At 39.8% G+C, this 72,089-nt stretch overlaps 1 protein-coding gene across 1 annotated transcript; it reads left to right on the top strand.

Moving 5' to 3' along the window:
• The first annotated feature begins 37,507 nt into the window (after positions 1 to 37,507).
• Positions 37,508 to 50,712, top strand: LOC138753113 (oxygen-regulated protein 1). Its single transcript, XM_069915696.1, has 3 exons — positions 37,508 to 38,152; positions 43,174 to 43,342; positions 44,978 to 50,712. Exons 1-3 carry the CDS (start codon positions 37,508 to 37,510, stop codon positions 50,710 to 50,712), a joined length of 6,549 nt encoding a protein of 2,182 aa, XP_069771797.1.
• Positions 50,713 to 72,089: the final 21,377 nt, after the last annotated feature.

The following is a 72,089-nucleotide window of genomic DNA, read 5'->3' as shown; positions in this document are numbered from 1 at the left end:
CCCGCGGGCCAAATTTGGCCCGTGATATAATTATATTTGGCCCGCAAGATCATATCAAATATGTATTAGATCTGGCCCGCTGGCCGCCGCGCCAGTATAGCACATGCACAGCTAATACTACAAATCCCAGAATGCTTTGCAAATGCATTGGCGCCGGCCCGTCCGCCCGCTAATCGCCCCCACCTCCTCTCTTTACTTTCATTAGCATCTGCGACCTGTCGCCCAACTCACATGTAATAAACCCCTTACAAAAAATGGCCAAACGAAAGACAGAAAACAGGACCTTTCAAGACAGGTGGGAGGCAGACTATATGTTCATCATTTTAAAAGACAAACCTGTTTGTCATTGAAGCAAGTTGATATTTTTTTGACTTGTTGGTTTGTGAAAAAAAAAATTTAAAAGGAGCTTAAAGGCTATAGAGAAATATTATTTATTGAATATTTTATTTCTCATTTGTTAATGCTTCTTCTGGAAAGAGTTTAACCAAAACTATTATTAAACATTTATTTTAATAAGAAAAAGTTTAACATTACATATGTTGAAAGAAGAGAAAACATGTAGATGTTGTTGAAAATTTTCAATAAATATTTAGTTTGGCCCACGACTTAGTCCAAGTTTTTAATTTTGGCCCTCTGTGAATTTGAGTTTGACACCCCTGATTTAGAGCATAGCATATGGTAATCTACAACACAGGATAAGCCCTTCAGCCCACAGTGTTGTACTGACTTAATTATCAACTCCAACAACACCTAGAATTTCTCCACTGAATAACTCTTCAATTTTCTCTGTTCCATGTACCTATCTAATAAATAATCTTATTGTCACTGCCTCCACTACCCTTTCTGGCAGCACATTCCATACATCCATCACTCATAGATTCCCCATCTGCTTGCCCTTAAGCACCTTAAAACTATATTCTTTGGTGTTAGCCATTTCTGATGAGAAAAAAAAACCTCTGGCCATCCACATGATTATTACCTCTCATCATCTGATACACCTTATCAGGTCATCCTTCATCCTCCATCACTCCAAGGAGAAAAGACAAAGTCATTCGACCTGTCCTCATAAGGCTGCTCACCATTCCAGAGAACATCTTGAAAACCTCCTCTGCATTCTCTCTATAGCATCCACATCCTTCCTATCATGAAGTGACTAGAACTGAATTCAATATTCCAAGTGGAGTCTAACTAAGGTCTTATATAGCTGCAATATTACTTCATGGCTCTTGAACTCAGTCCTATGGTTAATCAAGGCCAACATGCCATATGCCTTCTTAACAACACTATTAACTTATGTAGCAGCTTTGAGTGTCCTATGGATACAGACCCAAGATCTCTCTCACTTCTTCCACATTACTCAGAGTCCTTCCATTAACATTGCATTCAATTTTCAAATTTGACCAACATGAATGAACCATTTTACACTTTTCTGGGTTAAACTCCATTGCCACTTCTCAGCCCAGCTCTGCATCCTCTCAATGTCTCTCTGTAACATATGGGAAGTGTCCAGACTACCCACAACACCACCAACCTTCATGTCCTGGTGTTAATGTTTTTTCTTTTGTTGATGGTGAGGAATGGAGTCTTGGACAACATGATGATATTGATCAGTTGGGGAGATTGGAAATATTAGATGGAAGTTAATCTCCTTAAGTACAAGGTGATGCATATTTTTAGGTATAATAAGATTAGGATACTTACAATTAATGATATGGCCTTAGGGAATATTGAGAAAAAGGAAGAACTTGGTGTAAAAGTCCCAGGATCCTCAAAGGTGCAGCCTCGATAGATAAGATGGGGCAGAAGGCATATGGAATATTCACCTTTATTAGCAAGCACACAAAATGCAAAAGCAAAGGAATAATGCTATATCATTTAAAAAAAACTTTGGTTCCGCCACAAGTGGAATACTATGCACAATTCTGGTCACCAAAATGTTAGATTATTACACTGGAGAGGGTGCAGAAGAGATTCAGCAGGACATTGCTTGGGTCAGAATGTTTGGGTTATGAGAACAGGACTAAATTCTATTGTGATCCTGTACTTTTGCACCCCTCCGTTATCTGAGTTCCCTGTTACTAGGGCAAGCATGAAGTTTTTTTTAGACTGGGAAGAAAGTACAAAGAATGACAACAAATTGTCAAAGATAGAGGTAGACAATAATGAACTCCCTTACAAGTATCCAAGTGCCCATCTGATGCAACAACATTTTGGAGTATAATTTTCCTTCTCCATTTGTGACTTTTAAAAACTCTCACTATGACCTTAATAAATTTAAAAACACTGCCTCACCTTGCTTTTCCCCTATAGTGCTTAACAGCTCCTTATTGAATTCTGTGGTCAAGCATCGCACTGGATAGGTACTGGATTGCAGTTTACCGAGCTGCAAGCTCTATATAATTGGCTCCTTTCCAAACTTGGGAATTCAATAAGTTGCAAATGCTGAAAATCTGAAGAAGTTACTGAAAATGCTGGAATTACTCAACAGTATTTCCAGCAATGTCGGTTTGTATTCATTTCCAAATGCACCATATTGCAGGATCATTTCCAGTTAAATGAATTTCAAATCAATACATTATGGGCATTTATGCTACTTTTTAAAAGATATATAACGTATAGCACCTTGGAAATTCATCTGCACACAATGTAAAACAAGTGAGATTTCCTTATTTCCTAACATGCTTTCTCTAGTCTCCAGCTCACCCAAATGAGATCAAAAATGTTGAAAATTTTCTCTAGTGAGAATTTCAACTGCACTGTTTCATATTGGCCTTGTATGAAGGTTATATCTCCCCAAAATGGTGCATGTAAACTTTGAAGCCATTACACTGCTCTTTATTTATAGTGTATCTATGTATTGACACAGCTTGAACTTCAGTCATTGGATGATAATTTGCTAATTTTCTTTTCCTCTGATTGACCTTGACATGTTCTTCCTTTGTCTCTTTTTCCTGAAGACATGTCTAAATGGTGTATTGCCATATATCCCAAAACTTGGCTTATGAATGTTTAAAAATGGACCTGTAACAACACACCCAATTCCATTCTCAGATGGTATCTATCAACACAGGCTCTCTGCAACAGTGCTTATTGGATGTCAATTAAAAAAAAACTTTTCAACTTTTTCTCCACTCAATAGAATATAGAAATGTACTGCTCAGTAACGAGCTCTTCAACCCATGATATGCTGACCTATATATACCTATTCCACCTTAATCCTAACCCTTCCCAACTTTTCAGCTCATGTCCCTGTGCCCATCTCAGAGACTTTTAAATGCTCCATTTTCACCCCCTCCACCACTACACCCATCAATGCATCCCAGGCACCCACCACTCTCTGTATCAAAAGCTTACCTCTGACATCTCCCCTAATCTTTCTTCCACTCACTTTAAACAGATGTCCTCTGGTATTTGCTGGTTTGCCCCAAAGGTGTCGGCTGCCCATGATATCTATGCCCCTCAATCTTAAATATCTCTACTGTTACCTTCCATACTCTGTCGCTCTAAAGCTTGGTCAGTCTTTCTTCATAAAGACATGTTCTCCAATTCCTGCAACATCCTGGTAAATTACCTCTTCACTTTCTCTCTAAAACTTCCATGATTTTCCTGTAATGAGATGACCAGAACTGAACACAATACTCTTAGCGTGCTCTAACCAGAGCTTTAGAGAGCTTCAACATTATCTTATGGCTCTTGCACTCAATTCCCCAACTAATGAAAGCCAGCATACCATTTGCCTTCTTGACAACCCTATCAGCTTGTGCAACAACCTTACCAGATCTACAGACTTGGATTCCAACCAAGATTCCTTTGTTCCTAAGAATCCTGCCATTAACCATGTAATCTGCTTTCAAGTTTGACCTTCCAAAGTGCACTTCTTCATATTTTTCCAGACTGAATTCTATAACCTGAGACTATAATCTGACAAAAACTGTCAGTTTTCTTCTGGTTGGTGTGACACATATATCATTCACAGTTATGCTTCACTAAGATGGTTTCCCTAGTGCCTACCAGGCAATACCAAAGAAAGAGTTGAGAAAACATTCTTTCTCATCCTATTTGTGTGCACAAAAGATATTTTTAAATTATTTCTAGAGGAAATAAACCTCATCTTAATATAATTAATCTCATATTAATCTTCTGGATTCTGTATCCATGATTGGTATTTCTAGATTAAATAAACAGGATTAAGTAAATGCTAATAATGACCTCAAACATAGGAAGAAAATCAAAATCACAGCATAGTTAATTATGAAAGCACTGTGAACATTATATTCAACCAGAAACAGGAATTAATCAGATGAACTCACAAACTATAATATTATTTCAGTTTAAAGGAGTCAGCAGTATTCTACTACCACTTTCTGTTCATGTGTTAATGAGCAAATTTGTGTATTCCTGCCAATTGCTGCCGTCTTCATAGTTGTCAGACAGACGCGCAAATGAATTACTTGTCACCATCAGAGCTGGGATAATTACACTGTTTTGCTGTTTAGAAACTTGTCATTTTCTGCAGATCCAATTTAATTAAAATATCCTGCAGAGGATTTGAAAGGAGATTTAGTTTCTCTGCTAGATCAGATGGAAAGTAATAAATTTACTTCTGTTGGAATCTAATCCTACTGGTTTTGCCTTTGGAAACCCTCTCATCAGACTTTCCACACCATCAAGGATTAAACACAGACTCTAAGCATTCACAATGATTGTATGTCAGTCCTAGCTAGATCATGTCATGTGCAAGATTGTCCTGGAATATCGCCCAAGTGCTCCAGGATCTATCTCATCTTGCAATCTCAGGACTCAGGTTATCACTAGGCCTTTTTATGGTTCAATGCCACCTTGGAGGCAGCTCAGTTAAAAAAATAGTTGAATTTATCTGTTTATGGAGAAGACCTATAGGCTGATCCAGCATTGCTTTCTTACTAAGCAGCGCCAGAAGACATAACACCGCCAGACATAGCACCGCCCATTGCCATGATGTCATCCATCCACGCCAAGAAGGGAAAGCGGCCTATATTCGAAATGGCGACCCAAGAGCAGATAAGAGTGCTGGTGGACATCTGTTCAAGCAGTCTTAGGATTCAAGCAGATCTCCTGTGCAATGTAATTAGCTATATTATGCATTGAAACATAGGGGATCTTAAAAATCTGGCTCCTGGTTTGCGGGCTGACGACGTCATTGCGATGTCATCAGCCCACCCCCTTCGCTGCCACTTTCAGTGGCATTGTCTTAATAGAGGAGGTGGAGAAAGTTGCTGCACCTCTGAGTCTACCCCCCTAGGCAGATCGGAGTTTGCCTCCTGAATTTGCCCTCGGAACCTTCGACAAGAAAAGTTAAGCAATGCAATGCTGGAGAATTTTGCCATTACATTCACTTTTTTTACTATTAAAAGGGCTACAGATTATCTCTTGAAACCCCCCCTTACTACCCCAACCATAAATTACTATGGGACCACGAAAGAACTAGCTGCACTATTGCATTATTTTATTTACCAAACTTTTATCTTGCACAAATTGTAACTGTGAATATTTATTATCTATCTTTTGTAATTATTATCTCGTTCCATATTGGGGTAATGCCATGTAATCTATTCCAGTAGTTTTTCCACAAAAAAATACCCATTTGGCTGCAGCAAGTGAGAATTTTGGTGCATATGTGCTCTGTACTTATATGTATGACAATAACTGCATTATCAACTCATCATTAACAACTGACATGTGGAGCAAGCTCCCAGGAATGTTGGCCTATTCTTTCTTTTGTTTCTTTACTGAGTTCTCCACCATCAAAAGTCACCAACAGATCACAAAGAAGAATATCGAGCCTTTTGTCCCTTGTGTCCAATGAACATAAAGCTCTCAGCTACATTAATCCTACACAAATCCCATTTTATTCTCCTTGCATTCCCATCAATCATCAGATCCTATTATTCACCTACACACCAGGTACAACCTACCATGGCCAATTAACCAACCAACTCACATATTTTTGAGATCTGGATGAAAACTGGAACAACTGCAGATAACACGTCACAGGGAGAACATACAAAATCCACATTGTCAGCACCCAAGGTCAGGATTGACCTGGGTAATTGGACTGTGAGGCAGCAACTCTGCTGACAGTCCCCTTCTCCTGCCCACACAGATTTTCTACACAAGCAATACTGATTGAAATAAACTAAATGTCAAAAGTTCTTATTCCTATTAGAATCTCCTGAAAAACTGTAATAGATTATGAAGAAGACAGAAAATAGTATTCATTAAATATGAACTCAAGAAAAATAGTTTGTGCACAAACTTAAAACTGTTGAGTGATAATACGTTAGCACTCTCTTGTTTTACATGCATACCTCCTAAAAGCCAGAAACACTGAATAACCTTAAAGCTTTCGAGAAAAAACACAGGGAAGCAATTTATCTTTAAGTATACTGACTTTCCAGCATGGAAACACTTGTTTTTATTTTATTGATAAAGCTCTGACATTCTTGAACTGAGTTCATCATAGATGGTAGGTGAGCAATTATAGTTTATTTCACCTCATCACTATTAATACCCAGAGTTAACGTGAAATTTCATTTTCTGCTATTAATTCTCTGTTACCATAAAACACAGCTGATCTAATGCCATTTTAACTATTTATATCCTAATATTGCGTAGACACATTTCAAGAAATTAATGGACTAAAAAAAATGTCTACATGATGTTCCAGAAATGTTTCCTAAATTGTATACCTCGTCTTGTAATTATCTATTCAAGTTCTTTGTTTTTCAATACGTACTTTGGGCCTTTCCCATTATGTTCCATTCTCTCACTTCTCAGAATGTTCACCCTGCTTTAAGCAGAGTCCCCAACTTCTTCATGAATCATAGTCGTCACTCAGCTGTCTCTGTGTTATTTCCATTACTCTCCCTGGATGCTTCTTGTAATGCATCACTGAGATAACTAAAGGCCCTTTCAGAGAGGGCAAAAGTCCAAATGTAAAGACAGAGAACCTCTGCCAAAACACATAACCACTTACCTCTCTGAATCTGTGGCGGCTGCCTCTGACCTGCATAATCCAACCGTTCTCGGAGAGGGATCATTGGCGGAGCGCTGCGCTCAGCCACGTTGAGCCATGCTACGAGGCTGTTTAGGGGAGAGCTGATGATGCCGTCAGCCTGTGACCCAATTCCTCACTCACCCCTCTCTCTCCAAGTCAAGGGCGGCAGGGCAGCGGGAACCCTCGGGGCAGCGGGGGGGCTGGCAGGGCAGCAGGGAAAGTTGGAGCAGAGGGGGGCAGCAGGGTCGGTTGGAGCATTTGGTGCAGCGGGAACAAGTGGGAGCTGTCAGCAGGGGCTGGGAGGGCAGTGGGGGCTGGTGGGGCAGCGGGGGCCAGTGGACCAGCAGGGCAGCGGGGGCTGGCGGGCAACAGGAGCCATCAGGGAGTGGCCAGTGCAGGCTGTGACAGCCTCACCAGAATGCTTTGGCCTTCGAGGCTGCTCTCTATGGCTCAAAACGCAGCAGAGCATGGTCATCTTCATTACCCATAATCCCGCATGTAGCTGGAACTGTTCTGGGAGCGGTTCCAGCTGCCTGGGGAATTAAGGGTAAGGAAGATGGCCATTGAACTGCTGCGTTTTTATGATGGGTGGCACTGTGGCACCAGTCGCCCTGCCTCTGTCGGCTCCGGAAGGTACTGCGAGGCACCTCTGGATATGAACGGGACACTGGAGCAGCCTTTTAGGGCTGCTTTCTAAAAGGTAAGTTCTTAGTTTTCCATCCACTCCTGTAGCCGACGTCAAGGTGGAGGCCTGACATGAAATGGCCTTAAACAACCATTTTGCAGTTAAAAAGGCACAGGTGCCTTACTAGTACTGCAGATTGTAGTATACCCACCAACCTGTCAACATTTAGATAGTAACCAATGTATTCCTAATTGTATGTTCAGTGCTTTGGATCAAGTGTTTTAAATGCACTATATAAATAAATTTCAACTAATACTGACCCAAATCATTATGCCTGTCAGAATATCCATATGCCCCGAAGAGTGATCTATAACAAGCATTCACTGGAGGTTTGATATTCATCCGATTTATTTGGATGAGCATTTTATAAAGTGATCAATCAAATAATATTAGTGAGGCTAGAGGTTCACTTTCAGGCCTGGCATGGGTTTGATGCATGCCATTGACTTGAGTAAACCTTTGTGAATTTCCAATCCTATTTCAGCACATACTGCAGAGAAGTCAGAGAATATGCCCGTGAACAGAGTTATTCACAGTTAAAGTAATTTTTTGGGCAAGTGTAATGGAGCACAAGAACAGCCTATCAGACCACCATGTCCACGCCAACAAGCAAGTGCCCATCAGCATTAATGATACATGAATTAACCAGCACCTGGTCCAAAGTCATGAATGCCTTGGCAGTTCCAGTATCCATCCAAATATTTTAAAATGTTGTGGGAGTACCTGGTCATGTTTTCCAGATTCCAATAAACATCTGTGCAAAAAAAAAAATCAGATCGTTTTTAATTCTTTTGCTCCTCATGTTATATCTACAGTATGTCCTTTAATATCCCTCTGCAAAGTAGAGGTCTTTACTATTTATTTTATTCACGTCCCTTGTCATTTTGTCTACCTTTGTCAGCTTCTCTTGTTTCCGCCCCCCCCTCCCCCAAGAAGTGATGGCCCGCTTGTTGTCCATTCAAGTTTATTGTCATCTCTTTGGCTTGGCTTCGCGGACGAAGATTTATGGAGGGGGTAAAAAGTCCACGTCAGCTGCAGGCTCGTTTGTGGCTGACAAGTCCGATGCGGGACAGGCAGACACGATTGCAGCGGTTGCAAGGGAAAATTGGTTGGTTGGGGTTGGGTGTTGGGTTTTTCCTCCTTTGCCTTTTGTCAGTGAGGTGGGCTCTGCGGTCTTCTTCAAAGGAGGTTGCTGCCCGCCAAACTGAGAGGCGCCAAGATGCATGGTTTGAGGCGTTATCAGCCCACTGGCGGTGGTCAATGTGGCAGGCACCAAGAGATTTCTTTAGGCAGTCCTTGTACCTTTTCTTTGGTGCACCTCTGTCACGGTGGCCAGTGGAGAGCTCGCCATATAACACGATCTTGGGAAGGCGATGGTCCTCCATTCTGGAGACGTGACCCATCCAGAGCAGCTGGATCTTCAGCAGCGTGGACTCGATGCTGTCGACCTCTGCCATCTCGAGTACTTCGACGTTAGGGGTGTAAGCGCTCCAATGGATGTTGAGGATGGAGCGGAGACAACGCTGGTGGAAGCGTTCTAGGAGCCGTAGGTGGTGCCGGTAGAGGACCCATGATTCGGAGCCGAACAGGAGTGTGGGTATGACAACGGCTCTGTATACGCTTATCTTTGTGAGGTTTTTCAGTTGGTTGTTTTTCCAGACTCTTTTGTGTAGTCTTCCAAAGGCGCTATTTGCCTTGGCGAGTCTGTTGTCTATCTCATTGTCGATCCTTGCATCTGATGAAATGGTGCAGCCGAGATAGGTAAACTGGTTGACCGTTTTGAGTTTTGTGTGCCCGATGGAGATGTGGGGGGGCTGGTAGTCATGGTGGGGAGCTGGCTGATGGAGGACCTCAGTTTTCTTCAGGCTGACTTCCAGGCCAAACATTTTGGCAGTTTCCGCAAAGCAGGACGTCAAGCGCTGAAGAGCCGAGAATATTCTCCCAGAATCACAGTGCGGCTTTCGCGCAAACAGAGGAACCACTGACATGGTCTTTGCCCTCAGACAGCTCCAAGAAAAGTGCAGAGAACAAAACAAAGGACTCTACATCACCTTTGTTGACCTCACCAAAGCCTTCGACACCGTGAGCAGGAAAGGGCTTTGGCAAATACTAGAGCGCATCGGATGTCCCCCAAAGTTCCTCAACATGATTATCCAACTGCACGAAAACCAACAAGGTCGGGTCAGATACAGCAATGAGCTCTCTGAACCCTTCTCCATTAACAATGGCGTGAAGCAAGGCTGTGTTCTCGCACCAACCCTCTTTTCAATCTTCTTCAGCATGATGCTGAACCAAGCCATGAAAGACCCCAACAATGAAGACGCTGTTTACATCCGGTACCGCACGGATGGCAGTCTCTTCAATCTGAGGCGCCTGCAAGCTCACACCAAGACACAAGAGAAACTTGTCCGTGAACTACTCTTTGCAGATGATGCCGCTTTAGTTGCCCATTCAGATTGTCATCTAATTGCACAGGTACAACCCGATGAAACAGCGTTCTCCAGTCCTTGGAGCAAAACATGCAGACACAAACAAACATAACATGCAGACAATACATATCAGGACAAGTAAATAAATAGATATTGCTTCGTACATATGAGAGATGATTAGTATCAGCTGTTCCTTTGGTCATTCAGCATTCTCTATGATGGGAAGAAGCTGTTCCTCAGCCTGGCAGTCCTGGCTCTGATAGATCTCTTGTATCTCTAGTATTATGGACTACTATTAGAAAAAGCTGTGAAAATTTCCCAAGTCTGCTCACATTGGCATTGGTAAAAAGCTAACTTATGAACCAATATCATCAATATATTCATGTAGAGAATGATCAATAATTAGGATGTGGTTTTGAGCAAGGTGGGCAACCATTAACTGTTGCATTACTTAAAAATAATTTAATGCACCAATTTAAGTTTGAAAATAATCCTGTGTCTATCAGAAAATATAAAATGGGTTTTGCAGTCTGCAGGTGTTTTGGCTGCTCAATATTCAGGTTTCTATTGCTTTAGACATGATGAAAGAGGGAGGAGGACCTTTGCTTGTCAGGGAAAATATCACAGCTGTGGTCAGACAGGACAGACCAGAGGGCTTGTCTACTGAGGCTATATGGGTGGAGCTGAGGAATGGGAAAGTATGGCCACATTCATGGGGTAGTATTATATTCCACCCAATAGTCAGTGAGAATTGGAGGAGCAAATCTGTAGAGAGATACCAGACAACTGCAGGAAACATAAGGTTGTGATAGTAGGGGATTTTAAATTTTCACATATTGACTGGGACTCCCATACTGTAAAAAGGTTGGATGGCTTAGAATTTGACAAATGTGTTGAGAAAATAAATATATAGAGGTAGCAACTAGAGAGAATACAATTCTGGATCTCCTTTCAGGAAATGAGATGGAACCGGTGACAGAAGTATGTGCAGGGGAATATTTTGGGTCCAGTGTTCATGATGCCATTAATTATGGAGAAGGATAGGTCTGGGCCTTAGGTTGAGATTCTAAATTGGAGAAAGGCTAATTTAGAGGAAATGAGAAATGATCTAGAATGTTTTCAGGCAAGGATGTGAGAAGTAAGAGGAGGACCTTCATAGGTGAAATTTTGAGAGTACAGAGTTTGACAATTCCTGATATGATTAAAGGCAAGGTTAGCAGGCATAGGGAACCTTGGTTTTCGAGGGATATTGAGGATCTGGTTTGGAAGAGAGAGGTGTATTACAGGTATTTGTAACATGGAGCAAATGAGGTACTTTAAGAGTATAAAAAATGCAAGAAAACCTCAAGAAAGAAATCAGGAAAGCAAAATAAAAGATATGAGGTTGCTTTTGCAGACAATGTGAAGGAAATTCTTAAGGGTTTCTACAGGCATATTAGATGTTCCAGGCAAAAGGATAGTAAGGGACAAAATTGAAGATCAGAGTGGTTGGCTTTGTATGGAGCCAAAAGAGATGGGGGAGATCTTAAATAATTTTTCATCAGTATTCACTCATGGAATGAGCCCAGAGTTATGAGACGTAAGGAAAACAAGCAGTGAGGTCATGGAACCTATACAGATTAAAGAGGAGGAAGTGCTTGCTGTTTTAAACCAAATAAGGGTGGATAAATCTCCAGAGCCTGACAAGATATTCCCTCGGACCTTGAGGGAGGCTGGTGTAGAAATTGCAGGGGCTCTGGCATAAATATTTAAAATGTCCTTAGCTATGGGTGGGGTGCCGGAGGATTGGAGGATAGCTCACATTTTCCCATGGCTCCTAAAAGACTCCAAAAATAACCATGGAAATTATAGGCCAGTGAGCCTGACATCAGTAGTAGGCAAATTATTGGAAGGTGTTCTAAGAGATCAGATTTACAATTATTTGGATAGCCAGAAACTGATTAGGGATAGTCATCATGGCTTTGTGCGTGGTAGGTCGTGTTTAACCAATCTTATACAGATTTTTGAGGAGGTTACCAGGAAAGTTGACAAATGAAAGACTGTGGATGTTGTCTACAAGGACTTTCATAAGGCCTTTGACAAGGTCCCACATGCGAGGTTAGTCAGGAAGGTTCAGACGCTAGGTATTCATTGTGAAGTAGTGAACTGGATTTGACAATGGCTGGCAGAGAGTAGTGGTTGATGTTTGCTTCTCAAACTGGAGGCCTATAATTAGTGATGTGTTTCAGGGATTGGTACTGGGAACATTGTTTTTTGTCATCTATATCGATGATCTGGATGATAATGTGGTAAGTTGGATCAGCAAGTTTGCAGATTTGAGGCATTGTGGACAGTGAAAACGGTTTTCAAAGCTTGCAGATGGATCTGGACCAGCTGGAAAAATGGCAGATGTGTGAGGTGTTGCATTTTGGAAGGATAAAGCAAGAAAGGATGTAGGGCACTGAGGAGTGTGGTGGAACAGCGAGACCTGGGAATATAGATACATAATTCCCTGAAAGTGGCATCACAAGTGGAAAGTCTTGAAAGAGAGCTTTTGGCATATTGGTCTTCATAAATCAAAGTATTGAATGTAGGAGTTGGGATATTATGGTAAGGTTGTATAAAACATTGGTGAGGTCAAATTTGGAGTACTGTGTGCAGTTTTGGTCACCTAACTCTAGGAAAGATATCAATAAAATAGAAAGAGTGCAGAGAAGATTTACTAGGATGTTGCCTGGACTACAGGAACTGAAGCCCCTTTTCCACTAGCATCCCAGTTAATTGGCCGTGCAGTGTCCCAGGATAGGAAACCCTTTGTGCCATTTCCACTGGGCCAACCTTAACTGCGACACTAATTGCTTTTTCACTGAACACACTCATCCTCGGGGATCGGAGTGTTCTACCTTCAACTGGAAACAGGTGATTTTCTGCTGTCCTTTTTCTACTGGTTTTATCAACATGGTGGCGTTAGCAAATACTGGGGATATGAGTAGGGGTAAAGGCGGTTAATCCCCAAAATGAAATGATGTCATTTGATCCCAGGGTTCAGACAATGTTTCTTTTCCACTGGACCCTGTCCCAGTAAATTCCTAGTTAATTGGCTATAATTACAGGGAAAGGATTAACAGGTTATGACTTTATTCCCTGAATAATGATGGATATTTGATAGAGGTATTTAAAATAATGAGGGGGTAGACAGATTAAATGTAGATTGGCTTTTCTCCACTGAGGGTAGGTGAGATACAAACCAGCAGACATGGGTTAAGGGTTAAAAGGGAAAAGTTGAGGGGAAACTTCTTCACACAGAGAATGGTGGGAGAATGGAAAAAGCTGCCAGCTGAGATGGTGAACATGGGCTCTATTTTAATATTTAAGAAGAATTTAGACAGGTACAGTACAACTTCAGGCCGGGCCCATTTCAGATAAACTTTTTTTCAGAGAACTGGTCATTTTTTTGAAAAACAGCCTAGTAGAAACAGCAAATCACTTGTAACAGTGTTTAAACAACAATAAACAACAAGGTAAGGCTTTTTAATCATTAAAATAATGTTTAATTCAGCATCTAAAAAAAGCTGGCCACCACCGATCACCGACATTATCTCGCTGGGAGCTTGAGGTCCTCTCTGCCACTGGAAGCCCAAGGTCCGCTGCTGCCGGCGCCGGGAGCCTGAGATCTGCTGCTGCCGCCATGTAGCACAAATAAAATTTCTCACAACTGGAGGGAGAACAAATGCTATTATTAGATTACAACTATGGGTAGGATCTCACAGTAGTCTTTGGAAGGGTTTAGGTGGGAAACCAGGGTTATATGTGGGCAGATGGGGGTGGAGCCAGGAGGCGGACCCAGCCATCAACACCACATATTACCAATGAATCGCAGTTCACTGCATTCACCCCTTCCTGTAGAATTTAGAATCTGTGGATGAAGACAGAGAACATGGGCTCAGAAACAAATGTTGAAAAATATAGAGTTATTTACAAATTTACAGATTTAAGTGGTCTGGGAATCCTGGTGGAGCAACTTAGCACAGGAGGGCCTTGGACCCCTTGGGTCTCCTGGTCCCCTTGTGAGAGAGGAGAAGCAGGCTGGGTCTCCGGCTCAACAATGGCGAGAATGAGCTCCATGGCTTGCAGAGCACTTGAGGCAATGGACTCTCTGTTCTAGCATGTACTAGGTCCCTGATGGAGATGGTGTCCTCCCTGCCATCCGGCATATAGGCGTATATGGGATTGGCATGGAGCAGTTTCACCCTTTCCACTAGGGGGTCAGTCTTTCTTCACCTCACATGCTTATTGAGAAGGTCTGGACCAGGAGTGGTGAACCAGTTTGGGAGTGTAGTTCCCAATACCGACCTTCTTTCGAAATTGAGTGGGAGCTCGTGAGGAGTAGCATTGGTCGTGGTACATAGTAGCGACTGGATGGAATGGAGCATCATATATAACCATATAACCATTTATGGAGTGGAAACAGGCCATGTTGGCCTTTCACTGATTTTGTGTGGCCTCTTCAGGCATTGGTTCCGGTAGATCTTCATTCAATAATCATAGGGAGGACTTCCTGCCAACATGAATCTGGAAGGCATTTTGACATCAGGGCCAATTTGACAGCCTTCCAAACTGTGTCATTCTCCTTTTCAACCTGCCCATTCCCTGGGAGATTGTAACTAGTAGGTACTGATGTAGCTCATCATTCATAAAGGATGAGCCCCTGTCGCTATGAATATAGGTGGGATATCTGAATAGGGTGAAAATGGAATCTAGGGCCTTTATTACTGATGAAGTGGATGTGTCTGGACATGAAATGGTGAACAGGAAGTGGGAGTACTCATCGATGATAGAGAGGAAGAAAGTGTTCCTGTTTGTGGAGGGGAGAGGTCCCTTTAAATCAACACTGAGCCATTTGAAAGTCCTGGATGACTTGATCAGGTGCATCTCTACAGGGTGGTAGAAGAGCGGCTTGCATTCTGCACAGTCTTGACAAGACCTGGTCATTTCCCTGACATTTTCCATGGAGTAGGGGTAGATTGCACGCCTTGAGAAAATGAGCCATGTGGGTAACCCCTGGATGGCAGAGCTCATTATACAGAGACCAGAGTTGGCCGGTGTGTGCAGAGGCACAGCTTCCTCCAGATAAGGCATCTGGAGGGTCATTAAGAGCTCCTGGCTGATAGGCAATGTCATAAATGTAGGTGGCGAGCTCGATACTCCACCTAGTAATATTGTCATTTTTGATTTTTCCCCTCTTGACATTATTAAACATGAATGCGACCGAGCATTGGTCAGTGAGGAGCGTAAATTTCCTACCAGCCAGGTAGTGTCTCCAGTGCCTCATGGCTTCTACAAAGGCTTGAGCTTCCTTTTCCACCGAGCTCGTGGCCTTGTAATGTCCATGAAAAAAATGCAACTTGCCTGTTCCCCCTTGGGCTATGTCCGAAGCATCTCTTTCCACTTGGAAAGGTACATTCTCATCCACCGCATGCATAGTGGCTTTCGCAATGTGATTTTGGAGGTAGTTAAAAGCCGTTTGGGCTTCAGCCGAGAGGGGGAAATTAGTGGTTTTTAAGAGAGTGTGAACCTTATCAGTGTATTGAGGAATCCACTGGGCATAATATGAGAAAAGAACCCAGGCATCTCCTCAAAGCCTTTGTGGTCCTAGGAACAGGGAGTTCTAACAGGGGGAGCATCCTATTGGGATCGGGGCCAATGATGTCATTCTCCACCAAGGATAGCCAGCCATTTAATTCTGAACATGCATTTGTCAGAGTTAAAAGTGAGGTTCAGGACTTTTGGCACGTGGAGAAAATTCTGGAGGTTGGCATCATGGTCTTCCAAGGTGTGGCCACAGATGGTGACATTATCGAGGAAGGGGAAGGTAGCCTTCAACCCATACTCGTCCACCATTCTGTCCATCTGCCCCTGGAAGATAGAAACTCCATTAATAATACCGAAGAGGACCCTCCGGAGTTGATAGAGTTGACCGTTAGCCTTAAATGCCATATATGGATGGTCCTCAGAATGGTTTGGCAGCTGGTGATAAGCAGCTTTCAAATCAATGGTCGAATAGACCCAATACTGTGCAATATCATTCACCATGTCCAAAATTCGAGGGACTTGTTTTCCCCTTTTACTTCCACCTCTTGCGCTCTCCATGGGCTGGGGCTAGGTTCAATGATACCTTTGTCGAGCACACGTTGTGTCTCAGACTTTATGAAATCTCTGTCTGCTGTGCCGTACCTCCTGCTCTTTATAGCAATAGGTTTGCAGTCCGAGGACAGATTCGGGAAGAGACGTAGGGGGTCGATGTTCAGTATGGAGAGGCTGCATGCGGTTTCTGATTTTAGGGGCCCTCTGTTCTTAACCATTACAGGGGGGAGGGGACCAGAATACTCCAAGGTTGCGCTTTTAAGGTGACACAGGAAGTCCAGACCCAACAGCACCAGAGCATACAATTCATCAAGTGCATACAGGTGAAATTTACAGAATTCACCCGCCCTCCCCCCCCCCCTTCAAATGACAGATGTACAATGTTGTTGAACATGTGTAACAAATGAAAAGTAGATGCAAGGAATATGTGGTAATTAGAAGGATACATCTTTAGGTTGTATTCTTGTACATTCTGTGAGTCTATGAAGCTTTCAGTAGAGCCTCTGTCGATTAGGCATTTAGTGGAATGTCTGTTTACCTTCACAGTCACTATGGAGTTCCACAACTGGTGAAGTCTGTCCTGATCTAGGACCATCGGGGCTAAGATGCTGGAGACTCTATACTCCTCACTCAAGTGCCCCCCACCATCCAGGATTGCCCTGTGTGAATAAGGTGGCGTCGACCTTGTGTCACGACAAGATGGCCACCGATCTTTTTTGCGATGTTTCTTCACTGCCACTGCCAACAACACGCCCTCCCCACAACCCCGTCGGTGTGTAGCATAGCAAGTCAGTTCGGTTAAATTCGGGGCAGATGACATGGGGTTGGAATCAGATATGGGAGTAGAGCAGGTCGGAGACTTCCCCATGCAAAAAAACCCTCACCAAATTCCCTTTCTTACCACAGCTGGAACACCCTGATTCTTAAGCCAAGCAACGAGATCAGAGAAAAACCCCGCAGAAAAACCCCTCCCTAGCACAGGAAGCGGCAGCTGTTAAGGCTGGGGTAGCGGGAGCAGCCAGTCTTTCGAAGGGGCCATCTAGGTGAGCAAGCTGATTGGCATCGAGATCATCGTGCTTGAGCTTGGCCTGTTCCATCGATTTGGCCAGTTCAACGTGACTAGCCAGGTCCTTCTTTCCTGACTCGAGCAGTCGCTGCCTCATGTACCTCAAGTGGACCCCCGCGACTAGAATGTCCTGGATCTTTTCTTCCTCACGAATGCGGCCCATAGTTGGTTCATACCTGCACTTCTTGGCAAGCGTCCACAGATCCAGCAGGTAGTCATCGATGGCCTCTCCTGGCCGTTTGCGACATACAGCGAGTCGGTGCCTCGCTAGGACCTCGTTTTGTGACTTCCGGAACTGAGCATTCAACACCTCAAGGGCAGCGTCATATGCAGTGCAGTCCCTGATGACTGTGTACCTTTTCGTTCCTACCCTCGAAACAAGTGCAGACCTAAGTTCATCAGAGTGGAAGATGTCTCTGGTTGCCTTCAGGTAAGCTTGGAGCAGTCTAGCTAGTATGTGAACTCCTCAACTGCATTGGGGTACAGAGGGTCCATCAGCATCATACCAGCTTGAGTAGCACTTACATCATTTAGGGAATAAGCTAACAAAATTGTAGGGCGAATAAAACTCTCACGATTGGAGGGAGAACCAGTGCTTTTATTAGCTTATAACTATGTGTAGGGTTTCACAGTAGTCTTCGGAAGGGTTCTGGGTTTAGGGGAAACCAGTTGCATGCATTTTGTTATGTTGCTGTTCACTCATGTCTGGAAATCCAGCTGGCACAATGCCGTTTTTCCATGCAGGGCAATTGAAAATCAATCAACCAGGGTTATATGCAAGCAGATGGGGGTGGAGCCAGGAGGCGGGGCCAGTCATCAGCACAACACCCTACCAGTGAATCCCAATTCACGGCACACTGTCAGGAGTCCAACATCACCAGTCAGTTCAGCTCCGAAAAAATTTCACTAAATGACGATTTTGAACAACCTCGTTTATCCAATTTTTTTTCAGATAACTGAGGATTTTGGATAATCAGAGTTGTGCTGTGCATGGATGGAAGAGGTATGGTGGGCTATGGATTGGGTGCAGGTCAGTGGGACTAGGCAAAATAAATTGGTTCATCACAGACTTGAAGGGCCAAAGGGACCTGTTTCTGTGCTGTACTGTTCTATGATTCTATTGTTCTATGTTCCCTTGCAGTCTTCTTAAGGGAATGTTGGCCAGTAAATTATGTCTTTCATTCAGCCTCAATATAGAAATTGCAACAGGGTTAAAATGGTGATTTACAACAAGAAATTCTTGCTTCATTCTTCTAACTTATTATGCAAACTGGTTAATTTCAGGTTTCAGGCTTGGAAAGATTGATTTTCAATTGCCCTGCATGGAAAAACTGCATTGTGCCAGCTGGATTTCCAGACATGAGTGAACAGCAACATAACAAAATGCATGCACCTGCAGAGGTATTCAGGAAACATGCCAGATAAGTTGACATGGTGCTTCAATGCTTTCTTAGCAGTACAAACTAGTTAAGGGTTGATTAATTACTGGATGCTGCATTCTGCATATCACACATGTTCCAATGGGGAAAGAAGCTAATTACATAAAGAGATTGAGAAATAGAAGTACCACATACAAGATATTAAGCAAATATTTAACCAAATGTAACATTGTTTTCATTCGAGGAATGCTACCTTCCCTTAGAAGTCCAACAATCCTTCTTCATATCTGGTGCAGACAGGATTTTACCTATTTTATCTTACATGTGCAATAAAGCTGATGAATATGCTGTATTTCCTGACAATAACCTTTTTAACTGCTTGCAAGAATTTTTTGCTATATTTAAAATAAACATAATGAGGCAGTTGTCCACTGGTGTTATGACACATTCTTAGAATTAAGTTCTTCATTAGGTTTCCACCTTATAAAAAGGAGGCAATGGACAAATTACTATTGTGTGGAGCCTTTGGTGTCAAAGTGTTGACGACTGCCATCATCTGAACCTTGTTGAGTTGGATCTTTTTATTAAGGGCTAACAATAGGACAACCAATTACTTATTTAAGTGGAAGTGAATGGAAGACTTCTGTGCAAACATGAAACTTCAAAATGTTGAATTTGGGTTACTTGGGTGTGGTAGTCTATCTCATTGGGACTCTCTATTGTTGAGAACAAAGAACTGTCTCCTACACTTGCACCACGTTAGAACTTGTACCAGTTCTTTGATCCCATGGATTTCAATCCTAATGGTAAGAATGTGGCTATGAAGCAAAAGGAAAGTTTGTGTTTTGATTTATTTATGTTTCATATATTTCTGAAAACTGTATTTTTAATAAATTTTGATTCTTTCAATAACTTGCTTCAAATTTGAAATATATTTGAATGTCACAGGTATGTGGGGCTGGGGGGTGAAACTCTTAAAACACCTCAAAATTCTGTAGCTGTGGTCAGGACATTGTCAATTACTGTGGATTTTCAATGGCCGGGTCAGGGAAATCCTCCATGCTTGAGAATTTGCATCTATGCTGAGGTGAATGGTGTATGATCCCATCTCTCGATAGCAGGCCTTCCACAGGAGGTGGGCGCTATTGTGTTAAAACATCAGCAAAATAGTCTTGGTGTCTGGTGGATCATTTGAGAGTCCATGTTGACTTTATGAGCACTGTGCTTCATTCTGTGGGATCTGTCAGCGTCACTTTATCAATGTAATGAGTTATTTGAATGCTCTCTGGGCTCTGGACTTTATCTCATCAGCATTAAATTTATTTAATTGAATTAGATTTGGCAATGGCTATTTTTATTTTGTATAACTTGCTCTACAGCAAATTGTATGAAAATTTAAAGAATTTACTTTTTGTTCAATCAGTGCTATTGAGATTTTCGTGGAAGCATTACAGTTCTTGCAATCATTATAAGCTTTTCATTTCATGCATTTTTATCTCATTATAAAGTTATTATAAAGAATGGCTTGTATATTACTGTATGGTGTCAGGATAAGCCATTTCATTAACAATATCAATAATTGAATGCCTTGGTATCTAATTTCCTATAATCAAATTTTCAGGTGTGTATCAAAACAGAATCAAAATCCGTTTGTAAATTTATTTCAGTTATGCCACAGCATCCAAAGGAACTAAAGGGTGATCAATGTTTCAGGACTTAGGCCAAGCTATGACCAAAAACTGGCTGTCATCTCAATTTAAAAAAAAATGAAGGTGGGGGGGGGGGGGGGGGAGTTGAAGGAGAGGAGAAGGGCAGGTCTCTCATTTTCCTTATCCCTCTATCTTCTTGCCTCCAGCTTCCCACTCCCTTCCCTCTCCATTCAGAAAGCTATCCTGACTTCAGCATTTTTCTCTGGTATCCTCCCATCTAGTCTCTTTCTTACTGATTAACATGCACTCCTGACTCCTCTGCTCCACCTTTTTAACCTGGCACCTGCCTCCTTTTTGCTCACAGTGTGATGAAGGGCTCAAACCCAAAACATTGGTTGCCCTTTACTTACTATGAATGCTGCATGGCCTGCTGTTTCGACAGCACTTTTGTGTATCACACTACAATCACAGCATCTGCAGACTTTCTTCTCTAGCTTGATATATATGCACCCTAATGAATACAGTATAATGCAATTTTATGGCCAGAACTACTTTAAAAAAAAATTGGATGTAGCTCTCTTTACAGCTAACTGATGCAATATTGCACACTCAGTAGATGGTCTGGACCTGAAACGTGGACTGACCGTTTCTACCCATGGGTGCTACCTGCTCTGCTGTTTCTCCAGCAACTCCTTGTTAGTTGAAGATTCCAACATCTGCAGTTTTAGTATTTCTATAATATTACCCTCTAAACTGTTAGTTGCTTTTATTTATTCTGCAGTAACTTCAAGCTTTGTTTGGATCCTTGTATTTTTACTATTATTTGGGCTGTACTTATCGTGCAGTTGCTGTCGAGGGTCTTTTTCAATCTGTGAGTCTACTGAATATTTAGAAAAGGTGCTCTCCCCAAAATTCTGTAGCATTTTCCTTTCATAAGAAGGAGTCTAAACTAATAATGTCAAAGTGATGTGTGACTGTGAATGGATTTTCATGTTACCCCCATTCTATTCAGGACATTTCTGCAGAAAGCCTTGAACTTTTGCACCATTGCAAAAGATGTGGTTTAATTGTTGATACTAAACTCTTTAATCACAGGCTAGTGCATTTCTGTTGTTTTTATTTTTCTCCACCAATAATATTCTTCCTATTAATATTAATGCATGAGCAATAAAATATGCTTAATAGCTCAACATTAGAGTCCAGTAAGTTTCATTTCAGTTCCAATAGGTGCAGATTAAAAATTTGAAATATTCCAAATTAGAGCTTTTGTAGTGATTGTAGTATTGTGATTACAAACAGAATGGATTACAAAGACCTGAGTTTTAACAATCGACATTTCAATATTGTATCTATTTTTTTTAAACATTGTCATCAATACAACAAAATTTTCTAGGCAACACGATTTATTACTGATATTTTAGAATGGCCTCTTTCAAACTTGGCTGATGAGTGTGGATCATTAAGGCTGTGGCCTCAAAATTAATTGCTTCACCACAAAACATTGATTTTGTGCAAATATAGATTCCTATTTATAACAATTTTGTATTTGATACTGTATGCTTTCTGCTGAATGAAAATGTTGCTTTATTAATTTGTTCATTCAAATTTATGAATTTCAATTCAACATGAAAACAATGCGCAGGATACTACTTGTATTTTTTTTCAATGACCTCCAAATTTATTTTTCAGTATTCCCTCTCTCCTCAGTTAACTTTTTCATTTCAGAATAGGGTGAATTTTTTTCTTTTTCTGCTGTTTGTTCCCCATTCTCTCTTAATGCTACTGATTTATTCTGTTTCTCTCCCCAATTTGTTTTGGTCTTTATACTTGGATGATATTTGTTTCCATCCCTCACTTTGTCAGTAGTTTGTTTCCCTCTACCTCATTCTCTTTCTCCATTTAATTCTCACAGGATATGAGGTCATTTCTGCCTTAACCAGAGACCTAACGATCTTTCATATACTCTCTGAATCAAAGGTATGGTGCAATTACCCCCTGACCGCTACAGTCCTTGACCTACCCCTTCCTTTCATTCTCTCCCTCGTTTTTGTTTTTTTTTTCCCAGGGTCAATTCTCCAAGAAGGGGTGAATGTGATAGTACAGATCTATCACCAATGTACATAGTGTATATAGTTACTGTATCTAGACTGTGCTTACAGCGATTGGCTGAGAGCTAAGCCAAAAGCCTTGGTTTGGATCAACAAGTCTTTGGTTCTTTCGACGAGCTCTACACTGCCTTAACCAGAGACCTAACGATCTTTCATATACTCTCTGGATCAAAGGTATGGTGTAATTATCCCATATGTGCATGGATCTATGGGGAGTAATTCAATGAGCCTAGTGTATCCATATCATTCTAATCCTGTAATTGTGAAATCATGGTAATTGCTTGTTTAGCCATTTTACTTCAGTCAATAAAGCTTTTAGTGGCACGGAATAGAATTCTTCTGGATCATTCTACTGTTTAATCCACTGACTTACCCAATACCCATCGTAAGGAGAAAATGTGCTCTTACAGTTTTACAATTATGGAAACCATACTTTCATTAGCCTTTAATTCTGGAGCTCTGTTCGCACCAATTCATTAGCACCATTTTTTTTAATATTAAAAAAAAACGACTGCAGATGGTGGGATCTGGAGCAAAAATCAAACTGGAGGAACTCAATGGGTTGAACAGGATCTATAGGGAGAAAGAAGTTGCCATCGTTTCAGGTTCAGGAGTGAACTTTATCTCTAAATTTGGCAGCAAGAAACAAGTTAGCACAACTAGTTAAGGATATAGAGTGGGGTATACGTCATGAAAAGCAAGTTATGGAGAATGGAAAAATATAAACAGGTTGGTGCCAATTCTCACATGAACCCAAATGGAGGTATTAGGTCAATAGGTATTGTGTTTAGGGCAGAGTTTGGTCTTCCTACTTATTTTTAAAAAATAAAAAATTATCGATCAATTTTCAAAATTTGACAGTTGAGAGAAGCTTGAAACAAAATTCGAGCCAAGAAATTCATCCGTACAACTTCAAAAGAAGCAATACTGTGTAGCACACACTCCTGTATATTTTTAATATCTGCTAGGAAATTTGTTCCCTGGTCTTTAAATTGGATGTTCATTTGACCTTGTGCATTCTTGTTCAAACATAAATAACGTCAACACTAATGCACATCACTGCATAAGTGCTTTTTTTTTCAATCTTAGTTTATAAATTGCAGTCAATAATTCACAGAACAACTGGATTTCCATAAACCAAGCTATTTCAAAGGCTAGCACTTAAATTGCATTCCTTGTCCTTGCTGATATCCTGTGACTTCCTGCTACCTCAAATACAGCATCACATGTGTATGGACTGTGTTGCCCATGAGGGCAGGGTCAGTCACTCCCAACTACATGACCTTGCAGGTTGTTGATGAACAGTTTCTATTTGCTGCACAATGTTACATTAGAAAGATCACCCAAATTCTGTACTCTTCAGGCTACAGGACCACATAAAGAGAACACAAGCATTTGTCTGCCTTTTATAGAATGCACTTGTGTACATCCTTACAGGGATCTTCATGAGACTTTTCTATTACAAGACCCTGTCTGTGGCCCTAAATAAGATCCATGGAATTCCAAATCCATGCCTTCTGCTAGCACTGTTCTTCACCAGTTTGCCCATTTGACCTGCTGGGTACACTCATGGCTCCTTCCCATTGCTGAAGCATCCATTCATTCAGGAACAAGGCATTCCTGAAAATGGAAGAGTATTGACTGCATTGTCATCCCTTTAAAAGTTGATTGCAAAGATGAAATGCATCGGGAATGTATTGCCTCATCCAGAAGTACAATGTGCTGATGCTCTGAGACTCTTGCCTGCTACAACTACACAAGTATGTAAGATGCACCATGTGCAAGTACTAAAGAGATGGTACAGGAGGGAGGGGCTCAGGTTTTTGGATTATTGGGTTCTCTTCCAAGGAAAGTGGGACCTGTTCTGGCGGGAGGGTTTCTACCTGAACTGGAGAGGGACTAACATTAGAAATGGTGGTTTTGCTAGTGCTGGTTTGGGGAGTTTAAACAAGATTTGCAGGAGAGGGGAATCAGAGTGTTAGAGCAGATAGTAAGGTACAGGACGATAAGAGTCCTGCAAGGACTGCATGTAAAGACAGGGTTGTTCAGGAAAGAAATGGTCTCACATGCATCTATTTCAATGTGAGGAATATTGTTAGTATGACGGATGAGCTTGGAGCAAGGATTGTCACGTGGGTTGGTTGAAGGAGGGGCAAGATCGGCAGTTCAATGTTCCAGGCTTCTGTTGTTTCAGTTGTTTCCGATGGGATAGAGGGCAAGGGAGGAAAGGAGGAGGCTGGCATTGCTAGTCGAGGAAAATATCACAGCTGTGCATTAGACAGGACAGTACTGAGGGCTCGTATACAGAGGCTATATGGGTGGAGCTGAGGAATGGGAAAGGCATGCTAATAAGGTCGTATTACAGACTGCCCAATAGTACAAGAGAATTGCAGCAGCAAAATCTGTGGGGGGGGGGGGGGTGGCAGACCAGTGTATATTTAAAAAAAAAAACAAAGTTGTGATAGGAAGAGATTTTAACTTTCCGCACATAGACTGGTAGAAGGATCGGTCTGGTCCTCAAGTTGAGGTTCTGAAATGAAGAAAGGCCAATTTTGAGGAAATGAGGAAGGATTTTGGAAGAGTCCATTGGAATGTTATTCTCTGGCAAGGATGCATCCAGCAGGTGGAAGGAATTAAATTTTAAGAGCGCAGAGATTGCATGTTTCTACCAGGAAAAAGGGCAAAGTTAACAGACATAGGGAACCTTGGTTTTCAAGGTATATTGGACAGTTGGTTAAGAAAAGGAGGGGGGCTATAGACAGCAAGGAGAAAATGAGCTACTTGCAGAGAATAGAAAATGTAAGAGAATGCTTAAGAAGGAAATTAGGAGGCAAAAAAAGACATGAAGGTGCTTTGGCAGATAATGTGAAGGTAAATCCAAAGGGTTTCTACAAGTATATTAAAAGTGAAAGGATAGTAAGGGACAAAATTGGACCTTGCAATGAATAAAGGTAGACAAATCCCCTGGACTGGATACATTTCCCCTGCATCTTGAGGGAGACAAGTACTTAGAATTACAGGCCCCTGGCGGATATATTCAAAATGTCCTTAGACATGGGGGAGGTGCTGGAGGATTGGAGAGTAGGTTACATTGTCCCACTGTTTAAAAAGGGCTCCAAAAGTAAACCAGGCAATTATAGACCAGTAGTATGTAAATTATTTGAAGGATTTCTGAGAGAGGATATATAGATATTTGGACCATCATCAGCTGATTAAGGGTAGTCAGCATGGATTTGTGCATGGTAGTTCGTATTTAACAAATTGTAGGGTTTTTTGAGGAAGTTGCCAAGAAGGTTGATGAGGGAAAAGCCGTGGGTGTTGTTTATATGGACTTTAGAAAGGCCTTTGACAAGGTTCCACATGAGAGGTTGGTTCAGAAGGTTAGGACACTAGGTGTAAATTTAGAGGTTGCAAACTGGATTCAAAATTGACTTGGAAAAAAACAGTGGTGGATGGTTGCTTATCAGACTGGAGGTCTGTGTCCAGTGGTCTGCCTCAGGGGTCTGTGTTGGGATCATTATTGTTTATCTATATAAATGACCTACATGATAACGTGGTGAATTGGATAAGCAAGTTTGCTGATGACACAAAGATAGGTGTCGTGGACTGAGAGGAAAATTTTCAAAGTCTGCAGAGGGATTTGGACCAGCTGGGAAATTGGGCAGTAAATGGCTGATGGAATTTAGTGCAGATAAGTGTGAGGTGTTGCACTTTGGAAGAGTGAATCTGGGTAGGATGTACACAGTAAAAGGTAGGCCATTGAGGAGTGCTGAGGAGCAAAGAGATCTGGGAATGCATATACATTGTTCGCTGAAGGTGGTGTTGCATGTGGACAGGGTTGTAAAAGGTTTTGGCATCTTAGCCTTTCTAAATCAAAATATTGAGTATAGAAGTTTGGATGTTATGATGAAGTTATTCGTCATTGGTGAGAGCACACTACAATATTGTGTGGAGTTCTAGTTGCCCAGCAGCAGGAAAGATATCAATAAGATTAAAAAAGTGTAGAGAAGATTTACTAAGATGTTGCTGGGTCTTCAGGAGTTGAGTTACTGGGAAAAATTAAACCAGTTAGGAGCAGAGAAGAATTAGGAGAGACTTGAAAGAGGTTTATAAGATTGAGGGGTATAGACAGAGTAGATGTGAGTAGGATGTTCCCACTTAAATTGGGGGAGATAAATGCAAGAGGTCTTAGCTTTATGCTGAAAGGGGAGAGGCATAAGGGGAACATTAAGGGAAAGTTTTTGATTCAGATAGTGATGAGCATGTGGAATGAGCTGCCATGTGATGTAGTGAATGCAGATTCGATCTTTAGTTTTCAAAATAAATGTGATAAATACATGGACAGAAATGGTCTGGAGGGTTATGGAATGAGAATAGGTCAGTGGAACTATTTAGTTTTATTGGTTGGCAGAGACCAAAAGGGTCAAATGGCCTATTTTTCTTTGCTGTAACATTCTATGGTTCTAATATGCCAAACAGAAAAAGGTATTAAATGTAAAAGAATAGATGAATAAAAATATAAATTTGCAGTGTGCAAGAAAAATATTGATTTAGTAGTGCAGTCAGATCTTTTGAAGATCAGCGAGCAGTTTATGGTTAGGGTAGCATGGGAAGGTTCAAGAGGCTGATAGCTGTTGGGGGGAAAAAGTTCTTGAATCTAGAGGTGCTGAACTTCAGGCTTTGTATTTTCTGCTTGAAGATAACAGTGAGAAGAGATTGTGACCAGAGTGATGGGGACTGTTTATGATGTTGGCTGCCTTCTTGAGGCACCATCTCACATAAATGTCTTCTATGAATGGGAGGTTGGTACCTGTAATGGACTTGGTTTGTCACTTTCTACAGATGCGACCCTTCAATATACTCTCCACAGTGCATCTTCTGTGTGATATTGTAATAGCTGTGGAATAATGCAATGTCAGTTTCAAGTGTAGCAATAGGCGCGGTAACTCCACCACTCCATTCTGAAATCTCTCAAATGAAATTCTCAGGCTTCATGTGATTTTTCACAATTTCTGAGCTGTGTCTTAAAATTATGAAAATGGTGTTGAACAAGTTTTTGTTCATCATCCCTGTAAATAAATAAAACCTCTTCAGTGTTGGGGCTGGTGATAGGCAGCTTGCGTGACAAGAATTCTTCTATCTCTTCTTTCCAGATCTGTGATTTCTTAGCAAATGACAGGCATTATCCAGCATGTAACAATTTTCTATGGCAATTTGCTAACAACAACATGAGACAGCCTTCTGCTCTGTTTCCGGTGGCTGCTTGCTGTGATTTATTTGAAATCCTGAGAGCAGCTTATCAGCCAAGTTAGGTTAACGCAGACCTAGTGCCTACCTGTTTACTCTATGCACTGGGCCTATTGTTCTGTCATGCACCTTGAATGATTGTGAATGGTTGACCTTGGCTGGTAAACTCTGGTGATTTTATAAGAAGCCTTTAAAATAATAAGTTTCAGTCTGCCTATAATTAATATTTTTAATGTTCTGATAAAAGCTGATTGAATAATTTCTTATTTGGTTAAGGACCTTGGTTAATAAACAGCTGAATTACTGCGAGGTTATCAAGTTTGCTAATGAATGTATCATCCGCATGAGCATATTTTATTTGTTATAGATATATGGTTATCAACATTTATAATCAAATCTCATTAGTTTGAATAAAAAAAATAATGGTATTAAAGTCCAGGAATTGAGTTGGAATGTTTCTGAAGCTGGACACCCAATATTGGGCTTGCTCATGTTTCTAGATTGTTCACTCATGAAATGATTTTAATCTTTAATCAATGTACTTTGTGCTATCAATTGGCTTTTGACTGCAGGGAGATACAGTCACAAGAGAGAAGGCCCATCAGAGGGGGAACATGATGAATACGTGATCATTTTGTACCCATGACGATCTCCTGGTGACATTGGCACTGTGGGCAGAAAATCCATCTGGCTCTGTAAAAATCAGATCCGGGTGAATGCCCAAATGTATTTTGCCCACATCCATAACCTTTTTGAAAACATTAACTGCAGACACTGGAGATCTGAAATAAAAACTGAGAATACCAGAAACACTGGTCAAGTGGAACACATGGAAAAGAGGAAAACCCTTTTGGAACTTGGAAAAAGAGACATTGCAGGGATAGTAGCAGAGGGATGGATAGGTCAAAGGAAATGTCTCTAATTGGCTGATACCAGGGTTGTTACAGACTGAAAGCTTTAGATAAAAAAATTTGTTGAATGTATAATGAGGTCAATTAGAGTGAACGCAATAATGAATACGATAATGAAGTTGATTAGGGAGAGCTAGTTAGGCTGTGCTAGTGGAGAGAGAAATAACTGATCCAATGTCGCAGATTGATGTCCGACAGCACAACCTGTTGGTTTTGAAAGAAGTGGAGAAACCAAGTTACAGAGATACCACATATAACACGGTTTTGAACAGCACAGGTTTTGATATAACGCTGTATATAATTTCAATATAGTAATCATCAAAATTGTTAAATTTTATTAATATTGCATTACCAACAGTAAGGCAATAATTTAATGTGTCAGCAAACAATGTTTGCCTGCATTCATTCAACTTCATTATTGCTTAATTCATTTTAGTATCACTCCAGACTCTGAGCGGGAAGGCCGTGGCTGCTCTGTAATATTTTAATTGTCAAGTCGTGTTTACTTGTCATTCATACCATGACCATTACAATGTACAGTGAAAATGATATTGCGTTTCTCTTGAACATGGAGCTGGTTATCTACATGGCTAAATTACAAAAGAAGCTTTTCTCTCATGAATAACATATCACTTATAAATGTCATATTACATATGCTAACCCTGTGTACCCAGAGTTCAGAAGGCCTCATAGTTTTGGGGCAAAAACTGTTTTGAAATCTGGTCACGAGGGCCCAAATACTTCGGTACCTTTCCCCGGATATCAGGAGGGAGAATAGATTGTGGGAGGTGTGTGTGGAGCCCTTCACAATTTTTATGGCTTGTGTTGTACAAAAATGCACCCTTGCATACAATATGGGGTGGGGGGGGGGTGGAAAGAAGGGAAATGTGATTAAATTGATGCACATAATAAACATAAATACCTAATATTGGAAAAGAAACTGGAAATTATTTAGCAACATCTGCTAAAATAGCACGAGATAAAGGCATAAATGAATCGCCTGTTTGAACTCTAATCAAGAATAAAGATAAAATTAAAGAACGTGAAATGGCAACAGCATCTTGTATGGCTAAAGTGATTGTTAGACATACAAGTTCTGCAATGGAAAATATGGAATGCCTTTTAAGGATCTGGATTGAAGATTGCAACCAGAAAAGAATTCCATTAAGTCAAATGACAATTCTAGCTAAAGCAACAAGCTTCTATTGGACATTAAAAGAAAATGAAGAAAACTGAAATGAAGGGGAAACTTTTAGCAAGTCACAGTTGGTTTTACAATGTCAAAAAATGCATGGAGCTCCATAATGTTTGAATTTCAGTGCTTATAATGATACGGCTACAAGCTTTCCAACTGAACTAAAAGAAGCGAATGGCCACTTTTTATAGTTAAATAATTATAGGATTGGAATGTATTATCTTAAAGTACATTGTAATAATGTTTTGAACAGTGCGGTTGTCCATAAGACTGAACTTTTTTTAGAACGTATTAACTGTGTTATACAGGTTTCATGGTATTTGAAGTTGCAGGATTTGATACACACAGAGAAAATGCTGGATAAACTCACCAGTCTAGCACAGTTAGTGCAGTGGTTCGTACAATGCCATTAACATGGCAATGACCCAAGATCGAATCTGGCACTGTCTGTCAGGAGTATGTATGTTCTCCCCATGTCCATATGGGTTTCCTTTGGGTGTTCTGGTTTCCTCCCATGTTCCAAAGATGTATGCGGTTGGTAGGTTAATTGATCACATTCGTGCATTTGGGTGGCAAGGTTTTGTGGGCTGGAAGGGCCTTGTTATGGTGCTGTACCTCTAAATTAAACGAAACCTTAAGGGTCAGCCAGCATCTGCACAAACAGATGTTTAGAAATCTGAAACCAGAAGTTCACAGAGCTCAGAATGTGATGGTTAAACCGTATCTCTTGATATGTTTTAGATGGAGACCAGTTAGAACAAGTACTTTAGGCATAGTTGTCAGAACTGGTGAGAAACAAAAAATCTAAATGTTTCGTTCCTTCAGCAATATGCGGATCATCTAATTTCTCGATTTTCTTTTTTCTTCTTCTCTCTATCCTATTATTTGTACTGATTTCTTCAACAGGGGAATTGCTGCCTGCATTTTTTTTCCTCTTCTTCGGCTTGGCTTCGTGAATGAAGATTTATGGAGGGGTATGTCCAGGTCTGCTGCAGGCTTGTTGGTGACTTACAAGTCTGATGCGGGACAGGCAGGCATGGTTGCAGCGGTTGCAAGGGAAAATTGGTTGGTTGGGGTTGGGTGTTGGGTTTTCCTCCTTTGTCTTGTGTCAGTGAGGTGGGCTCTGCGGTCTTTTTCAAAGGAGGTTGCTGCCCGCCGAACTGTGAGGCACCAAGATGCACAGTTGGAGGCGATATCAGCCCACTGGCGGTGGTCAATGGGGCAGGCACCAAGAGATTTCTTTAAACAATCCTTGTACCTCATCATTGCACCTCTGTCTCGGTGGCCAGTGGAGAGCTCGCCACATAACACGATCTTGGGAAGGCAATGGTACTCCATTTTGGAGACGTGACCCACCCAGCGCAGTTGGGTCTTCAGCAGCGTGGATTCGATGCTTGCGGACTCTGCCAGCTCGAGTACTTCGATGTTGGTGATGAAGTCACTCCAATGGATGTTGAGGATGGAGCGGAGACAATGCTGATGGAAGCGTTCTAGGAGCCGTAGGTGATGCTGGTAGAGGACCCATGATTCAGAGCCGAACAGGAGCGTGGGTATGACAACGGCTCTGTACACGCTGATCTTTGTGTGTTTCTTCAGGTGGTTGTTTTTCCAGACTCTTTTGTGTAGTCTTCCAAAGGCATGTCTAGAAGCACTATCATTTCTCCCTACTACCAACAATCCATCCATTGCTCATCCTGTTACTTAGAGAAAACAAGTTTGCCTACTCTCCAGGATAGATTGCAAGGTCTTCCACCAGAAACATTCAGCATTTCTTTTCTTTCCACAGTTGCTATCTAACTAGCTCAGTTATTTCAGCATTTCTTTTCTTGAGTCAGATTGCGGTATTTGCATTTTTATTTGTTGATCAGAAGTTTGCAGCCAAATGGAGTATTTTTGAAGTGCAGTAATTGTTGCAAATGCAGGTGCCACTTGTACAGTGCAGCTCCCCTCTCGGCGCCATACAAAAAAGTTGCAAGGTAAGCCTTTGAATTTCTCGAGGAGAAATTACCCCCCCCCCCCCCCACTACTATACAGACTTCACATTGTGAAGTTAGTGGGCGACGGTCTGGAATGACAATGGGGCCGGCAGGGCATGATCACTGCACAATGTGCCTGCACACTGACGAGGCTCCAGCAGCCAAGTCCAGTTCTCTTTTGTGCTAGCCAGGGAGGTCGAGAACAAATATAGTGATCCGCACATGCCAGGTACTCATCAATAAATGACTCCTAATTACTGTGGTGAGTCAACTGAGTGCATGGAACCACTTGGGCGGTAACTGCAGGAAAGCAAGGAAAACATGAACAGCCCATTCCCCCTGCAATGAATGCTTACATGCACAATTTCAATATAAATATAGAATAAATTATAAATTTATCATTAGACACAGAGCACAAATAACATTGTAAGAAGTATTGTTAATAAGGTATTTGCAAACATCAGCAACAACCAGCTTACAATAGATTCATTCAGATCTTGGATATTATGTTGAAAGTTATAGTATTAAATGTAATCGTTACTAAAGATATCAAAGCATCCTTTAAAAGATTATCATAAATGTGTCATAATTCATCCATTACAATAAAAATATTGATATTTTGTACATTTCCTGCAAGGTCAATGTCATCTGTGGGCATTGCCCCTCACCATGAGGTGCTGTGCTTCTCTAGCCCACCCCCCCACCAAATATGGTCGCAGCCATCTTTGGCCATCAGACCTGCCCCACTCCCTCCGCATCAGTAGCGTCTAGGTTAATGCACGTTAGCGACTCTTCACCCATTCCCCATGACCACATCACTAGTGTGTGTCAAGTGTCTAATTACGCTTGGCGTTATTAAAAAAGTGTCCTTATGCCCCACATCGGGAGGGTGGATGGCGTTAACGACAGGGAGGTCCCAGCTAGCACCCAGTTGGCAGTTAGGTCCTGGCTAGCATCCCCTTAGCTGAACGAGCCCCCCTGAAAATCACTAATGTCCCCATCTTACATACGATCTGGCACTGACCCTGATGTTCTGCAAACAAGTGGAGTGCTGATAATGTACAGATCTGCAATAAATACCTGCATCAAAAGTATAGAAACTGGACAGCCATTAACTTTTATTGATGGCCAATTATCTTTTTATAGCAAAATAAGTGAGCCACATGGTATGCCATGCCTTTTATTGGAGCGTTTCCTTAAATAATGCTCATAATCTTGATAAATTTTTAAAAAGTCTTGAAGCAGATTACAATTACAGTATAAAACCAATTCAACATCTGTTCAGACCTTCTGCAGCTCTTTATTTAATGCATTAGAGTTAGACATGATTCAAGCTACAAAATCCTTTGTCATATTATAGCACAGAACAGGTAATATTATCAAAATTTCCTTCTGCCTGCTGTAAGGCAGAGTTGCCATTAAGATGTTTAGAATATTTATGAGCAAATAATTGCTCAGATTTTGTTGAAGGTAGAACAGTTAAAATGGCAGTGCTCTCGGCACTGCTGCCAGTAACAGCAGCATTGCAGCAGGGATGGACCCAGTAGAGTGAAGACACAGCTTGGCTTCAAAGGGTTTAGCCCTTCCCGGTCCTACAGCCGGTGGCTCCATCCAGGTTTTAAACAGCCTGTTGGTGGAATTGGTGATGGATTTCAATTAAAATTTTGAAACCGTGTCCCGTGCCAAGATGACAGTGCTTGTAACAGTGCCACAAGGGGTTGCAGACTCCAAGGGAGCAGCATACTGGCACAAGGCCCCAGAGACGGGGTGAAGCAGTGATGACTCTGTAGGACGGTGACCACGGCAGCAAAGCAGCAAGGAACTCAGAAGCTGAGGGGCGCCCACAGGCTGCGGGGAATGCGTTTGGGGGGACCCGCATAGACTGCGGGACAGTGACTCATAGGAACCAAGTATCAGAGCCAGGATTCAAGAGGATGATGAAGGCAAGAGGGCTCTCGAAGGGCTTCTGGTACTGAAGGCTCCCTGATCATGTCAGAGGTTTGAATCTGGAGCTCAGGTTGCTGATGGAACAAAAAGGAGTCTGTGCAGTTGCGGGAGCACTGGAGATGAATCCATGGACACTTAGAAACTCTGCAGGGACTCTCATTTACTTATCTTTCTCTCATACTGCAAGGGGTGCCGAGCGACACTAATGGGAACTCTTTGGCTTGCAGCAGACAGAAGGTAGTTTTGTGTAATATTATAAGTTCTGTACCATTACATGAAAACGATCATGGATTTTTAAAAACAAGTTGACAACATGATAGGCAGACACATCAAAAATTTAATTCGCAATAAAATGAAACCTATTAATTGACATATTTGAAATTCTTCTGTTTACATTGTTTACTTTTTATGAAAACAATAGCTAAAACAAGCTTTGTGATAGGGTAATGGAATGATTGAAACATGTTGCTATAGTCCAATTAAATTAAAATATCACAATTTACTTGAAAATATGTTTAAAAACCCCTCCTAAATAACATGGAAAGTAATTTGCCATGAATGGATTTGCAATTTTACCCTGAGGCATTTTAGATTTTGGAATAGTGCACAAGCTTCAACTGCTGGGATTATTTTGAAAATGGATTAAGCAAATTGATTCTGTTGTTCGTTCGACTGCGAAGCTTGAAATAAATCTCTCCGCAATCATAGAATGACATTAGACCATCAAGTGAAGATCCGAAGATTCAATAGTGAGGTGAAAAAAAATCAATTTTATATGAAATGGTTTCATTGTGCATGATTGTATGTGGCTGCATGTGAAAAGGAAAGATGACTAAAATTAACTTTTGGAACTGCGGATGGATAACAATACAGACGAACTAATCGTTCATATTAAATATATATTTCAAAGTGGAGTGTTAGTTATAGAATCCAATTATAATGTTATGTTACTCAATTATAACTGATAAAGTGCTGAAGTGTAAATCATTCAAAAAGTAATTAGTTTCTATTAATTTCAGCATTGTGTTAATTGAAATTTGATTGAGGTTCTTTCGTATAAGTCACATGAGAAAGTGGAAGCTGCATCAGTGTTTTTTTTATCTGCTAATAATTTTGAATGCAATTCTGTCAACAAAAGCTTCTGTATTTTACTTTCTATATTTTTATTGATCCACATAGCATTTTATCTAATCCATGAGAGATCAAGCATTGAATGTCTCTTCTATAATGTTAGTAACTTGACTGTCAAATTTGATTTAAAAAAAAGTGGAACTTCACTAATCCTTGCTTAATAGATGTGAAATAATATACAACCTATTTTCTGAGATTAAATGGATTATTATTGAATCACTTTATCTTTTATGCAATAATGATGGATTTGTATTGATAACCTAGATTTTTGAAAATAATCTACAATTAATAATTGCTGGTTTTAAAATGTCTGGCTGTTAGGTTGAGATTGGATTCTCTGCTGTAATTTCAGACTTTGTAACGAGTCACCTAATTTACAAAGGCAGATCCGACGCAACTACCAAACCAGAGGTGAAACACAGGATTCTGTTGACACCGTGGTTAAGTGGGGGTAAAACACACAGACACATAAATGCTGGAGAAACACAACAGGTCACACAGTGCCTTTTTGTAGCAAAGGTAAAAAATATATCGCCAACGTTTCGGGCTTGTTTGACCTGCAGAGTTCTTCCAGCATTTGTGTGTTTTTTCAACTACCAAACCACATCGCTAGCTGCTGTGAGGTTGAATATCTAATGTGTCCTCCTTAGGGGGAGGGTGTTTCTGACTTGATCCAAGGGAAATTCTTATCCTTTTGCATTCAGAAGATCAAAACTCCCCCTTTTATTTTGTGAGTGTCCAAATTGAACAGGATTAACTCCTGCTGTTGGGATTTACTGCCACAATTTTATCACCTGTTATACTTACAATGAAAGGGGCAAGTGGAAGAGATTCTAACATTTACAAACAAGTTAAAGCCACCCAGGGCACTTCATGTGTCTTGTAAATGAGCTCTCTTTGTTCTCTGGATGTATGGGCAACTGGGACATGTACTTTAGTCATTTCCTCATTCAAGGAAATGCATTTCATTCCATTTATTGTTTGAAAAAATCTGCTTTCTCTTCTAAGAAGATGTGCAGGAATGCCATGTGAATATACTGTGGCAAATGATAGAGAACAGCATATAACATTATCTATTATATTTTTAAATGTTCAAATACTGTTCCTTTAAGGAAAGGTAAATCTAAATATTTCATTGTATTAGAGCTCAGGATAAATAAAAAGTCATCACAAGATCTTCTGTAGGTATTTGAAATGACTTAAAATAATTTGGTCAGAGATCAGGTATGGAGAGTTTTTGCAGTAATGCAATATTATGAGTTATATAAACCATTTCAAGCTTTGATTCATATCATGCCTTAAACACAAGGAAATATTCCAAGGTGGTTCTTGGATGCAAAATGAGGAAATATTATGAATGTCCAAACACTTATTGCAGATTGAGGGAGAGGCTATAATACTAACTAATTACTTGCCTCAAATAGTCTTGGTGCTGCTCAAATGCTCCTCTGCTGATCTCCTCAGCTTCTCGTGATAATAGGCTGTGTATACTGGAATGAGTAATTTTTAAAAGTTAAAGAAAAAATATTGAAAAGCTGAAATAAACATGGATAATGCCCAGCAGTTAGGCACCATCTGTGCAGTTAATTCTTCAAGTTGATGCCAGTTCAGGACTAGTTCTGATGTAACGTCGTTGACCTGAATCCTTTATCATTGGTCATAGTGATGCGTTTATTGCCCCTAATTCCAGTTTCCCTTAAATTCTGCATTGCTAAAACCGTTTGTAATCATGATATGCTTCTTTCCCACTCAATCTCTCAGTAATTTCTCATCACAAGAAAACACTCTTAACTCCTCCTGACTTTCATGATGAATTCAGTGTTCTTTTCTGGTTACTTTTTTTTAAAATTTTTCACACTATGAACCATACTGTCCAAAATACACACAAACATTTCCCTCTTGAATATACACAGTGTCATTTTCTCCCCTTTTCCCCCCCTCCCTCCCTCAACCCCTCTCCCCACCCACTCAACGTTCAACCTATAAGATTCATTAAACAATGTCATCACACAATGAAAATAAACAAGAAATTTGTGTCTTCTACTTTTACATACTGGGTCAGTTCATTTCATCTTCTTCTCCTTCTGTCACTTTAGGCGGTGGAGATTCATTTTGGCAGGTTCTCCAATGCTGCTTCATCTTTTATATAAGATAAATAGTCATGTTTGAAATGTTTAAATCATAAATTAGATCAGCCATGATCGTATTGAATGGCAGAGCAGGCTCAATGGGCCATTTTTGCCCTACTCCTGTTCCTACTTCCTATGTTCCTATGTTTTTTTTTAGTTCGTACTTCTTCCATTGGATCATTTCTACTTGCACGTCACCTTCTCTGAATTGTTCTGTACTTTGTAAACAATGCTATAATTCATAATTGTGCAGAAGATATTTTTAAACAATTAATTTGGAGATTTTGTTCTTTAGCAAGATTTTTACTTTAAATGTAATTTTATTGTTAATTGCTGTTTTGTGAAATTTTATAATCCATTTTGAATGAAATACAGTTAATAAAAGGATTTGTATTATTTCATGATCAATATGCTTTACTGATGTAGAATATCTTGCATGCTAAATAACTTAACTCATGGAATTTTGTTTCTTTTTACACACACTCATTAATAGAAAATGGCTGATCAACTGCCTTTAAAGCTTTTTCAAGAAAGACCACAGATCTCAAAAAGGGAGAAGTATATCTCTGCGCACCACTTCCAGGTTCCAAATGCTGTTGGATCAAAGAAGATCTATTTTTATAAAAGTGGAGACTCTCAATTTTCTGGGATTAGGATGGCTGTCAACAGTCGTACCTTCAAGACATTTGATTCTTTATTAGATGATTTGTCTAAAAAGATTCCATTGCCATTTGGTGTACGAACAATTACCACACCCAGTGGTAGCAATAGTGTGAAAAGTCTTTCTGATCTTAAAGATGGACAATCTTACATTTGCTCTGACCAAAGAAGAGTGAAGCCCATTAACCTCAAGGTTGCTAATAGGAAACCACATCCCTGGTTTATCAGCAAAGTATTTAATCAAGAGCAGCTTCGAACACAACAAACCAGAATGAAAGTTTCCAGAGTACTTTATGGGGAGTCACGACAATCCGCAGGACTTCCAAAGAAACTTGTTGTATTCAGGAATGGCAATCCTAGCTTCAGGCGTAATCTAGTTCTGAACAAACAAACAGTTCAAAACTTTGAAGAACTTTTAAATTATATTACTGAGCTAATGCATTTTCCTGTGGTAAAGATCTACAGTACAAATGGGAAAATGGTATGTAAGTTTTTCCAACACTGATATGAACATAAATAATCTGTGCTCAAATAACAATACTATTTTGGGTGTTTCAAGAATTTAAGAATGACCTACAGTAACCAATCATAAGAAAAGGAAATAATCCCTTTGGCAATGAATATAGAATGTTTTAAGGGAAAAAAAAATAAACAGAAGACATTGTGTGACATTTCAGTGAAAAATTTAATTGTTAACCCCCCCCCCCCCCCCCACCACAAAGTATTGTGTTCAGTTCTGGTCACCTCATTATAGGAAGGATGTGGAACCTCTTGAAAGGGTGCAGAGGAGATTTACCAGGATGTTTCCTGGATTGGAGAACTTGTCTTTTGAAAAGCTGAGAAAACAAGGAATTGTGGTATCTCTGGATCTAAAATCTATTTTATTTTTTGACTAGGGCAACATAGTGATGTAGTGGTTAGTGCAATACCAGCGAACAGAACTGGGGTTCGAATCCCACGCAGTCTCTAAGGAGTTGGTTGTTCACCCCGTGTCTGCTTGGGTTTTCCCCAGGGATTTCAATTTCCTTCCACTGTTTGAAATGTGCTGGGTTGGGGGGGGGGGGGGGGAGGGTAGGTTAATTGTGTGTAAATTGGGTGGCACAGACACGTGGGCCAAAATGGCCTGTTACCATGCTGTATGTCTGTGTTTAAATTTAAAAAAATAATAGTCCAAAAATGTTTATTATTGTGAAATTGGTCAAAATTATTTGAAGCTGGCAGTATTATTGTGGATCTAATTATCCTAGAGCTATTGAGGCAGATCTTCCAACTTCGTAAGTGTTGGTTTTATTGAATTTTAGCTTTATTAACATAAACACAAATAAAAATACTAATATTTTTCATTTTTTTAAAACATGCTGTGTGCTAGGAATAGGAGGATATTTCAGATGAATGTGCAGCTGAATAAAGGATTCAAGTTTTTGGGCTATTGGATTCTCTTCTAGGCAGGAATAACTTGTATAAGAAAGATGGGTTCGACCTGAACTGGAGGTGAGATTTACAAGAGCTATTTAAATTTGGGATCAAGATATCTAGCCTCGCTTGCAATGGAAGAAGTGACCATTTTCTGCTCTAGTTGCACTCACTAACTCTACTTGTTCTTGCTCATTTATGTCCATTTAATTCCATCTGACAATCCTATTATCGATTCAATTTATTGTCATAGTAATAAAACTATAATATTATATGAAATTTCATTTTGCCTGTTGAAAGATGGACAGATTTGCCGCTGGCAGGAATTGCCTAAGCGCCACTTATAGTGAGACTTAGTCAGACTTGCAGTTAAGCAAAAGATTCAGATTCAGCGAGTGCCCGTAGATTCGCCTCCAGCACTTCTGCAGCCATGACAGCCACAGATTTCAATGGCTATGCTCGGTCTCCAAACAGATTTAGAAGCTGATTGCTTGGAGGCTGAGAATACATTTGATTCTTGCCAAAAAGTGTCATTTTGAAGCAAATGAGTCATGGTTTCTGCCCAAGTATCTTGAATGCTCCAAGAGATACTGTAGATCTTCTTGTAGTTATGATCCAGCTGAAATAAGTGTGATTACATTCAATTAACAAACATTCATGAGTGATTGAAGGTGATTTAATTGCCATATGATGATAATGGACTGTACGCCATTGGAGAGCCACCTGGTCTTAAATCAAGTGCCTACTCATTTTGACTGCCTTTAACAATGATAATGTCAATGTAATTGATAGCCTTGCATATAAGAGATCCATAAGAATTAGAAACAGGACTAGGCCACTTGGCATTCCTAATTTTTTGTTGTTCTTTCTTTCAGGGTGATTTTCTATCTCACTATAATTTTCCTGCATTATTTCTTATCTCTTGATTCCCTTAATATCCAGAAATCTATCAAACATTGAACTGAATGATAGAGCCTCCAGAACCCTCATGGTGGAGAAATACAAACATTTACCACCACATTCTAAGAGAAGAAAATTTGTATCACCTTGATCCTTTCTGGCTTGCACCTTATTTTGTTAATATAACCCCAGATTTGAGTATCCTCAGGCAGGGTATCCCTATGTCCGACCTATTGACCATGTTAATAACTTGTTCAATTTCAGCAAATTTACTTTCATGTTTCTAAACCTTCAAGAATACAAGTCTCGTCTACTTCATCGCTCCTTAGATGGCAAACCTGACAATACAAGAAATGGCCAATTGAATCTTTGCATTCCCTCTCAGTCAAGAATATCCCTTTTTATGCAAAAATACCAGAAGTGAACATAATTGCAAAATAAAGCTTTGCTCCTGTACTCAAATCCCCTCGTAATAAAAGGCAACAGATATAAAGCAGCAGTAGATGTTGGGGATTTGATTGTCATCTGGTCTTTCCAACTTCAGTCATCCTGTGTTCTCTATATAATCTCACTGATCAGTTTCAGGAAGCAGTTTGTTTACATTTTCTTGAAGCAGTTTGTTTACATTTTCTTGTTTTCTTTATATTTCTGTTCCTTTGAGAGCAGTTTACAGTAATTACACATTCGGCCAGGCCCACAGGAAAAAGAATGTTAGGGTTGGATGTGATGTCATGCATGTATTCGAGCAATAACTTTGAAATATTTGCCACCTTTTCAGTTGGTGTGAAGTTTCAAAGTGACACAAAATGCTCTAATTTGAGATTGCATACACGTTCTGTATAAAGGATCTTGATGGTGAACAAAGTATTCCAAATTGCACCAAAACCAGGAAATGCACTCGTATTGTTTATCACAGAATGGGCATGGGTTTTAAAGACACTGCCTCCAAATAAGAACTTAAAAACTATGTTGAGTGTGCTCCACAATTTTGTAAGATCGTGGCTGATCTGCCTGTGAACACATCTCCACCTACCTGCCTTTCCCCTCAATCCTTGGTTCCCCTCATATGAAAACATCTCTCTCTGTAACTTGAATATATTTAATTAAGCAGCTTTTACTGGTTCCTTGGGCTGAAACTTCAACATTCATTAATCCCTGGGGAAAAACTGCTCTTACTCCTCCATGTTGTCTGCTCCGTCGCATCTTGCAGCTATATTCCCTGATTCTAGTCTCACCTACCAATGGAAACGACTTCTGTCTCTCTTATTCATCCCTTTCATAATTTTATATTTTTGTAAGATCTCCTTTCATTCTTCTAAATTCCAGTGAATATAATCCCAGGCAACTTGATCTCACTTCAATGACTAAATCCTCTCACCTCTGGAATCAACCTGAAGAACCTCCTCTGTACTGCCTCCAAAGCCAGTATATCCTTTCCCCACTAAGGAGGTTAGAACTGTATATACTATTCCAGGTGAAAAAAATTCTGTAGATACTGTGGTTGAAGTTAAAAAACACAAAATGCCAACAGTGTCCTTTACGTAGTAGATGTGAAGATACATAACTGATGTTTCAGGCTTGAGATTTTCATCAAAGTATGAGAAAATGCCAGAAAGTACCCAAACAAAAGAGTTTGCGGAGGTGGGGGAGGGGGAGAAGAAAAGGGGTGGCAAAGGCAGGAAATGAAAGGAGGGAAGGGACAGCAGCAATGAGAGGAAGGAGTGATGACTGGGTGGGTAGGAGAAATGGAAAGACAGGAAAAGGAGGAGGGGAAAGAAAAGGTGAGTAGGTTTAATGGAAAACAGTAAAGTCAATGTTAGTGCCATCTGGCTGGAGAGTGCCCAGACAGAAAACAAGGAGCTGTTCCTCCAATCTGCAGATGGTTAGGGTGGGATAGTACACAAAGCCATGGACAGACATATGAGCGTGGGATTGTGATTCAGAATTGAATTGGTTGGCAACTAGGAAATCTCTGTAGTTATGAATGGAGCAAAGGTGCTGAGTGAAGCAATTTCCCAGTCTGCAGATGGTCTCTCTGATGTATGGAATGCCACAAAAGATACACCAGATGCAGTAAATAAGTCCTCTGGATGTACAAGTGTTGTGTCACTTGAAAGGCCTTTTTGGGGACCCAGACTGTGGTGAGGGAAGAGGTATGAGTGCAAGGTGAAGGTGCTGGGGAGGGATGAGTGCACAAGGGAGTAACTGAGGGAGCGGTCCCTCCAGGAAGCCAAGAAGGAAAAATGTGTCTGGTGGTGGGACAATTGTCATTAAACCTCCTTGTTCTTAAATTTATTTTGGCTTTTTTCCCCCTGGCAATCAATACATTAAATGTTTAGCCGCTGTGCGCTTTCCTGCTCTGTGAGATAAGCTGGCTACCATGATGGTGAGAGTACCATAAGTTCCAAGGACTGAGAAAGATGCCATTCAATGGTGAAAGAAACAGTGTTTCATTGAATTTAGATGGTTCTTGCATTCACCTTCTAATGTTGGCTCAGCTTCCCAGATTTGGATTTTTCTGATTTCATGACCTGTTCTAAAGATTAGTCAGAACTTTGGACCTCCCTAGTAACAATGTTCATCAGATGGAAACGTGCTTTATCCTCTGATAATGCATACACATTCTGATTCTTACTCGTTTAGCTCTGATATTAAGGAGGTGGAATATACTTGGAATAATGCTAGCAGATTTTGGCAGGCTGTAGTAGCCTGGAAGCATTGATGAAGATGCACAAAATGATAGTACTTGAGTGGGACGATACATGAACACTCCTGTAAATAAGCATACAAACTCCTGTCATTGGTAAGCAAGTTGCATACAAAATGGACTTAAACATAGCCGATAGAAGGCTGCATCTCAAATTAGAAGGTCCATCATTCTGGATGAGTTTAGTGAATTTGCACTGGCTGGAAAATGGATTTAGAGAAATTAATTTTTAGGGTGATTAGATTAAGTTTAGACATCAATGGAAAGGATGGATAGACATTACTTATTACTGCTGAGTTATTTCAGAGATGAGAACAAAATGAGTCTGTAACAGTTTGAATTAATAAAAGTTTAAGGTCAAGGTCAAAATTAGATTGAACTTTTACCTTCTCCATAGCCCTGCATGAATTAAGGTAACATTAGCCTTTACCTGACAATTCTTGTGTCTTTATTCTGTATTGTTTCTTTTTTGATTGTTTCAGATCGAAACCCTTTACCCAGTGAAGTATATCCTTGATTCTGTGGTCGCTGCTGGTCACGAGGCTTATAAACCCAGAGAATATGATATTTCAAAATCATTCCTTCGCAGTAAATTACCAGCTACTTCAAAGAGTGTTTGTAATCCAGTCAATGAAGGAGACAACCAAAACTGTAAGTTCATCTCCAATTATTAAGTGTCAGATTGTGTTCAACGTTATTTTTCTGTGTTTTTTTTCTCCCATCTCATTACATTGATCATTTCTAACAACAGAGTAGGATTCCTGACAAATATCAAGGAGAAATAGTGGCAATATCTACTGGTATTGTTCTATAGCTGTTGCTATGAATGCAATTTCATGACTAGAGAGAAACTTGTTTGTGGAATATTACAATTTTCATTTTAGTTTATCAAACCAAATATTAATCAGATTGATATAAAATTCCAAAGGTAATAAACCAAAAAGTAACAACAAAATATTTGATAATTTGAAATGAAGAGAATTGTGGTTTTCTCCAAAATGATTGAAGAGGAGATAATACTTAAAATTGTTCCACAAAATGTGGAAGACTTTGAGTGCCCAACAAATTCAGATGCAATCAAAGAAATCAAGTCTTTGAAGAATAAATCAGATATGGCTCCACCCTGAAGAAATCGATAACAAAATCCCACTGCTTAAGAAACTACCAGGTTGTCTATAATATTTGATGTTTGATATAATATTTCTTACTCTGAACTTTATCTGTCTTTCTCATGTATTCTCATTAACACAACTATTTGTTTCTGTATTACATCTTTCTACTTTCTGACCTGACTCCTGACCTGACCTTTTCCATTTTCTTTTCTAAACTAATGGTCACCCAGGCCTTTTGTCTTTCCCCTTCTCTTATTTTGCTCTGTCATTTATCTCTGTCCACTTTGCTCATCTCTTGCCCTCCAACATCCTATAATCTTTTTTCTATCATTTTGTACTGATATGCATGTCCATTCCCCTCGCATCCTCTTTTTGCTTCTTGCATCTCCTGCAAGTTCCTATCTTCCTCCTGACTTTCCTTCCCTGTCCACCTTCCTTACATTCCAACTCCTCTTTCTTCTCATACCCTCTTCTTCTCCCCATTCTTCCCCTAACTTTGATTTTATTCTCCTCTATTCTATTCACTTCTGGCATTAGCTCCTTGTCTTTGCTGTTTTTGTGGCCTCAAACATTCTTCCTCAGATATCTCCACCTTCCTTCTCATAAAATTGTTGCTATGTATCTCCTTGTCCCACCCCCTTTCCTCTTCACTCTTTTGTTATCTATTCACCTTGTCCATAATATTGCCCTCTCATCCAGCTTGACCAGAATAATGCCTTTACTAGACATCTCCCATTGTCCCCACTAATTGCAATTCTCTGTGAAATCAATTAGTTGTTTGAAAAACATTTTTTTAAAAAAAGAGCTTTTAAATCAACTGCTAACAATTATGGCAGTAGATGTGATGTAAATGATCTTTTTTGTAATTTATTTTGCAATTAATAGTGAAAAATAAGTGTGTTTAAAATACTAGAAGTTTATCTAATGCATTGGAGTTTTAGTAAATATTGAGTCACTACGAGTTTTACGAAAATGACTACTATGATATTCCGTCTATTGATGCGTTTTTCATCTAAACATGGCAGTATTATAAAAAAAAATATTTTAGTAAATTTGATTTGCTGGCATTTCTTATTATTTCTTTTTGTGTTTCTCTTTCCTATTTACCTCCATCTTCCTCTGATGCAATATGGGGAACACCTTTTTCGTCTTTGCCTCATCTTCTTTATCTTAGACAAGGTTAAATCAGGGAGAAGACGATGGAGGATTAACTCAGTATCCCCTTCTAGTTCTAAACCTCATGGTTATACACCATCATCTGATGAATTAAGCATAAATGTCAGTAAAAATCCTTTGGGAAGTAGTTTTACTGTAATCAAAGATGAAACCAGTTCCTACAAGGATTCCATCTATGCAATAGAAGATGATAACCCAGTGATGCCATCTGAAGATGACATTGAGAAGTCTGTTTATGTGAATGAAGATGGCAGTGTGACAGTAGAAATGAAAGTACAGCTTCAGATAAAAGAGGAAGAGATAATTGAGTGGACAACTACAATTAGTGGTACTGGTGTATGTGACAAAAAAAGTAATGCTTACAAGTCAAAACTGGAATCTCGCATTGAAAAACGGGATTTTGTGCAATCCCATCATCAATCCAAAACAATGCAATCCATAGACCTTGGACCTGAGCAACAGTTGGATCTTTGTAAATCATTACACTTCACAATGGATATGGAGATGGACAAAGGAATCTGGCAAAATCATTTTTCTAACACTAATGAAAATCTCCTTGGATCAGCAGTAGAACTGTGCCATTGTAAGCGAGGTCCTCCAAAAAGATCAGTAAAGCAGGGTGAAGTTTCCCAGGAATATATAATTGCAAAGGCAGACACACAAAATAGCAAAAATATAATTCAATATTCAAACCCAGGAGAGGCAGGACTTGGAGAGTTCACAGTGGAGCTTGACAATGAACTTATTTCCATATTTAATGAAAATAATTCTTTTGAAATAAATGGCGATGCATTTTCTGATGGTCTACATCCAAAGAGGGCAATTAATGTAAATACTCAAGGAAAAGAGAAAAAAATCCAAGATAAAGGGTCATCTTTCATTGGAGAAGTCCCCTCTTCAAGAAGTTCACAACAACACCGTGAAGATCAGTTTGATGCAGCAAAATCTATCAACTTGACTGAAGAAAGTACAAGAATGTCAAATGTTTCATCAGCGTATTGGGGCAAAAATAAATGTGTTGATTCAGATATTAATTTTACTAAGATGCACTCAGGACCCTCATCTGAAGGTCCTAGATCTTCTATTTCAAAGCAGAAAGTAAAAGAAAGAAGAAAAAAGAGCACAACCTTCCAATATTCTAGAGCTCCCATGCCAGTTCAATATGAAACAAGTGACTTGTCATCTGGAATTATGTATTCACTTACACGAACAGAAAGGAAACAAATAAAAGATGTAAACACCAGATGTCCATACAGTTCTGGATTCTGTGTGGCCAGAATGCCTATAGTTTTAGCAGATATGAGTAGTGTTTCAAGACGTTCACCAAGTTCTACTGTGAAGTGTCAGAACAGCACTAAAATTAATAATAAGGGTAAAATGCTGATGAATACAGATTTAAGTGATTCATTTACAAATGAAGAAAAAACTGAGGACTTGAGTCTTGTTAACACTGATTTGGGGTTCACTTCAGAAATAAATGAGAAAAACTGCAGAGACAATTCTAGTGGGAGCACAAACTTACACACAGAATATTGCAGTGATTCACAATCCCTTCAATTACTATGTCAACCTGAAAAGAATGAAGTTGTGAGTGATGTTTTTACTGTTCCTAATGCTGATTATGAGGTAGTCAACAGTGGAAAATATGAAAATACTGACTGTAATACTACTAAGGTGTCTGATGAAAGCAAAGAGACATTTTACATTGGAAGTTACGGTGATATTTCATTATCTCTTTGCTTAACTGACTTAGCATCTCCTGAAGAAGAAACAAACTCTAATCAATGTCAAATACCAATAATTTGCCAATCAGATAAAAGGTTTACCACTACAGAGTCATTGGAAAATAGACTCCAAACAATGGAAGATCAACACCTTATTACCATTTGCAAGAGTTTTGTAACATTCTCCATGCCTGAAAATGTATCTGAAGTCTACATTTCCCAAGATATTTTTTCAGAGCATAACAAGACTATAATGACAGCCTGCACAAAGCAATTACATAAAGCAGGTGATCTATGCAGAACAATTACAAATGAGGACAATTCCAATTTATCAGAGAGTTTCACATCAATGATAGATTTTGACTCTGAATGTACTTTTGGAAAAGGAAATAACAGTAGTTACTCAACTGCAAGTGCCATCCAGCTGTGCTCTTCTGAGCCTATTAGAAAAAAATGTAAATGTGTGGGAAAGAAAAACCACAAAATACCTAATATATATGCAGTCGAGAAAGATTTCAAACACAATACTCCAAGAGCAGTGCTTCTTTCATCTTTATTACATCAAAATCAGGAATTATGCAGTGCAGATATTTACAAACGTCAAAACATGGTGCATAATTTGCCAGGAATATCTCTCACTTCACATTTGATGCACCATGACAAAAATCTTGGACCCTACCTCTCCACATCATTTGCAGAAGGGGAAGACAGTGATTTCACATGTTGCAATGAAGCAAATAACATGCCTGATAAAGACTCTGATTCTATGAACCAATCTGAAGGAATTAAAGCTGAAATAAAAGTTTCAACTGAACACAAATTAAAACAAACATCAGACAAAATTGGTTGCATCATGAAAAGGAAGCATGAAGAGTCAGAAGACTGCAGCAATAATTATTTATTGCAATGCCAACTAAATGAGGCTGAGGGAGAAATTAAAGCTGCACCCATCTCAAATGAGATTTTGTGCCAACCAGCTGCAGAAATGACCACAATTGAAAGTAATAAAGAAACTAATGAGATTGCAGTTCAAGTTGACTTTGGAGTAGTTTCTGATACAGCCAATGAGAGAAACTCCATTGAAGAACAGGACCTACGCCAGATATTGTGGAAGCTACAATCAACAGTAGATAGCTTCAAGAATCTATCCCATCACAGACAAAAATCACATCTCAAGGAATCTTATAGGATGCCAGATATGTCAGAGCATCTTGCCGCCACGCTGAGCACCTCTTCAAAGGTCCTGCTTGCCTGGTTAGCAATTATCAACCTGAATGTTTCAACTCCTTCTGCCACTGAGGCTGCACTGGTGAATAAATGTGGCTGCTCTGAGGTATTAACATTCTTGGAATTGATAAGGCATGTTGTGAAGTTTCAAAAATCTACTGATGCAAAAGAAAATATTTCGGACCTGCAGAAGTGTGCCTCACATTTGGTAAAGTTGTGGGCAAATGAATATAAAGAAGAATCTAATTGCATTGATGACACTGATCCAAAAGTGCAATGCCCTCTACAGACTGAAACTTCTGCTGATAAACAAACTGTTTTGTTTGGTACTCCACAACAATTAACCAGTACCATTGAAAATGATCTTGATATGCAAAATTTAATTGAGAAGCAGGATCCAATTGAAACAAAGAGAGAAGTTGAAATAAATGTTAGCACCCATCCAAATGAAGAAGGGAAAAAGAAAAAAACTTTTAAAGAAGTAGGTAGTAATGAAATTGGATTAGTCAATTCAAAAGATCATTTAGTTCTTGCTGACATTTTAGAAGATCAAGTAGCTTGTGACTCCATTCATCAAAATGTACATACAGTTGAAAACACTGCAGCTATGAACAAAGAATGGAATAACAAAAAGCTTTCAGTTCTGGCACTAAATGAGAATCTGAAGAAAAGGGTTTTCATTGAACACGAGAAATTTATTGCCAACAGAATAAAAAATATTAAAAATGTGCAGCCTGTATACCTGATGGGCATTGACACCAAAGAACATTTGACATCTGGCAATGCCACAGCTGGTGTAGATGATTTTTTAGCAGTTTCAGATGTAATGCCCCCCAAAACTAAGATTTCTCCACAAAGTCATCTCGACCATGAGTCACTTTTGACAACTGATAAGTATGGACCAAATGATAGAAATTATTTTTATCAGGTGGAACATAGAAAAGGAAACAATGTTTGTGAAAACAAGTTGCCAGCATCTGCTTCAGTATTTTCTGTCGCTCACTTTGAAAATGAAAGTAAAAATGACAGCAAACAGCAGGCAAACAAAATCTCTGACAACTTGTTTTTTGAAGACAAAGCTGATAGCATGGAATTACTGTCATGTGTATGCCCATGTGTACCACCAAATTATGGTGACAAACATTCTTTAAAAAGGCAGTTGACACATGACTTATCTGATGGAGACCAAACTAGTGCTAATAGTATAGCAAGTGATTACAATTCCCAGGCATCAAATGAAATGACCACAGAAGGGGAGGAAGATAACTTTGTAAAATCAAACCATTTCTCTGCAAACTTTGTTAGAAAAGCCACTGACAGACTCTATGGTAAATCAAAAGTCATTTCACGTGGCCAACCCCCTTTGAGTAATGACACATCAAGGGGTGATAAAACTTGCAGTGTTAAAAATGAACTGTTAAATATTTCTGGCCTAACAAAGGGTGAAACATTTAAAACATCACAAATCAACAATTCACATTCTGAAGAAGAAGGGGTGTTCATTGAAAAAGGGAGATGGCTTCTCAAAGAGAACCATTTAATAAGGAAGTCTCCACCTTTAAATCTCATAATGTCTGGAAATCTGGACACATCAGTCGATACAACATTTGACAATACAAGTGATGATATGGCATCCCCACATGTTTGTGCTCTGCATTCAGTACCTCCACTGTCTGAGATGTCATCCTCTGAAATTGAGGAGATGATTAAACCAAAGGCCACATGCAATTATTTCAGCATGCCTCATGCAAGTGATTCAGAACCATTCTCAGACCTAATCAGTCTTGAAAGTAAGCAAGGCCATGCTTCTAGGGGTTCCAATCTTATTCAAAAGACTGAAAGTGACAAACGATCAGTTAGAACTTCTGCAAAGTTGAGTATGAAAGTCGATGATGATGATTCATCGTTTGCATCAGTGGGCATTCATATGTTTAATAACAAAGTTGGTCCCCTGGCACAGCCATTGCCTGACAGGATACTTGAGGAGCAGGGACCTGGAGAAGCTGCTAGAATCAACAGAGCTCTTCCAAATCCAGACTCTCTAGATAAGCTTCATTTACTCTGTGGCCAACATTGTCCAATTCTGACTGCTGTCATTGAACCGAGCAATGAAGGAAGCAGAAGGTTCATATATCGGAAGAAAACCGATCTGGAAAATCAAAGGATACCTTACTTAGAAGATGGTTGTACTATTAGGAAATATGAGTGTTTAATGACTGAAAGTGGAACTTGCATGGAATTAAATAAAGTAATAATTGATAGCATTGTTGATGACACCAGTAATTGGTTTAAAACCCCAAGTATTTACAATAAAATCAACAGAATTAAATTGGGCCTTGATGCAAAATATTTAGGGACAAGCGATAAAATCTTAAAATTGCCTTTGCACACTGACAAAGGAGAACTTGTACACAAAGATAAGCCATATCTTTCTGAAGTAATTATTGAGGTGAAGAAAAAATATATAAAAAATATTGTAAAACGATGGTTCATGAAACAAAAGATGCAAAATAGTATCAAAGCCATCAAAGAAAAGATTAATCGTTGGTCAGTTCAAGCACAGAAAGTGGAAGATCCTTTGAGTGGACAGACTGATTCATACATTCTTAGTGCAAGAATAAGCATAGCCAATAATAATATTATTGTTCCTTTATTGGAAAGTGAAATTATAAGTTTAGTCTTCCCTTCAGAGGACTTCAACAGAAATGATGTCGCTTTTAATTCTGAGAAAGAACAATTCTGCGGCAGTCAAAAGCCAAGGTGTGGCAACAACAATAAATAAAAGAAATGATTCAGTGACTATGATGAGGGAAATTATTTTTATAGTCTTAAATATTGTTATACTTAGCAGTGGAATGTAAGGAAAAATAAAATGTTCAATTGGGATGGTGCTAAAATGAAGTTTAACATTTATAGGACAAAATTACATGAAAGAAAAATAGTTCAAGTAGCAGAAAGTGCATTAGTCCTTAAACAAAGAATGGCTTTTAAACAAGATGTGAATCATTGATCAGATTTAACAGGGTCGTAAAATTAAATTTGAATGTACCTACAGCACAAGTACTTTTGGCCCATGAGCCCGTGCCACCCAGTTGAATGGTGGGATGAAACTACTGCCCCGAGGAAACCCACGCTGACATGTGGAGAATGTGTAAACTCCTAACAGCTCATGATTTGAACCCCTGGTCTCGATCGCTGGCACTATAACCATGTTGCGCTAACCGCTACACTAACTGTCTTGCCCAAAATATTTTGCATTTCAAAAAAGAACATCTGATTATTTTTGTATTAATTATTAAGTTGTCCCTCCAAAATAAGTCTGAGAATATCATGGTGCTAATCTTTTGCATGGCTCTATTCAAAGTTACTTGTTTTCAAATGTATATTTCTTCAACAGTCGACTGGATTGTTTGCATCTATCTTTGATAGTTGAAGCAAATAAAATAGCAACCACTGACTTAATTTCACAAAATATTTCTATTAAGTTTTATACACAACGTGGAAGTGGTTTCTATAGCATCATAATTGTGAAGTTTCTTCAAGAAAGGAGACCAATCTGATTGCTACAGGAACATCATTATTGTCATGCACTCTCCTGACTGGCTCCTCCTACTGGACAAAATGCTGCTCCCAGATTACAGGGTGGATTCCATCCATCAAGTGGCACAGTGGACATTCTCTTTCCGCATGCGTCAACTTCAAGAGAAATGCATGGAGTATCAGCAACCTTTGACCTCAAAGGTCTGATTTCATTTGCGAAGAAGAACTGCAAGCATTCTTCTTAAATGTGGTTGCCTGCAGAAACTTGTATTTATCTTGTGTTTGTTCTTTTGGTTTGTAAACTATGATATTTACCAGTAAATACACAGTAAACCCAATCACAGAGCAGACTGATGTCAGGTAAGGCTTCCCAATTATTTTCTCAAACTTGCTTGGTGCATCCTGCCAATGACAAGCTTCCTGTTGAAGTCAAACTAATCAACAAGTCAAATAGGAAACTATTGATCTATATCACTCTTTGTGAGAACCAATTCCCTGTCATTGAGGTGGAGTAAATATACCATGCTAACTATACATGCATACAGAGGCCTAACATCCAAGGCATTATTGATTTGTTCAGGAAATCAAGCATAGGCAAAAATACCATTCTACATTCAGAAAATAAAAGTTCTATCCCAGAGCTTCCTTGCTGTATAACTGAACACTTCTCATACCTCAGGAGTCACCTCTCAACAAGGACAGTCATCGATGATGAAATTGGCTATTGTATTTGTTGCACCACCACAGCCTTTGGTCATCTGAAGAAAAGTGTGCTTAAAGGCTAAAATCTCAGATGCAAAGGTCTTGGTTTCCAAAGTAGCAGTGACCCCTGCCCTCCAAGACATGGATGATCTACAGCATGAACGTCAAAACTCTGGTGATATTTGCTGTTTCCGCAAAACCAAGCAAATGTTCTCCCAAACCATCATTGAGAATGCTGAGATGCTATTTACATTTAGTTGACTCTTTCATTTGAATGCCTGACTTCAGATTCCTAAACTCTGTCACAGCAAAAGAGTACTATATGAACAGTAAAGAAGTTTCAAGGATGCATTCAAAGCCTCCTTGAAAATGTGAATCATTGCCACTGGCTAATGGAGAATCTATTCATAAGAAAGGGACAGCAGTCCAGAGTAAGTAGCAGAAGGAATGTAACATTTCCAAAGCTACCCACTATCTGCCCAAATTGTGTCAGAATCTCATATTGGCCTCACTAGTCATCTGAGAATCCACAGAATATGACAATGTGGTTAGTATGGTTGTTATTCTTGTAGATGACATTGAAATTAATGATATTGTAGTCGGTGAAGAAGGTTATCTAAGATTACAACAGGATCTAGATGAATTGGGAAAGAGGTCCAAAGACTAGCAAATGAAATTTAACTTGAACAATTGTGAGGTAGAGCACTTTAATAGGTTATCTCAGGGGAGGACTTCAATGGTGAATGTTAGGGCCATGGGTAATTTTGAAGAACAAAGACTTGTTCATATTTGATAAAAATGGTGACACAGATGAAGTGGAGAAAGCATATGGAATGTTTGCCTTCATCAGTTAGGTAATTGAATACAGTGGCAGGGAGGTCATGATGTAAATGTACAGGATGTTGGTATGACTGCACTTGGAATATTGTGCTTATTTTGGGTTGCCCAGCTATAGTAAAGATATTGTTAAGCTGGAAAATGTACAAAAAAGATTCATGAGCATGTTGCCTGGGTTAAGGGGGGTGAATTCTAAGGACAGACTGGAAGTTTTCTGCCTGTGGAATAGGAGGCTAAAGAGGGACCTGAAAGAGATGGATGAGATCATGGGGTTTTTAAGAAGTTAGAAGTCATGGCCTTTTCCTCCATAGTAAGTGAATCTAAAACGAGAGGTCATAGATTTAAGGTGAGAGGGGAAAGGTTTAAAGGAAGGAGGTGAGTATGTAGACTGAGCTTCCTGGGGCTGTGGTAGAAGGGGGGGGGGCAATGTTAAATTCAAAAATAATTTAGACAGATACATAAATAGGGAAGATCTCAAGGGATATGGGCAAACTCAGGCAAATAGGACTAACATGGTTGGCATGGACAAGATGGGCTGAAATGCCTGTATTCACACTGTGGAATTCTAGGGCTCTAATCTTGGTGATCTGTTGACAAATGGAAGGAAAGGAAGCATCACTTTGTTACTACCCATCTGTTTAGTACAATCTTGGTACATCCAAGATTTCTCAATGTGCATATATTTATTATTAAAAACAGGAATAAAATGTAAAGATCATGTGAACAAGGATGCAAGAGGCTGCCGAGAGCAGAAGAGTTCCCAGGGGTCCCTTGGTGCTGAGGGCTTCCTGATCGTGTTGGAGGTTTGGATCTGATGGTTTGTACTGAAGTCTGTGTAGCTGAAAGGCTGTGGGAGCGTTGAAGGCAAATCCAAGGACACTCAGGGTCTCTTTTGCTTCATTCTCTGATTGTAAAGGGCACTGGACAATTTCTGCTGATGGTGAATCTTTGTTTGCCTGATGGCAGACTAAATGCAATTTCATGTAATATTACATGACAATAAAAGAATGTTGAATTATAACCGAAGTACGATGTTAAAATTAGAAAGATCGAAAGAGAATTGTAACTGCACCAGGGATTTCTGTTATGATTACATACACGTAGGGTTGTGTGCTGAACTAAAGACAAAGCATGAGAGAATCATTGTATTACTATCAAAGGATTGTAAAAACCTGTCGGAAAATGACAGCTAATGGAAGGGAGGGTGATCCAGGCAAGTTGTAAAATAAAGGACAATATGTGGAAATATGAGTCCATATTTCAAAGTATTCAAGATTGTTTCCTTGTAATCTGACAGAGATTAATGGAAAAAAAAGACAAGGTAGTGAGGGGTGGAACTCTCCTGAGAAGACCCTCACCCAAAGTGAGCGCCGGCATAACTATAATAAAAGAATGGTATCTGAAATATTAAGGCTTTCGTGGAGCCTAATTACTAAATGATGTCATGAAAGAGAGATGAGTGGGGCGTTCCCTCTTTTGTAATGTCGATCACAACTCATTCAGATATTTTTGTCACTCACATTCAAACGTTTTGTGGTGTATCCTGAAAATGATTTGAGCCATTCTTACTCAGCAACCATCGACCAAAATGAAGCACAGTGTACAAACAAGGAAAAATAATGGCAATTCAATAGCCCAGCTCACAAACATTTAACAAATGCAGAGATCTTAAGAGAGAGCAATTATTTTACAGAATTATTTGTTTGATTAATAATTTTGACATAATAGGAGTGGTGATCATAAATTTAGCCAGCAAATTTGGAAAGGTAATTTGTGAGACTAGATCCCATAGATTCAAAGGTACTTGTAATAAAACAGGAAGCCAGAAACAAGATGACCAGTGATGGAGAAATAGAAAAGTAGAAGAAGGATAAGGATTCATGATGAATTTGGAAGTAAATTATAGACTCTGCCTTCCCCACCCCGAATGATCCATGTCCCTGAACAGAAGGATGTCAGATGAGTGAGTAGGATTGTAGCTGACACATCCTTGATGAAATCAGATTTAGCTATTTTGTAAGTGGAAGGTGGGAATTGAGAAGAATTGAAACTGAACATAACAAATGGAAGAATTATTACTTTAGCAGCAGAAGACAAGACAGGGATGAAGAAACATTAATTTGCAAATGTGGAATTAGGCAGTCTTTGAAACTGGGCAGATATGATTTCAGAAACTCATCTAAATAGAATTAAAATGCACAATTTGCAAACCATTTTGTTGAGCCTTCGGTCAAGACCACAGAGAAAGATAATGGATGGCCTTGGTCTTGGCACCAATTTTCATGGCATTTGAGGTAGAGATGGAGAAAGCAGAAGAGATTAGAGAAAAGTAGCTGATGGTGAGGAGGAAGGGAAGGTTTGTTTTAAAATGCAGATAAACTTGGAATTGTAAGCAGTTTTGGACTCTGTACTGCCATATGCCTTGTTATATACCAAAAACCATTGTGAGATGAAATTTTTCACTCCCTAATTTTAAGGGAATGGAGATGGGAGCTATACAAAGTGTTTAAGTGCGAAGGAGTAGATATTTCAAAGGAGTCAAGGACATACAAGGAAAAGTTGGGAGTATATTTGTGCAGGCCAGCAGCTACTGAAATGTCATTGTGAATGTGGGCTTAAAGGCTAAACTGTAATTAATTGGAAGGAATACAACGTGATCAGAGATTACTTTGTGAGTGACACAATATTAGAGAAGACAGGGCGATTTTTAAGTACTGTATTACCTTGAACAATAAGATCAAAGTATTAATTACAGTTTCAGGATATTGGAAGATACCTGAATAGGTTGTGGGCCATTAGAGATAAACTGCTCTTGGAAATTTTAGACTCCCTTTTTTAATCTGACACTGCATGCTAAGTGATCTCTAGTGTTATGAATATTCTTTTAATTTATTCATTCAGGAACCATAGACTAGTGGTTCTCAACCTTTATCTTTCCACTTACATACCACTTTAAGTAATCCCTCTGCCATTGGTGCTCTATGATTAGTATGGGATTGCTTAAGGTGGTATGTGAGTGGGAATGGAAGAGTGAGAATCACTGTTTTAGACCCAAATGTTACTGAAATATTTTGCTTGAGAAAAATTGTCATTAGCCCATTTCCTTTGGAGTTATGAAGCTGCGCACATAAGTCAATTAGGTACCCATGGCATAGGGAATTTTTAAAGTGGTATGTGAGTGGAAAGAAAAAGGTTGAGAACCACTGCCATAGACAAAACCAACATTTATTGCCATGAATTTTGTGGATTATTAGGGGATTTCAAGGGGTAATTATGTGTCAACCACATAAAATGTTGCTAGTTTGGTGGTAGAAACTGAGAGGCAAGTGACTTCTTCTGCCTTCAGTGCAGGTATTGGCTATAAGCTTTTCCGCCCCATTGGAGGAAAGGGGCTTTGCTCCGCCTTTGACTGGCACCCAGAGTTGTATGTGGGAACCTTTATTGCTGGCAAGGTCAAATTAGATTTCCATTTCTATTTACCTTAAAACTTTTGTTTCTAAAGCTTTATCAGCAGACAGATAAAATTCAGTTATACTAAAATAATTTTTGTTGACTCTTCCTTGTGCTGGCTGTGACCTGGCTAAATTGAAAATTGACCATGATCCACTAGATATTTTTTTTCCCCAGAACTGTTTTATTCATGTTGGAGACTGCTTAAGGAATTAATTTCAGTCACCTGCATAGAATTTTGGAGTGAAGCCATAAAAAACTTTCTTTCTAACTTGAATTGGTTTACAATTTAAATCAAAATCCTATAGATTTAAAACACATCGGTGCAGGCAAATATTCATTTTTATTAGTCAAAAGGTTTATTTCCTACTTATCACGTGTTGACTTGTTATATTTCATACTTTACTTTAAATTGATAATGAGCCAATCAAGAAATGTTTAATATTTAATGGGTTAACATAAAATGCATTTTACACCACTTCTCCTAGAATTGCAACTTTACAACATTCAGAATCCCATTTTAAGCATACTTCACATACTTACACATGGGAATCCTGAGAAATTTAGCAATCCTAATTTGTCCTCTGGGTGTGAAAGTATGTTTTCTCTTTTGTAATGGAGTGCAACATTATGCTAAAGTCTCTTTGCATTCCTGTTGACTATTGTAAGTTTTGAGAGATTTGTAACAGAAGAATCTAGGTTAAGCAATGGAAAATCTAGTTCCCTACTGTTTAAGCACACTACCAATGAAGCAGCCGCAATAACTTTATCAAGAAAATAAATGGCTCAAAGCTTGTTTCTTTGCTGGCACAGAATATAGAACTTAATTTATAATGCTCACTGTAATATCTCATCTTAAACCTGACAGCAGCTGATGTAATTCAATAAATGTTTTGATGCTTTGTAAGAAACAAGTTAAAATGTCATGCACATTACTGAAATGAATTTTATATCTGATATTTATATTATTTACAAATTGAAAATAATTATTTAATGCATGAACTGTTTTGCTCTTTCCACAGAAGTTATTGTCAATGCATAATTTGTTTTTCCATTTGTTTCAATGTGCCAATTACTTGGTGAATATGTCACTCATTTGACTGTAATTTGGGGTGTCACCTTACCTCTACCATATATGTAGCCAGTAATTTATCTCACAAAGTTTGTGTGATCTGCCCATGTGCTTCTTTGTGCCACATAATTAAAGTGGCTGGTATTGTCTTCCTGGAGAGATTGAAGAAATTTTTGATACTGGAGATCAGGATTGAACCAGGCTCACTGGAGCTGTGAGGCAGCAACTCTATTAACTGTGGCATCCTGTGTTTACCATAGGAAATTCAAAATGTGAATATTTGCAAGTATATGGATTAAAGGCTTCTGATAATGTCTTGTAGAATAATAGTTGATGTTGGCTGTTTGATTTTTCCTTCCTGTGGGGAAATTGCCTGGCTTCTGCTTATTGTCTCTGTGTGCTTTTGCGGCTAGAATTAGCACTGCAATGTGACAAATTATAATACTAAAGATGTAATTACAATTTAACTGCCAGAAATCTTGTGGAAATTATGGAATTCTTAGAAAATTACAAGTTGATTCTATAAAGTTCACTTTGCAGTTTATAACTGCACACCACTCTGACTGAGTTAAAGTTATCTTTTGCTGAACTGAAATCTTCATAAAAGATCAAATGTGGTGTAGGAATGGTGAGTTATAACAATGATTATGTACAACACTCCCAGTTTTTTAAATTAAATTTATGTAGGGATTTGGAGCACAAAATAAACTCTCCATGTAGCTTCCAAATCTAATTGCTCTTGAGATGGTGAGAACCATTTGTTTTATTGTTGCAGTCCCTCTGGTGAAGGTATTCACAGCACTATTGGGGAGGCAATTCCAGGGGTTAGATCCAGTAACAATGAAGGAATAGCAATACCCCTCCAACTCGGAGGATATGGGGGAAAAGGCTGGCAACTGGAAGTAGGTGTGAGTGTAGTTCATCTTAGGGTGGAGTCGCAGAACAGACTCGATGGGCCAAGTGGCCTACTTCTGTTCCTTTATCTTGTGAACGTGCATGAATGCCATATTCAACAATATCATAATTTTGTAGTTCATACTGAATTATATTTTGGTACAAGAGAGATAGCTTTTTAATAGTTGTGTATTTGACATAATGTTTCCATGTGAAGTGAAGTATATACCAATGTGTTATTCAGAATAGCTGTAATGATAGTGTTATTTTCATTTTAATTATGTGCTCATAAGTTGTGGCATTTCAATCTGAACACTTCAATCAAATATGGTTGTTCAGACTATTTGTAATGACCTACAAATTCAATTCGATTGAAATTTTGACAGTGTGCATTAAAATAGATGAAATGATGAGAACTGTTTGTGCTTGGACTTGAATTCATATCTATGTCATGTGTAAGGATTTTAACATTTCTGAAATTTTGCATCAACATGTCAATGATGAACTTCAGGAGTGTCAAGACCAATTGAAGAAAACTGGTGCTGACTGTGGTACTTAAAGGAATGAACTAATTAAAACAGGCATTTCATTCATTGAAAATGTTAGACTGGGCACAAGAAAAGACAAGCAGATTTGGAAATCCTTGTTAAAGATGTTGAAATCAAGAATCAGGTCGTGAATGACAGACAGCCAAGAAAGTCAGTCAGGACATGAATGAAGTGCACACTACTCTGGCTGAACTGAAATCTTCATAAAAGATCAAATGTGGTGTAGGAATGGTGAGTTATAACAATTGCCTTGGAGATCAACGCCTAGAAATGTGCAGATGTGAGCTGGTTCCAATGGTATAAAGTTTAATGGTTCAGAACATGAAATCAAGGTCAATGAGCACATCTACAAATCCAAACCACCAACATCCACCCCCCCACCCCCCCCACCCACCTGTTCTGAGCATCAGTCCTCTCACACTTGCCTAACAAATGGCTATGCATTAGATTTCTAGGTCATTAGAGTCAAATGAATCAGCCTATCAATGAAGGCATTGCTAAACCAAATAGTAAGTCTCTAACATTTTTTGCCTTATGCATTTAAAAATCAACAGAATAAAATGTCATCTTTCAACTTCAGTGCAATCCTTAAGTTTTCCAGTGCCCCCAGACCTCATTTTACATAGCTGCCCTGATTGAATAGAAAGAAACATCCTGGATTTATATTGAATCTTTACCAAATACATTCAAACAAATGGCATTACAGCAGGTTCTCACTTTGTTCTTTGAAAGTGCTACTTTAAGTGAAATAACATTAAACAAAATAAATTTTACCATAAGCTCAATGATTAAAAATAGGAGTTATGTTCCTCTGGTTTATTGCTCTGAATGTATTTATATAGACTTAATCCAGGATTTTTATTTTTTTTGCATAAATCTCTCTGATGCTAGTCCTCATTGATGGGCTGGCAGTGGAAAGGGTTAACAACCTGGCTGTGAACATCTCTGAAGCTCTGTCCTGGGTCCTCCATGTCGATGCAATGATGAAGAAAGCTCACCAGCAACTATACTTGGTGAGGAGTTTGAGGAGATTTGGAATGTCACCAAAGACTCTTGCAAATTTCGATAGGTGTGCCGTGGAGAGCATTTTGGATGGTTGCATCGCTGTCTGGTATGGAGGTGCCAATGCACAGGACAGGAAAGGACTGCAGAGGGTTGTGAAGTCAGCCAGTGCCATCCAAGGCATCAGTGTTCACTCCATTGAGGATTTCTACAAGAGGTATCGTCTTAAGAAAATAGACTTTGTCATCAAGGCCCCTCATCACCCAGGCCATATGGCCTTCACACTGCTACCATCAAGAAAAAGATTAAGCAGCTGAAGATGAAGCATCTTCCCCACTGCTATCAGATTTCTGAGGGGACAGAGAACTTAAGACACTACTTCACTTTTGCACTTATTGCTATAAATTACATTTAAAAATAAAATTATTTGCACTGTGTAACTGCTGCAAAGCAATGAATTTCATGACATGTTCATGACAAGAAATTCTGCTCTGATTATGATGCAGAAGGGTCTAAAATGTTGACATAATATCCATTATTAACATGAAAAAATGTTAAGGGCTAATTCATCGGAAATTTTCCAGAACTGCTTTTCCTTAACACTACCTCAGTTCTAGGCAATTCCATTATCTATCTTATGCAGCCCTATAATGGATGCCCTCTAATGAAGTACCTTACTGCATAAATATCAAACTTGTCTAATGATCTTCAACTCTAATTCATTCTTTTGTAAGATCCAAACCATGAAATTTTGTTCCTGTCCCATATTTTTATAATGTTTCTTGCATATCAGATTTAATTAATTTGTCACTTTTTAATTAGTTGCTCCCTTATTGGAGTCAATATGATGGACATGGTTCAAGGACATTTTAATTATCACGTAATAATACATGGAGAATGTAACATAAATGATAGATTTTAACTTTTGTCTGCCTAGAAATAGGAGAAAGAGAAGTAAAAGAGAGTCACTTCTGTTTTCACTGCATGTCCATGGATTCGCCTCCAATGCTCCCTCAAATTCTGCAGCCGAACAGACTCATGTTTGATCCATCGCCAACCCGAGCTCCAGATTCAAATCTCTGATGTGACCAAGAGGCCTTCAGCACCTGAGGCCCTTCAGAAGCCTTTATTGCCCTCAGTACCCTCTTGAAATTCCCATGAGCCAGTGTCCAGCAGCCCACAACCAGTAGGGATAACTGACTGCAAATTGTCCGCATCCTGTGCAAGTCCTTCAGCCACTGAGCCCCTCTGCTGTGGCAGTCAAGTCCTGTAGGGTCATCTTCCAGGTTTATCCTTTTCAAATAGGGTTGTTCTTTCTATTTCTAGTGCCCTGCACCAGTCCACTGCTTCATCAGAGTCTGCAAAACTCATGGCTGCTGCTTAGCACAGGCGCTGCCATCTTGGGTACAGACTCCACATTTGCAGGATTTCACCTACAAACACCACTGGTTCCTATTACAAGCTATTTAAAGCCTGCATGGATCTAAAGGCATTAGGACCAGATCGCTGAATCATTCAAATCACACTGTGTCTCCATTCTCCGCTCTCCCGGGCTCACATGAGTGGCAGTACTGCCATTACAGCTCTGGCAACACTGCCATTTTAAGTATTTACATGAATTTCTCAGAATAATTAATACTTATGATTGGTAACCAAAAAGAATTGGTACTAAGGATGAAAATGAGAATGGTGTAATTAAGCATATCAGTCAGAATATAACACTAGATTAATTTTATTCAGCAAACTTTTTTTAAGCATGACTTGAATGCCTGCAAGCATTAATGTCCTTCCTATTTTCACCCTAGGAATTAAACAGAAGGTAACTGTTCACACCAGTGATCTACCAACGGCAGGTACAACTTCTCAGGTCCATTTAGCTTTCTATGGTGACAAGGGAAATTCAAGAACACTTTTGCCTTATGGAAAGTTGCACGGGAAGTTTCAAAGTGGGCAAAAAGATTTTCATTGCATGTACTAATTGAATATGATCTGATTACAGGATAGGATGTAGATTTTCATTAAGAAGGATGGTTTACATCTGACTGTAAATATGTTAATGTTGTTGAGATTCTGGAGTTCCTGTCGAAAGCTTCAGGTTACTTCTGGGATATTTCAAAAGGAGTGTCAGAATTCTATGATATTTACATTTAAATTAGAAGACTTTTGTAATTATAAATGAACTCATGAATATTGCCAAACACTTTAGTGTGCTTTGTTGACATTTTTTAAAACATTTTCGTATTTTCCGTTCCAAATATATATAAAAAAGTTTAACTCTTTCCTTTGTTTTATTTATATGTAATTATTTAGTTTTTGCTTATTATTCTTCCTAGGATGAAATCTTAACTGTTGAAAATTCATGTTGAATGTGCAACAATCACCATAAAATTACCAGGTAGAAAAATATAAACACATGAGCAGGGTGGAAGCTGGTGATAATATAAAATAAAAACCTGGAAACACGAAGCAGGCCAGGCAGCATCTATGAAAAAAGAAATAAGTTTCAGCCCAGGTTCTTTGTCAGAACTAGAAAAGAAGGAATGTATGTTAACTTTGATTAAGCAGAGAAGTTGGGGTTTGAGGGGACAGAGAATAAAGGAACTATGTCTGATAGGGCAAGACTGTATGAGTTAACGTAGCAGTTAGAACAGAAGTTAGAAGAATATTATGCCTCTTTGTTCACGTAATATGCTGGTAATGACAGTAATAAATAGAAATGGCCAGTGCTGATACAGACTGAAAGAAAGTGAGAATGACCTAAAGTTGAAGAATTAAATATGAAAAACAGAAGGCTGTAGCATGGGCAGATAGAAGAAGAAGTGTTGTCCTCAAAGTTGTAATGGGCCTCGTTGTACCACTGCAAAATGCCACAGATAGAGAGTGGGCAGGGGGTGCACAATTAAAGTAGCAAGATACTCAGCGTCACTCATGTTGATTGAGTGCAGGTGCTCTACAAAGCAATCATTCGATCTGTGATTGGCTTCTTCAGTAAAGAGGGGACCACATTGTGAACACTATATGCAGTGTACTACAGATGAAGTGAAAATTAATCGCTGCTTCACTTCAATTCATTTTATTTGTCATTTTAAATCAAACTGCAAATGCAGTGCTCAGTTAAAAAAAATAGCATTCCTCCAAACCATGGTGCAACAGAAAACAACATGAGACAACACAAAAACAGCGTAAGACAGCACAAGACAAAACAAACAAAAACGACACTACAACCTAAATAAAACTACAGAAAGTGAAAAAAACTGCAAACAATTCAGTAATTAATTAAAAAAAAACTAAACAATAGGCACAATAGAGACAAGTCATATTATAATACTCTGGATATTAAAAGTTTGATAGCTTGAGTGAAGAAACCGCCACATAGTTCACAAGCCTAGGACCCTGAAAGCTTCGACACCTATGCCAATGGCAGGAGGAGGAAGAAGACTTCACATGAGCATGTGTGTGGTCCCCTACAAGCTGCCAGCCTCCACAGAAACAGTGCACGATGAAAAGATGCCCGCAATGGCAGAATAGAGACCCAACAACCTCCTCAACCAACCTTGCCATCTGCACGGGGCCCTGCGATCTAAGATGACGCAACCTCCAGAACCCCTGAACCAGGCACATGATACAGTCACTCCAGACGCCATGACACACCCTCCACAGAACACGCCATGACAGCCCCACCTCAGCTACCGGCAATAAGCGATGCTGAAGACTGGAGGCTGTATCCCCACAACAGTCAAGGTTATGTAGCTTCCCCCTGAAGGTTTGTTATTGCTCGGCGATTCCATATTGCAACAATGTCTCATGATGCCTTACTTAAGAAGTTACAGTAGCATTTTGGATTCCTTGATGATGGGATGGAAGAGATGAAAGGACAAATGTTGCACCTCCTGTGGTTGCCTGTAAACGTGTCATAAGATGGGGAGTGGTAGATGAGAATGGAAGAACAGACCAGGGAGCCACAAAAGAAGTGATCCTTAAGAAAGGCTTTGAGAAGAATTAACAGGAATAGATGTTTGATGGTGGGAGATCTTGTTGCACCTGGTGAAATTTACAATGGAAATTCCATTGAATTAAGAAGCTAGTCTGAAGGAGGTTGATAACTGGGAGAATTAAGATATTGCTCTGTCTTGAAAAAAAGCAGGAATGAAAGCAGAGGTGTAGGAAACTGATGAGATGCCCTCAATTGCTCTTTCCACTATACTGGACAGAAGCCATGGCTCAACTCGAAGCATCTAAAAATTTTAATGTTGTTTGAATGTCAAGGGAAAATAATTAGACTCACCCTTGTTGGAGATGGAAATTTCCTGAATATGTTATGTATCAAACGCCTGCATCTAGCTACTCTTCAACTATACTCCACCTTCAATACATTCTCTCCCTCAATGCTGGTCAACAAGCTCTAAATTCTGGGCCTTTGTACTTCTCTCTCCAACTACATCCTTGACTACCTCATCTGAAGACCACATCAGTATGAATTGGAAACAGCATCTCTTCGTCACTGACAATCAACTCAGGTACACCTCAAAGATGTTTGCATGGCCCACTGCTCCAATCACTCTACACCCATGACTCTCTGGCAAATGCCTTCTATAAATTTTCCAATAACACCGCAGTCATTGACAGAATTACAGACAGCAATAAGACAGCATACAGGAGGGAGATTGATCAGCTAGATGAGTGCTGTCACAACAACAACATTGTCCTCAACATTAGCAAAACTAAAGAGCTGATTGTGGACTTCAGAAGGAAATCAGGAGAATGCAAACCAGTCATCATTGAGGGGTCAGCTGTTGAGTGGGTCAAGAACTTCAAATTCCTGGGTGTCAAAATCTCTGAGGATGTCTTGGACTTTCATAACAATGCAATCATGAAAAAGGCTCACCAGTGGCTATACTTTGTGAAGAGTTTGATCAGAGAGTTGTTAACTCAGCCATTGACATCATGGGCACCAGTCTTCACTCCATCAAGGACATCCATGAGACCGTGTATTAAAAAAACAAAGCCGCTCCTTAAGGACCCTTGCCACCCAGACCATACCCTCTTCCCACTCCTACCATCAGGGAAAAGATACTGGAGCCAGAGACAAGCACCCAGTGGCACAAGGATAGCTTCTTCTCTGAATGAAAAATAAAGCACAGACACTACCTCACATTATCCCACTTTTCTTTTTTTTTTCAATATTTTCTTTTTGATTTTGAATAGACTCATAACAATTCAAACAACCAATACAATTCCTTTCAACACTAGTATAACATACAGAGTCTGTATTTATCCTCCCTCCTCCCACCTCCCCACCATCCCATCCCCATGCAACTGGAAATACTATCATATAATTTAAACTGATGGAGTCAACGATCCCTAGAGAAACACAGGAAAAAACCTAGGAAATAAACAACCAGGGTGTCTAAATTTAAAAAAAATGGTAAGGAACACAAAAGAAATAACTAAATCCAAAACTTAAAAAAGCATGTTGACTGTGTTATGTTCTTCTTCCGTAATCCCACTCATTTCCCTGGTGTAATAGGTTATTGCAATGCCCATAATTCGAAGGGCGGGGGTGGTGGTGGGGTTAGTCAAATTTGTCTACTAATGTATTTCAAATAGGGTTGCCAACACTGTGCAATATTTCCTCCTTAGATTGTACATGATTTTCTCCAACTCTGCATTTCCACATTCCATCGTGTGGTATTTAATTGGGAGTCGGACTTCCACGTAACCGCTATACACTTCCTGGCTACTGACAAGTCGACTTTGACAAACTGAATTTGGCATTTGGAGAGTCTAAAACTCACATCCCCAATATCTCCCAGAAGGTACAACTCCAGATCCTGTGGAAAATCCACTATTGTAATTTTTTTCTGAATTTCCCCCAGGTCCTCCCAGAAGGATCTCACCCTTGTTCATACGCAGGTAGAGTGGACAAAGGTTCCAATCTCCACAACACACCTAAAGCACATTTCCAAAATTATCCAATTTTTCTTGCACTACTTATTTATTTTTGAAATGCAATTTATAGTAATGTTTGCACTGTAATGTTGCCACAAAACAACACATTTTGTGACATGTTCATGACAATAAACTCTGATTCTGAATATATGAAATTGTAGTGGCCTCTGCAGTAGAGCTACTAAAGAAATACAAACACATGCCAGGCTAGTCAACTGAAGACTGATTTAGTGAAGGTTTAGAGGCTTCTTTATCTAGTGTGTGTCCCGGGTTCCACAGGACAAGGTGAGACTTCACAATGAGATTTCTGCCGATCCACGGGACCAGCAGGTTTAAATCTAGCCTTGTAAGTGTGCCGCGCCTTCTGGCAGGAAACTCAACAGCTTAACATGCCATTCCTCGGCACTCAATATCCCTCAAGTGCGGTCTATTAGGTGGGTAGGCAGATGTCCACATTAGGGTTCCGCACGCCGGTGACAGTTTGCATTGCCGCGTTGTGCACCTGCTTGGCCCTCTACAAAATGTTTATTTTTTGGGTCCACATATAAATATTAAGCAAGATCACATTTTGTTGTTTATTTACTGGCAATAATAATTTAATTATTGGATAGTGACGTGTGAGCTATTTCTGACATCTTTTTTTTTGAAGAATCTTAAGATGCCTTTTATAATTCAAAATGTTTAATAAGTACAGTCCAACTCTGATGATCCAAAAGTTTGAACCCAGAAGTGATGTCCATTTGCCTCTGAAAGATTTTGGATAAATGAGGATATTCAAAAATAATCAGAAATCCTCATTTATCCAAATTTTTTTTTCAGAGCTTAACTGACCTCACAGGTTGAAAAAAAATTCACCCAACCTGAAATTAACGACGATTGTCCTTGTTTCAGGTAACTCTCTCCCCTCCCTTTTTTCATTTCTTCTTTACCTTCCCCTATTGACTTTTCTCTGCAACTCTCCCTCTCAAACTGCGTGCCACTGTCTCCCAGCCACAAGCTTCATCAAGGTGAGTGGCATCCTGGGTAGGAGCAGATCTCGAGCAGGAGCATGGACCTCAGTGGGGAGGTGTCGGTGATTGTTGGCGGCAGTTGAGGAGGGGGGGGGAAGAGTGCACAGGTGAAGAGGGGCTGTGTCGGGCTCCAACATCAAGAACCAAGAGCCGAAACCAGAACAGTCCCTGCTGGAATGACCCCAGAGGGAGAGAGGAGCCCGCCGACTCCCCAGTGAGTGTTCCACCAGCCGAGGAAGCCTCCCCGGGGATTGGCAGCAGCAGTGGGGACATGTCAGGGATTGGTTGCGGTGGTTGGCAGTGGTGATGGGGATGATTCGGGGATTGTAAGCAGCCAGCAATTTTTTTTAGTGAGAATTAAACATTATTTTAATGCTTAAAAAGCCTTCCCTTATTATTTGTTGTTGTTTAAACATTGATAGAAGTGATTTGCTGTTGCTTCTGGGCTGTTTTTTTGAAATGACCAATTATCCGAAAAATTCAGTAATCTGAAATAGGTCTGGCCCTGACCATTTTAGACAATCAGAGTTGTACCCAACATATTTTATCATGGAAATGTGGGGATGGGAAAAGAATGATTAGACTGTTTTATTTCTGTCATGGACTTTTCCCATCTTTAATACCCTTAATTATTCTGTGTTAATTCTTCTTTATTCACAAGATAATAAAGTAAGAATTCAAGGTATTCTTTTTCACTATTCATGAAAATCCTGCAGTTTGCATGCACAATATTAGCTCTTATTCCTCCAAATTAACCATCTCATTCCATATCTACTCCTATCATTTTAAACCATCTGGAGTGGTGGTGTTCATTCTACACACCTCTGGATACAATTGGTAATAGTCTGTGACTACAAATTAGTCCTTCCCTTGACATTGGAATAGGTCAGCACCTACCATCTGGTAAGGTCTGTGTGGTGCTGGGTGTGGCTTTTGTTGTTCTGCAAGATTGCTTGCTTGATATTTCCAGCATATTGTACAGTTTGACACCTCATTTGTTATATCATTATTGATTCTTGGCCAGTTCATCACCTCTCATGCTCTTTTCTTACACTTTTCGATTCTGAGATGTCCTCCATGGATCCTTTTTAGTATCTCTTTTCTCAGATTCTTTGGGATAAGGATTTTACTTCCTTTGTAGATTATGTCTTCAACTTCTGAGAGTTCCGCCCTGCAGTTCCAGTATCCTGCAATGTCAGGTGAGCAGTCCTGCTTCATGTGGGCCATCCATCCAAGATGATTTTTTTCTCAGTTTTCTCAGTGTTTCATTTTTGCTTGTCTCTTACTTTATGAGCTCCATTTTTGCACCTGAAATAGGCAGTGAAGGTCCTACTTAAGGAGTAGGACTTTGCAGGACTTTAAAACTTTGATTTATTTTCTCTTTTTTACTTTAAAATAGTTTTTCATCAACAACAACAAAAAAAAACTCTGAAACTATCATGAGTAATTCAGGTTAGATCCTGTTTTCTGCTCCAATGTACCAGCCTGTAATCCTGTGCAAAAGTGAAACTACATCACATGAAAACTTTGGCCATATAAACTTTGAGCTTTTTCAGGGCCTGATAAACACTAGTTGGTCTCACCCATTTTTTCTTCATCCTTGATATTCCTTTTACAATTGATCACATTCATCTTTAAGCAAGCATGACTTATCTGTGAAAAGAACAATAAATTCTCTTTAAAATTTTGGAAAGTGCTGATTGATTACTGTATCATAAACGTGAGCACTTCCTCTTACCTCCTCAGAAATCTGGAAAAAGGAGAAGCTCATATAATATTCTAATAATGCCATTGATTTCAAACAATGTCAGCTATTTAGCCTAGTAGTCGCAATGGTGGATCCAGAAATTCCTCAATAGTATCTAGACAGCATATTTTATCTTGAGAAAACAATAAGAGTCTGGAGGGATTAAGTGGGCCAGGCACCATCCATAAGAAGAAATGATCAGTCAATATTTCACATCAGGATCATTTACCAAGACTCTAGTACATATTTCTTGTTATTATCTTGGTTGTTTGTTGTTTTCCCATGTTCAGTTTGAAAAGAAAACATGTTAAAGTGAAAGTAATGAATCTATCTAGAGAGAGATTGAGAGAGAGATTGAGAGAGAGATTGAGAGAGAGATTGAGAGAGAGATTGAGAGAGAGAGAGATTGAGAGAGAGAGAGATTAAGAGAGAGAGAGAGAGATTGAGAGAGATTGAGAGAGATTGAGAGAGAGAGAGAGATAAATAAATAAGATAAGCACAAAGAATATTGGCAAATTGTACACAACAATACAGGAGAATTCCCTGGGTGTCACTGTGAATCAGTAAGGACACTGAATGACCAAAGGTATTTCATAGAGTAATAGAGCAATACAAAACAGAAACAGGCCCTTTGGTCCAACTTGTCCATACAGACCAAGTTGCCCATTTGCGCTAATCTTATTTGCCTATGCTTGACCCACAGGCTTCTAAATCATCTCCATCCATGCACCTATCCTAATGTCTTTTACATATAATGCAGAGCATTAGAGCACAATACAGGTCCTTCAGCACATGTAATTGTGCTGACTTATGAAAACCTATTCCAGAGCATCCAATTTTCTCAACTCATACCCAAAACCTTCTATTGTCCTTATATCTGTGCCTCTCTAAGAGTCATTTGAATGTCCCTATTGTGCCAACCTCCATCACCACTCCAGACAATGCAGTTCAGTCACTTGCCATGCTCTGTGTAAAATAAAATATATTTGATACCTCCCCTAAACTTTCCTTCACTCACCATAAGCATTTTCTATTTGCTGTTAATACCCCAGAAAAAAAACTGTGCTGGCTCTGCTGTGCTGGCTAAGTCCTTCATAATCTTACATTACTCTATTATGTCACCTCTCCTCCTTCAATGCTCCAAAGAGAAAAGCCCTAGCTTTGTCAATCTTGCTTCGTAAGTCATGTTCTCCAAGCCAGGCAACATACTTGCAAATCTCTTCTGCTCCCTTTAAAATATCATAATTATACTTGGAGACACATGAGGGTCTGCAGCTGGAATCTGGAGCAAAAAGCAATCTGCCTGAGATGCCCAGCACTGACTTCTTCCAATTATGCTTTGCTCATAATTATACCTGTCTCCACCAGATTACATGCACACAGAAGATTCAGGTGAGGACATTGATGTGACATCTGATATGAGAAAGGCATGGGCAATTTTGCCTGAAATTTTTATTGATTGTCATAGATCATGGGCTAAACCTTGAATTTTCTTTGGCTTGGCTTCACGGACGAAGATTTATGGAGGGGGTAAATGTCCACATCAGCTGCAGGCTCGTTTGTGGCTGAAAAGTCCGATGCGGGACAGGCAGACATGGTTGCAGCGGTTGCAGGGGAAAATTGGTTGGTTGGGGTTGGGTGTTGGGTTTTTCCTCCTTTGCCTTTTGTCAGTGAGGTGGGCTCTGCGGTCTTCTTCAAAGGAGGTTGCTGCCGCCAAACTGTGAAGCGCCAAGATGCACGGTTTGAGGCGATATCAGCCCACTGGCGGTGGTCAATGTGGCAGGCATCAAGAGATTTCATTAGGCAGTCCTTGTACCTTTTCTTTGGTGCACCTCTGTCACGGTGGCCAGTGGAGAGCTCACCATATAACACGATCTTGGGAAGGCGATGGTCCTCCATTCTGGAGACATGACCCACCCAGCGCAGCTGGATCTTCAGCAGCGTGGACTCGATGCTGTCGACCTCTGCCATCTCGAGTACTTCGACGTTAGGGATGAAAGCGCTCCAATGAATGTTGAGGATGGAGCGGAGACAACGCTGGTGGAAGCATTCTAGGAGCCGTAGGTGATGCTGGTAGAGGACCCATGATTCGGAGCCGAACAGGAGTGTGGGTATGACAACTGCTCTGTATACGCTTATCTTTGTGAGGTTTTTCAGTTGGTTGTTTTTCCAGACTCTTTTGTGTAGTCTTCCAAAGGCGCTATTTGCCTTGGCAAGTCTGTTGTCTATCTCGTTGTCGATCCTTGCATCTGATGAAATGGTGCAGCCGAGATAGGTAAACTGGTTGTCCGTTTTGAGTTTTGTGTGCCCGATGGAGATGTGGGGGGGCTGGTAGTCATGGTGGGGAGCTGGCTGATGGAGGACCTCAGTTTTCTTCAGGCTGACTTCCAGGCCAAATATTTTGGCAGTTTCCGCAAAACAGGACGTCAAGCACTGAAGAGCTGGCTCTGAATGGGCAACTAAAGCGGCATCATCTGCAAAGAGTAGTTCACGGAAAAGTTTCTCTTGTGTCTTGGTGTGAGCTTGCAGGCGCCTCAGATTGAAGAGACTGCCATCCGTGCGGTACCGGATGTAAACAGCGTCTTCATTGTTGAGTTCTTTCATGGCTTGGTTCAGCATCATGCTGAAGAAGATTGAAAAGAGGGTTGGTGCGAGAACACAGCCTTGCTTCACGCCATTGTTAATGGAGAAGGGTTCAGAGAGCTCATTGCTGTATCTGACCCGACCTTGTTGGTTTTCGTGCAGTTGGATAATCACGTTGAGGAACTTTGGGGGGCATCCGATGCGCTCTAGTATTTGCCAAAGCCCTTTCCTGCTCACGGTGTCGAAGGCTTTGGTGAGGTCAACAAAGGTGATGTAGAGTCCTTTGTTTTGTTCTCTGCACTTTTCTTGGAGCTGTCTGTGGGCAAAGACCATGTCAGTAGTTCCTCTGTTTGCGCGAAAGCCGCACTGTGATTCTGGGAGAATATTCTTGGCGACACTAGGTATTATTCTATTTAGGAGAATCTTAGCGAAGATTTTGCCTGCAATGGAGAGCAGCGTGATTCCCCTGTAGTTTGAGCAGTCTGATTTCTCGCCTTTGTTTTTGTACAGGGTGATGATGGTGGCATCACAAAGGTCCTGAGGCAGTTTTCCTTGGTCCCAACAAAGTTTGAAAAACTCATGCAGTTTGACATGCAGAGTTTTGCCGCCAGCCTTCCAGACCTCTGGGGGGATTCCATCCATACCTGCTGCTTTGCCACTTTTCAGTTGTTCGATTGCCTTATATGTCTCATCTGGGTGAGGACCTCATCCAGCTCTAGCCTTAGGGGCTGTTGAGGGAGCTGGAGCAGGGCGGAATCTTGGACTGAGCGGTTGGCACTGAAAAGAGATTGGAAGTGTTCTGACCATCGGTTGAGGATGGAGATC

This window comes from Narcine bancroftii, chromosome 2 (assembly GCF_036971445.1).
Source record: "Narcine bancroftii isolate sNarBan1 chromosome 2, sNarBan1.hap1, whole genome shotgun sequence".
Lineage (NCBI taxonomy): Eukaryota > Metazoa > Chordata > Chondrichthyes > Torpediniformes > Narcinidae > Narcine > Narcine bancroftii.
Note: the sequence above shows the minus strand (reverse complement) of the source record. Positions and strands in the feature narration are given on the sequence as shown.

Coding starts and splice junctions, on each gene's coding strand:
- LOC138753113 (XM_069915696.1), top strand. CDS start 37,508: ATGGCTGATCAACTGCCTTTAAAGCTTTTTCAAGAAAGACCACAGATC. Junction 38,153..43,173: donor ACAGTACAAATGGGAAAATG/GTATGTAAGTTT, acceptor TGATTGTTTCAG/ATCGAAACCCTTTACCCAGT. Junction 43,343..44,977: donor TGAAGGAGACAACCAAAACT/GTAAGTTCATCT, acceptor TCTTTATCTTAG/ACAAGGTTAAATCAGGGAGA.